The 72,089-nt window shown below is 40.9% G+C and overlaps 1 long non-coding RNA gene and 1 gene segment (V, D, J or C); both read right to left on the bottom strand.

The window, feature by feature from the left end:
• Nucleotides 1-26,607: 26,607 nt before the first annotated feature.
• LOC148136755 (uncharacterized) lies at nt 26,608-27,335 on the bottom strand. Its single transcript, XR_015754490.1, has 2 exons — nt 27,213-27,335; nt 26,608-27,073 (listed from the first exon to the last, which is right to left on the bottom strand). It is a non-coding gene; the product is annotated as an uncharacterized LOC148136755 (long non-coding RNA).
• A 2,763-nt stretch (nt 27,336-30,098) lies between these two features.
• On the bottom strand, nt 30,099-47,214 carry LOC148136754 (Ig heavy chain C region-like). The segment is given in 5 exon segments: nt 30,099-30,499; nt 30,973-31,281; nt 33,249-33,560; nt 36,664-36,969; nt 47,181-47,214. Coding segments are annotated over 5 exon segments (1,338 nt in total).
• Between the last annotated feature and the right edge of the window lie 24,875 nt (nt 47,215-72,089).

The raw sequence follows: 72,089 nt of genomic DNA, 5'->3' as shown, positions 1-72,089 counted from the left end.
CTGCACTATCCTTCACCTACCTTTAAAAGCATCCCACGTCTCAAATGTGGACTTCCCTTCAAATAGCTGTGTCCATTCCACATTTCCGAGCTTCTGCCGAATTTTGATATAATTGGTATTGGCGCAGTTTAGTACTCTTCCCTTAGGACCACTCTCTTCTTTATCCATGAGTATTCTACAACTTACAGAATTGTGGTCACTGTTACCAAAGAAATCCCCCACCGCTACTTCTACCACCTGTCCTGGCTTGTTCCCCAGTACCAGGTCCAATATGACCCTTCCCTCGTCGGACTATTGACATACTGCAGTAGAAAACTCTCTGGGACATTTCTTACAAATTCCACCCCATCCAGACCTCTGACGCTAAACATATCCCAGTCAATGTTGGGAAAATTAAAATCTCCCATCACAACTATCCTGTTGCCTCGACATATTTCCAAAATCTGTTTACCTATTTGTTCTTCTACCACAAGCTCACTGTTGGGAGGCCTGTAATACAGCCCCAACAGTGTAACTGCACTCTTCTAATTTCTCTGCTCCACCCATAATGCCTCCATTGTGTGCTCCTTTAGCACAGCTGTGATATCGTCCTTGACCAGCAATGCAACTCCACCCCTCCCTTTTACTTCCCTCCCTGTCCTGTCTGAAGCGTCTATATCCAGGGATGTTTAATTGCCAATCTTCATGCTCTTCCTTCAACCAAGGCTCTGTGATTGCAATGACATGATACTCCCAGGCACCAATCCAAGCCCTAAGTTCATCTGCCTTTCACACTATACTCCTTGAATTAAAGTAGTCACATTTTAGGCTCCCATTTTTTTTGTGCTCATCTGCTCTCGGTCTACTTTTCCCTTTATGAATGCAATCTTCATAATTCTTACTGTCTCCGGTCTCCACATCACTGCCTACTTGTTTTCTCTTCTGGTTCCCCATCTCCTGCCACATTAGTTTAAATATTCCCAAATGCAGTAGCAAAAAACCCACTAAGGACATCGGTTCCAGTCTGGTTCAGATGTAGACCGTCCATTTTGTAATAGTCCCACCTGCCCCAGAACCGGTCCCAATGTCCTACAAATTGAGCCCCTCCCTTCTTCACCATCTCTCAAGCCATGTGTTCAACCTGTCTTTTTTTAAATTTCTACGCTGGCTAGCACGTGGCACTGGTAGTAATCCTGAGATCACTACCTTTGAGGTCCTCCTCTTTAACTTCTCTCCTACTTCCATGAATTCTTCTTTGAGGACCTCATCTCATTTTCTACTTATATCCTTGGTGTCCATAAGCACCAAGACAACTGGCTGTTCACCCTCCCCTTTTAGAACGCTCTGCAGCTGATCGATGGCATACCTGACCTGAGCACCTGTGAGGCAACATACCATCCAGAAGTCCCATTCCGGACACAGAACCGCCTATCTACTCCCTTCACAAGCTAATTCCCTGTGACAATGGTCCTACGAGTCGTTTTACCGCCCTTCTGAACAGCAGTGCCTGCCACGATGCCATGAACCATGCAACCGCTGCCCTCCCCTGGTAAGTAATCTCCCCCAACAGCATGCAAAACGGTATACCTGTTTTGGAGGGTAATGACGGCAGGGGACACCTGCACTGTCTTCTTAATCTTTTTCTTTCTTTTGGTCACCCATTCACTGTCTCCCTCAGCAATTCTAAACTGTGTTGTGACCAGCTCACTAAACGTGCTATCCACGGCATCCTCAGCATTGCAGATGCTCCACAGTGAGTCCATCCACAGCTCCAGAGTCATCATGCGGTCAAACAAGAGCTGCAGCTGGACACTCTTGCAAGTGTAAGAGTCTGGAGCGTTAGCCATGTTCCTAAGCTCCCACAACAAGCAAGAGGCACAGGCCATGGGTCTGAGTCAACCATTGTTGTTTTGTTAAAAGGTTGACATAATACAGTAGAAGTTTATAGTATCCATTTGCCTTTCAGACATCTTACATTTCATGATTTTCCCTTATCCATGGTGTGTGTGTGTGTGTGTGTGTGTATGTGTGTATGTGTGTGTGTGTGTATGTGTTTTTGTGTGTGTGAGAGAGAGTGAAAGTGAGAGAGGGGTGCTGACAAGAATCCTATTGTTATTTTGGCATACTCTAATTATATTCAGGGATTCAGCCTTTTTTGCATGAATGTTCATTACTTCGGTGTTTGTTTGGAACTGAGAATTAACCGGACAGAATGGTTAGGATAATATAACTTGAGCAGCTATTTAAAACAAATCTGTATCTGCTCAAATCTTCCAAGTATTGACTCAGTCCATGACTCACGAAGGAATTAATATAAAGCTGACATGACAAAGAAAGGCTAAAAAATAACTTCAGAGGACATTGGGGCGCTATAGAGAAATATGGGTTAAGTGAGTAGCCAAATGCCTGACAAATAGAGCTTTCCGTGGATAAAAGTGAAGTTGTCCATTTTGACTGGAAGAAAAGAATTTTGTTTTGTTAGAGGGAGATTCCATAGCTCTGACATGCAGTGGGATCAGAGTGTAACATTACCTGAATCACAAAGTGCTAGCAGTACGTAATTAGGACAGTGAATAAATGTTTTTCTTTTATCATGGGGGAATTTAAACACAAAAGTAGAGAGCACTGTTGAGCTTGTATCTTGAATGTTCTAATTCTTATCGGTCACCCTGTTTATGGAAGGAAGTAAATACGTTGGAGGCAATTCGGAGAATGCTTACCAGAATAATACTTACAGAATGACTTGTCATACAAAGGGAATTCGGATAGTCTAGGCTTTTTGTCAGTTTGTGGTAAGGAGAGGAAGTGGCAAATTAATTGAAACAAGATGTTTCCTCTGACAGAAGGGACGAGAATGAAGGATTGCTGTCTAAATGTCAGTGGTTGCCCATTTAAAACACATCCAGATGTTTTGTTTTCTCACAAAATGTGGAAACTCTGGCACTCTATTAAGAGCAGATTTATGGAATATTTTAAAGGCAAACATAAATAGTTTATTGTTGAGAGAGAGATGGCGAAAGGTTTTCAGGGTAGGCCGGAATGTGGATTTAAAGTTACAATCAATGAGACATATTCATGTTGAATATCTAACTCATCCCTGTTTGTATGGGATGTGGCAGGTTGATTAAACTGATAAATTGGAGTTTCAATGTAAAGATCCAACAAACAAGTTTATAATGTTGAAATCCTCCATCTTCAGAGCTTTTTCAATGGTTGAATTTTTCAAGTGTTTGTTTAAAATCACTTAATTTGTGCTGTAACACTATTTTCCGACATGGACACTGTGACACTTCCAAGGCAGAAGAGATTCCAGTAATGAATGCAGTGATCACAAAGAAAGTTTTAGTCCAATGTGTGACTTAATTAAGATTCATCTAGAACACAACAATGTGAAAGAAAATTAGTGCCACTTCCTGTAAGTTCTATGGAGGGGCTTCTGTCTGAGTAATGCCACAGCAATGCAACAAACACCAACCTACGGCAGTCACATTAACAAAGTTGCTTTAATATGTCTATAATGTTTGCATTTTTCTGAGAGATTAGAGATTTTGCTTGCTTAAAAAATAGTTGCATCAATACAAAACCTTCAAAAGTGGTCAGTGGAAAATTGCTTGCCCATTCAATATTCAGATCTCAATTTGTATTCGAACATTTAGACAGCTGAACTCTGAAGAAAGAATAAATATATTGAACAATTAGGGTTCCTATATCCTCTGCTCCCCTCATTCTGCCTGTGATGTCTTTCAAAGCTCCTATGAAAGTTTTAAAGAAAAAAACCTACTGTTTTCCATTGTCCCACTACCTCTGGAAGTTGATCTACTTAATAAATACAGTTGATCAAAGAATATAATACTGAATCCCTGAGCATCCAGCAATTTTATACCAGCCATCAGCCAATTGTGCATACAAGACCTAGCTTAAATTGTTACCTTTCATGACTAATTTCAGCTGCGTATACTGTGAAGAACCGGGAAATCTAATTTCTCCAGGGACAATTGCAGAAAATAAGTATGCTCCAGTTTGTGTATAAATGATCCTTGATTCAGAATTCAAAGACGTGAAAGGAAATTGCTGGAGAGCTGTTGTTTAGATTGTTCAGGGGCTGCCTCTTGAAAGCATGTGACAGCAGTGCCACAAACACCTTTGCAGACCAGACCACAGCAATCGCACTAAATTTGCATCCCTAATGCTTGCTTTGTTCCTACTGATTGATGCTCTTATTTAACTAGAACAACAGAAAGCATCCAAATAAAACCCGAAAGAACTGTGAATGCTGTAAATCAGAAAGAAAAACAGAGTTGTTGGAAAAGCCATTGCTTTAAAACATCCAAATCTCTTCAGTGAAACGTTTCCCCTTCATCCAGCTGGTCCTGAACGTTTTTCCTCCCATTGACCTCTCTGGTCTATCCTGCAAGGAAAAATTCCATCTCCCCGACATTCTCTGACTCTCCCCCTACCTGTGCTCTGACTTCTTGCAAACCAGTTATGTAAGTTTGACAAAAAAAATCACCAACTCATGCAGTTATCCTTCTGCAGCGTGAGCAGTTTTTTTTTAAAAAACAGCTGAATAAGTGCTGTAATACTGAATCCAGATCCTTCAGCCATTCCAGCAGCTGGCACACAATTGTAAATGCAGACAAATGCTAATTTCAGTGACTAAACTTGCCTGTTCAATTGCAAGCCTGGTAAATGTGACAGCCTAAACTGCGATGGAGATGGGAAACCATGCCTTCCAAATCTAAGGCCGTCTCGAAAAAGTATGTTTGATACGATATGTGATCATGATTTTGCTTCATTCAGAGTACAAGAAAGTGAAAGTAAGTTGCTGGTGGGCAGGCAGTTATGGTACGATAACGTACAGACCCCTCATGAAAACACCACACAGCAGTGCAGAGATTACCACTCCAGACCATAGCAATCACATACTGCCTCTCCATTATCCATATTGTTCTTTGGGTCGGAGAGTTATTTTCAAAACAAACAGTTTTAGGAGAGGACATCAAGGAAGCTTGAATTCAAAATTGCTTGCAAATTTGGGTTACTTATTCCTGATCAGTTTAGTCTCTTAAAATGAATATATTCAAGAAATATGTATCCCATCACACACTCACCCTTATCACCAGCTATAGTGTCCTATGAAAGGGGTTGAAGAATAAAATCAGTATTGATTGCAGTATCCGTCTGGATTGTAAGAAGTTTAACAAAAGCAGCTGAACTCAAGTTGCACGACTGAATCCAGAGTCTTCAGCCTTTCAAGCAGCTAGATTAGATTAGATTACTTCCAGTGTGGAAACAGGCCATTCGGCCCAACAAGTCCACACCGGCCCACTGAAGCGCAACCCATCCATACCCCTAACCTAACACAACGGGCAATTTAGCATGGCCAATTCACCTGACCTGCACATCTTTGGATTATGGAAGGAAACCGGAGCACCCGGAGGAAACCCACGCAGACACGGGGAGAACGTGCAAACTCCACACTGTCAGTCGCCTGAGGCGTGAATTGAACCTGGGTCTCTGGCGCTGTGAGGCAGCAGTGCTCACCACTGTGCCACGTTCCGCACATCAATAATACTCAATAGCTGGCACTCAATAGTAGCTGGAGGCAAATGCTAACATAACGACTTAATTTATCTTGCCTGACCAGTTACAGGCATGGCAAGTTTGACAATCCAAACAGACAGACATGAGTGGCTCTCAAATGGTGCCTTCATTTGCCCACCACTGACAAGATAATATAATGGTGCAGAAGGGATTGGGCTTTGCTCCTGAACTCTCCTCCATTTGGCCTGACTCATGAGAATCTTGGCAAGATCAAGTTGACGTAGAAAATTAAACCCTGTATGTCGAGACAGTACCAAAGGTCCTCATTGGAGACATTGGAAAATTGGTTGCCTCGTCTCCATTTGGGCCTGGAGCTCTTCAGTTGAGGTATTTTGAGACGTTTCAACAAGTATAAAGTATTGAAGAAATGAATTGGTTGCATCGTATCTCCCTTTCTTTGCTCCCACACTCCAGCCTCATTACCTTGTCTTGCAAACAGCCAATGAGGGTTTTGGGGAAATAAATCACCATCTACTGTAATTGTGCCTTGAACTAGTTTTACAAAACTAGCTGTCCATGGCTTGAAATACTTACTCAATGTTTCAGGTTAATAATGATGATTTTATTGTGGATGTAGATGTACGCTTAAAATGACTGAATAGCACTTTTCTGACTATTAGCAGACCACCTGACAGTCCATAGTACAAGGTCGATGGAAAACTGTACACTCCAAAATCTATTATGAAAAAAGTAAGTTCGAAAACAATATGTGATTAATGTTTTGTTTCATTCAGTTTACACAAAATAGAAAGAAAATTACTTTCTAGGTACTTTTCAGGAAACATGACACAGCAGCGCAGGGAACACCACTCCAGGCAAGAGCATTTGCATTACTGTCTCTCTGTTATCTGCATTAGAATTAGGGCTCCAGAATGTTGGTTCAAGAATATTGTATTAGGAGAGGACATCAAAGACACTTCATTGTAAGTTTGCTTGCATTTTGTTATTGAAGTTTCTAAACTCTGAATATGAATACATTCAAGAACTTGATATCCCATTTCTGTCGCTAATCGTTATCACCAGCAACAAAGGTTTTGAAGAACAAATTCACCATCTATTGCAGTCGCCCATCTGGAGTGTGACCAGTTTCACTCAAACGGCTGAATGCAGGCTGCAGTCATGAATCCAGAATCTTCACTCTCTCAAACAGCTTGCACACAATTGTGGGATGGAGGCAAATGCTTATTTAAATAACTTCATTTATCTTTTATGACCAATTGCAGACATCGTAAGTGCGACAATCCAAACTGCAATGGAAATGAAACCTATAGTCCATCAGGAACAACTGAAGAAATTAAAGAGTCAGTTTGATCCAAAGTGCAATTTAATTCCTGATTAATATTGTATTTGGAATAAAGGTTATTGCTGGAGAACCAGCAATTCCTGTGAAGTTATGTAGATGTTTCCTTCTGCATACATCCGAGAACAATGTCAAATACGCTATTCCAGGCCATAGTTAGCACATGACAGAAACTGCTGGGCTCTGCCTCCCAAGTGGGTATTTTTTCTAGAAGTTAGATTGTTGTGGTCTTTCTTAAAAACAAGCCATTTGCAGTAATAATGTTGTGAATTGTGGTGGAGCCCTGCTGCTTGGACTGAGAGCTGGACCCAGCGCTGCTGTGAATGATGGTACCACTAATGTTGACATGCTGCTGATGTGGCCTGATCAAGAAGCTGTTGCTGGGTCACTATCCCAAGAAGGAAACGGCCAAATCTAAAGAGCTGATGGATCAATTGGAGCAAAATCAGAGTGGCAAACCTTTCTGTGTCACTATTAATGTTTGCAATTGCTGAGCCACTACCCTTTGATGAGGAAAAGTCAATCCTGTATGTAGGACTAGAATCCAAAGCTCTTAAATGGAGAAATTGGACAGTTAGTTGCCCTTTTCTAATTGCCCTAAGCTCTTTTTTGAGACTTTTCTAGACTGTGCAACATGTGGAAAGTATTGAAGAAATGGGTTTGTCACATCCTTCATTCCATGTTCCAGCCTGACTGTCAGTGGCTTGAAATCCTGACACTCCTATTCAAGTTTCTAAAAATGTTTTTATTCTGAACGTAAATGTTTGATTCAATTGACTTAATGGCACTTGATGACCATTTGCAGCTCTGAAAACATCAACTGCTGAAAGTGCAAGGGAGCTGGTCTTTCTGCTTCTCCAGAAACTAAGAAGGTCATTGAAAAGTAAGCTGAACACAATGTGTGACTGTCTACTAACAGCTAGCAGATCTGGCTGCATTTGTGGAGTGAAAGCAGAGTTAATGTTTTTCGTTGAATGACTCATGATCACAACTTCAGATGTCTCTGAAGAAGGGTCACTTGACTCAAGGTGAACTCTGCTTTCTCTCCACAGATGCTGCAAAATATGTTGAGTTTCTCCAGCAATTTCAGTATTTCTTTCAGTTTGTCAACTTCCACAGTTTGTTATTTTACATTAAAGAGATTATTGACTGGCATATAATCGTTGCTCTATTGTTCGTCTTGTAAAAAAACATTTTAGGTGAAGCTTGCAGTGAATGCTGCAGACCTGATGCTGGGACTGAAACCTGGAGGTTTTGGCGTACGCTAAGGATGGTATATTGCCAGCAGTGACCAATGATGAGATTCTTCATTGATGAAAGGCTTTTGCCCGAAACGGCGATTTTCCTGCTCCTCAGATGCTGCCTGAACTGCTGTGCTTTTCCACCTCCATTCTAATCTAAAATGAAGAGATTCTTGCCAGGGTTACTCATCAGTTGACAGCGCAGCTTAGTTTCAAGAGTTGCTACTCCAGTAAGAGGGAGGACAGATCAACACATTTCTGAGCCCTACTGTTCATACTGATCATTGCTGAGGCTGCAAAGGTGGGCACAATCAGGGAAATGAGGGAGGCAGGCTTGAGAGATCATGGAGAGTCAAGATGTCAAAGAGAACTGGTCTATGTCAGCATGGCTTAGCAATGAGAAGTGCCAGAGTCCCTACCTGCCATTTTCTAAATCATACCACCTCCCAGTTAAAAGCCAGTGAATAATTGAGCATGCATTAACACAAAGTCATTCAATAATCTTTTCCAGACCTTCAATGTTCAGGCCTTCAGTTGTTCACTTCAGAGCACTGGACTGTGCAATGAGGATAAACATATTGAAAACACATTGACTACCTAACTCTCTGCTTCCCAATACTATTACATCGGCCACCTCCCCTCACCCCATCTCTTCAAAAAGAACAGACCATGGTGTCCTTCAAACCTCTGTGCAAGTTGAAAAAAAGGCAACATATATTGCAGTCATAGCTTTTGAAAGTGGCCTTTTTTAAGAGAATGTAATGTGAACAGGAATTTCTGGAAAACAGGAATTTCTGTAAGATTCCTCTTGACAACATCTCCCAGTGATATAGCAAGCACCACCATTCCAGACTACAGTCCCTCCCAATATTTGCATTACTCTGGTGAGTAGAGTGATTCCTCTTTTTTTTTAAAAAAAATGTTGTATCAGCTCAATAGAGCCTTTTGATCTTCAGGGTTTATTTCCAAATGTTTGCAAGTTGGTTAATTTGTGCTTCATGATGACTTGTGACTGGGGACGTTTTGACAGACCAGATTGTCAGGAGGATGGGAATCAAAGTTTACCAGACGTGAGGGCAACCCTGAGGAAGCAAGTTTGATTTAATCTGATTTTGATGTGGTTTAATTATGCTTCATTTGGAATACAACAAGGTGAAAAGGGAATGTTGGAGAACCACTGATTCCTTTAAAATATTTTGTGCAATGCGACAAATGCCAGTTCAGACAACAGCAGCTACATTAACGATGCTGCTAGACTGCCTCGCAAGGAATTTAATATTAGTGACAGAGTTGTCTTAAACAGTAGTACCACCACCCTAAATGCTGAGACGGGAAATTATTTGCTGATCAATATTGAGGTTCTGTTTCTGGCCATTTGAGCTATAGTCAAAATACTGAAGAATTGGGTTCCTCTCCTTCACCCCACCTCATCGCTTCTCTTTTCTTCTCTTTCCTGCTCATTCTCACTCCCCCACCCACCATTCCACACTCCCTCCAAAATTATTGCATGGTCTCCAGACTTTGGTGACATTTGATGAAATATGGCTATGGATTGCGACCAGCTCCTGGTCTCCACGCTTTGTCTATCTCCCACACAATGTCGCCATTGAATGCTTCGCACTTTTTACAATTTAAGTTGACCAGAGGCCATGTGTATCCACGGAGTCAGGCATATTCCGTAGTAATAGTTATTTGTTTGAATCAAACTTATAAAGTGCTTTCATGGTGAATTCAATTCAGGCAGCATCACATCCACACCGTTTCACTAATGTCATCAATTAATCGAAGCCTAAATACTGAGGTCATTACATTGCTCTGGGTCAGAGACCTGTAATTAATTCTGGGTTTATTATGGTCAGATCTTGCAGTAAACTCCGAATGGATGAAGGAGCATGAAAGGAAAAATAATATTTTTTTTTCAACAATACAGTCAATACTGATTAATATGACATGAACCTTCAGTGAATTTGCAAAATGAGAAATTACTATATTCGGATTCTGAATCAAACATTGAGTTACAAATTGTGCGTGTAAGGGTTAAATTAGCAATAGTATGTGAAGAGCTTGAGTTTCTTTTACTAAGATAAGGAAGTTAAACTTAAATCCTTGCATTTGGGATGTTTTCCCTCTGTCCCAGTGCAGAAAGTCTTTATTTGATCTCTTTTCTCCCCAACCACCAGCTCCTGCCCTTACAGCCAAAACTCTCGATGTTGATAAGAAGTGCCAAATATTAACTTGGTGATCATGCACATATTTAAAACGATCTAACTGGTACTTTATGATGAGTTGCAGCTGTAAAAATGTTGACACCTCACACCTAAGTTTGTCAGAAACAAAAGGAAACAGATTGGCAACTAAGTCTGCTATAATGTCAGATTTAAATCTGCTATGTTAGGGATCCAATATTGTGAAAGGGAAGTGCTGGCAGTTGTTGTAAGATTATGTCAGGGTTGCCTCACGAAGGCATCCAAAGGCAGTGTGGTGAACACTAACACAGATGAGAACAATCACAGAAAACAACTGCTTGACTGGTTCAGAAATGCTTGGCTTATTTTGAGAGACCAATCTTGAATCAGCATAAAATATCCAAAGTTTTTCAATGGTCGGTTGAATTTTGCTTGTTTTTTAGTATGAAGGTCTTGCATAACCCAGAAATGGCTATAAACAATGGTGACATACTAAATAAACGGTTTACTCTTCTTTTCACCCTGTACTGTCTCTTCCACACCCCAACCCCAGCATTCCCTCAGTGTGGTGTACTGTATAAATCCTGTGGAAGTCAAAAGAACCACATACCAACACGACCACGATGGTTCATGTTGCAACTTGAAAACAAATAAAGTCCCAGCAACATTTTCCAGATCATAGGACAGCATTGCCAATACACTCCAGGGGGATGGGTGGTGAAGGCAGCAATAACTAATAACATTAGCAAGATTACAGGAATAGGATTCAAGATATACTGCTTTGTCATTACCCCCTCATTAACTTCACCATTACAAGGCTAAACTCGGGAGCATTGGAATCTTCACTGCTCACCTGGTGATTGTTTTAATTGCAACAATAGTCAAGAAGCTCAATATGATCAAAGAGAGAGCAGTTTGATTGCCTGCCAAAAGAACTAACGTACCTAATTTCCACTCCCTTCACCATCACTGAGCTACTATGTTGGGCTACCAAGCACTTACACTCTACGGAATGGACTACAGCAACTCATTACACTTACACTGAAAGGATATTTCCTGTCTGTAATCTCTATTTCTGAAGAGAACAACGATCAGCTAAAGGTCTGTTGCACCTGATTCTCACTTTGCATGGATATCTCTGTTCTTTCTTATCACTATGGCAAAATAATGCGATTTATTAAAATTGGACAGTCATTGACTAACTTAAGAAAACTAGTCGATCAGGCTTGGAAGATTGAATCTCAAGTCTGCGATTTTTTTTGTTAAATTGCTTTGGACTTAATTCTGGATAAGGTTACTGATGTTAAATGACTGAATTTGTGCTCTTTGATGAATTGCAGTTCTGGAAACATTGTCAGTGCAAACAGTGAGGGAAATGGGAATGCAGGTTCTCCTGCATCAAGTGAAGTAATTGCAAAGTACGTTTAGTTGCAGGCATGGCTAAGTTAGTCATTATATCAGAATATGACAAACAATTAGGAAATAACTGGTGAGCTGGTCGTTTGTGCAATGTTATACAACGATCAATGGTAACAGATCGGACGCAATGATTTGATCAGCTCTCAAAGAGGAACTTGCATATGTTCAATCCCATGTCATTTTACTATGTGATACTGCAAAACCTCTCCTTATGAAAATTGTAGATTCCTTTTGAAGACCTCAGTTGAAGCTGCCTCCTCCAGTATACCATTAGGCAGTACATTCCAGTTTCCGAACAATGCTGTTTTTTGTATAAAGTATTCCTTGTTACCACTGATTTATTTTGCTGATCATCTTAAATCAGTGTCCTTTTCTTCTCAAGCCTTTTTAAAATAGAATCCGCTCAGTATGGAAACAGGCCATTGGCCCAATATGTCCACACCAACCCTCCACAGAGTAACCAATCCAGATGCATTCTCCTACCCTTTACCCTACTCTATTCAAATCCCTCATCATTTTGAACACTTGTAAAATGTCTTATTTATCTTCAGTTCTCCAAAAAGAGCAGCCCGAGCTTCTTCAAATTATCCAAATAGTTGTCCAGTTACTCAACTCTGATACCAATTTTGTGTACCTTTTCTGCACCATCTCAAATCCCTTCCTGAAGCGTGCTGCATAAATACTAGACATGAGGGAAAAGCAGGACTGTTTATAACCATTTGTCATAATTTCCTTTTTGCATGCCACGGTCCTATTTATAATGTTCAGAATCCTAATGATATCTTCAATCTGCACTGCCAACTTCATAATTTGTGTGCATACACACAATATGTATAAAATGCATTAAATATTAGACTGGGATCATTTAAGGAAGCATTGATACTTGTATCGAAAGAATTTAGCTTGTGTATAAAACGAACAAGGAACAATCCAGAAAACTTCTGAGCTGGAGGAGGGTTGAATTTAATGGGCCAAGAGGGCATTTGAGCACAAATCTGGGCAATGTTCAGCTTCAGCTGTACAGTACAGCTTAACATTTCTACAAGCAGGAAATGGTGGCAAATCAATACTCTAATTCCCTGCATGATGTTGCAAAGAATATGGATTATTGTTAACCCCAGTGAGAACCCATACTAAATACAGACAGTTCAGAGGGGAAATAAAGATTAACGGAGACTGACAGCTAACTTTAAAACGGAATCTAAAAGTTATCGTTCGTCACAAACAGTGAAAGGGTGGCAAAAGAATGATTGGGGCCAATTATCATGAATCCCCTGTTTAAAATTCACAGGTGCAGGGGCCTGGCTGTGGTATTATGAAGAGGAAGTTCATGCCCAGTTCATGGTGAAAAAAAGTAGTTGAGACTTGGATGAGATGAAGTTTGACAGAATTTTAGAAAGGCTAAAATAAATCAAGATTGCAGATGCTGGAAATCGGAAACAAAAATGAAACTGCTGGAGAATCTCAGCAGGTTTGGCAGCATCTGTGGCGGGAAAGCAGACTTAATGTTTTTGAGTCCTGTGACACTTGAACATCTCCAGCTATTTCTGCTTCATCTAGAAAGGCTGATTGTCATTGAGTGTTGGTAGCTGATAACAACTGAATTGAAGACATCTGAGGATACAGAGAAGAGGAGCATTGAAACTGCCGCGGTAATATCCACAACAACCTAATCCTGTTCAAATAGAGGCATGGAATCAGAGACTGGAGAATCACAACATTTAAAATATGTTTGTTCAAAATTGTCTGGATAAATCCAGCAACCAGATTCATCTTAGTGGTGAGAAAGCTTCTAATGAACGGTAATCTCAGCATCAAGCAACAATATTGGGAAATCATATGGACTAACTTTATATTCTGACGAGAAAATCTAATGTGTAACCTGTTTACCTAAAGCATCTGATGACGGCTTATAATTCTGAATCTCCAGTTTTCTTGGATATTTAAGCCGGTTTAGAAACGTAGAAAATAGGCTCAGGAGGAGGCCATTCAAACTTTCGAGCTTGCTCTGCCATTCATCACGATCATGGCTGATTGTCCAACTCAATGGCCTAATCATGCTTTCTCCCCCTAACATTCGATCCCATTTGCCCCAAGTGCGATATCAAGCTGCCTCGTTAATTGTAGTTGAAAGTGCTTGCTTGAAGTGTCTTAATTTGTCCTTACGTTCAATTGAAGCTGAGAAACAAACATGGAGTCCAAACTCTGGACAAATTCTGAGGAAGATTAGATTATTTTAGATTACATTACAGTGTGGAAACAGGCCCATCGGCCCAACAAGTCCACACCAACCCGCCGAAGCGCAACCCACCCATACCCCTACATTTGCCCCTTACCTAACACTACAAGCAATTTAGCATGGCCAATTCATCTGGCCTGCACATCTTTGGACTGTGGGAGGAAACCGGATCACCCGGAGCAAACCCACGCAGACACGGGGAGAACGTGCAAACCCCACACAGTCAGTCGCCTGAGGCGGGAATTGAACCCGGATCTCCGGCGCTGTGAAGCAGCAGTGCTAACAACTGTGCCACCGTGCCGCGCACACGCCCAAACGGAAGTTGACGAGAAAAGAAAGTGACAGTCAAAAAGTAAGTTTGATCCAATGTACGACCATGTTATGCTTCAGCATGTGTTCAGTCTCTTTCTGAACCTGTGCCAATCTTCAAAGTTTTCGTCTGTATGATGTTGGATTGGATTGATTGGAACAGCATTTCCTCAATCAATATTATGTGTAGTGAGATTAGTAATTCCCAGGTTATTCCCATATAACTCCCCATGTAATTATACCAACTCTTTCAGGTCATTTCGATTTTCATCTGGAAGTAACTCAGCAGTTTATCCCAGTTTTCCAGAACTTCATCATTGTTCAATTTAATTTGAGGAATGTCTAATTCACAAACATCTTGATTAGCTTTTGAAAAAAATACATCTCTTCAAGCCACAGAATGGTCACAGAAATAGGTGGAGCAGGAAGCCATTCAGCACCTTAAGCATGCGCTGCTGTTCAAAATGATGATGGCTGATTATCCAACTCAGGACCCTGTTCCATCATTCTTTGATCCCTTTAGTCCGCAAAAGAACTATTATGTTTTGGACTCAATCAATTTCTATGACAGTGAATTCCAAATAGTCACCACTGTCAGGGTGAAGAAAAGTTTCCTCATCTCAGTCCAAAATGCCCGAGCCAGTATCCTTAGACCGTGAGCCCTGGTTCGGAACTCCCCAGTCGAGGAGAACATCCTTCCTGGTTATCGAATTCTGGGCATAAACACTGGCTTGTGCTGCATCTTGTGATCTTAGTCTGGGTCATGTACGGGGAGGGTTGTTATCTGTATTGCCACACTTTGACAGTGCAAGTTAACCTCTTGCTGATAGCAAGCTGGAAGCAAGGTAGCCATTTGTTGCTAAAAAAAAGAGATAAGACTGAGGGCTCACTGCCCATATTCAAAAGGGAAGAATGACCTACTGAGGAGAGATATTAAAAAACTTTTAGTAGCTTTATCGATGGACACTGCTAGAAATTACTGACTCCCGTAGAACACACAGGGAATCAGCAAAGGTGACCCAAAGTGTTGGTTCCTAATTACACATGTTGCACTTTCCAAATGACAACAGCCCATTGGTTGAGAGGTTTTCCTTTTTTTAAAATTAAAATAGTCAGCGATGTATGTCACACCTCTGGAGTAGGTGGGACAGGAATCCAAGTCTACTAAATCTAATTTAGGAACTTAAGCCTACTGACCAAGGGTAGGGAGACTATCATTCTATCATCAGAGGTCTGTTTTGTATCTCATACAGAATTGATGCAATTGCCCTTAATTGCTTCATTAATCACTGGGGATGTAAATAATAAGCCACTTGTCAGAACATTGTGTGTTGCTCAGGTGCCACTGAGTATAATGCTGATCTTTGAGTCGGAGGGTTCAAGATCTATCCTCGGGGTTAGAATACACTAATTGATACTGCCACGGCAGTGTAATCCTGAGATAATCCTGCACATCAGACGTGTATGAGGCATTAAACCAAAGCCACTCTGCACTCTAAAGGGACCCTTATTATTTTGAATTAAAGTGTTATTATGTCTGGTGGCCCGGCCAATATTTATCGCTCAATCCCGATGAGTAGACCATCTGGTCATCATCTCCTTCCTGCTTTTCTCAAGGTACACAAATTAGATATCACATTTCTGACATGTGACGACATGATCAAAAGTACTTCGGTTGTTGTATAGAACATCTCTGACTGAAAATTGGCTTTGTCAGGACCTGCATGTATTATTACTCAACTTGGCCGTTCATTTTTCACTCTCTTGACCCTCTTTTGTAAGAAAGCGCTCCTTTCCAACTTCCACCAAAGGAGAATGAAACAAAGCTCAGTGCTGTAATATTTCACTTTATACTAACATCTAGATCAAACTGAAATACCATTCAATGCAAATATAAAACGAACTGAACGGGTTTTAAAGGATTAAAACAAATTATATTTTTCACCAAAGGAGTGTATTGAAATATTTCAATAGTTCTCATTGTGTCAAGTACAAGCAAACAGTGGAGTCTGTTGCAATCTATTTTATCTTGTCTAAAGAATAGGCTGAGGAAAAGCATTGCAGGCTCTTTAAATTCGAGAATGAGGAAAGGAGTGCAGTGTGGAACAGTGACTAACAGCAGGAAAATTATTCTTCAGATTAGAATAGATGTGGAGTGGGATATACTGAAATGATAGAATGAGAGAAGCTAAAGTGGGATATTGTCAGCGGAATGTTTTATAAGCTTGTTAATATCGGGTCAGTCAGAATCTTATTGAATGGTGAAACAGGCTCGAAGCGCCAAGTGACATATTCTCATTTACTGTTCATACATCGAAACATTTTTGTTAGTTACTCGAGCGGAGGTATTAAACACATTTTAAACTGTTACATGGGCACATGCTGATATTTCCGTCTATGATTCCCTGGGTTTGATAGTATGTAGTTGTCTATGGCCCCAGGGGTTCTGCACTCGTTTCAGAGATCTGGAAAGAGATGTTTAGGATACTCTGAGGTGGTATTAAGATGTTATATAAATGCGCAACTTTTCTACTCTGCTGGGGTTGAGAGGACTTTGCTCTCTATCAAACCTGTGCATCATTTGACTTCAATCTGCTTTTCTTTGTTGCATTATTGTATGGAGTTTATTCTCTTAAGTCAATAGCCTGGGCCTGGCCAAAGTTTAAGAGGTTTTTACTCACATTGGTGAGTTTCTGTATCCCATGAGGTAGATTCATTACAGTCAGTAATGGAAAATATAGCAGATCAAATATAATGTTGTTAATTGTTATTACATTTTTTAACATGGATAACTATGTGCTGTTCTATGAACCTCAAGATTTAAAAGCCTTTTCAGTGGAGCCACTGCTGATTTAACCAATGCTCTATACTGGTGAACTCACTGATACTGAAACATACTTATGCGGAAACATACTTATGCGGAAAGTCAGGAGGCATGGGATAGAGGGAAATTTGGCCAATTGGATAGAAAACTGGCTAACCGGTCGAAGTCAGAGAGTGGTGGTAGATGGTAAATATTCAGCCTGGAGCCCAGTTACAAGTGGAGTTCTGCAGGGATCAGTTCTGGTTCCACTGCTGTTCGTAATTTTTATTAATGACTTGGATGAGGGAGTCGAAGGGTGGGTCAGTAAATTTGCAGATGAGACGAAGATTAGTGGAGTTGGGGATAGTGAGGAGGGCTGTTGTCGGTTGCAAAGGGACTTAGATATGATGCAGAGCTGGGCTGAGGAATGGCAGATGGAGTTCAACCCTGCCAAGTGTGAGGTTGTCCATTTTGCAAGGACAAATAAGAATGCGGAATACAGGGTTAACGGTAGGGTTCTTAGTGAGGTGGAGGAACAGAGGGATCTTGGAGTCCAATTTCATAGGTCTTTGAAAGTTACCACACAGGTGGATAGAGCTTGTAAGAAGGCCTATCGTGTATTAGCGTTCATTAGCAGAGGGATTGAATTCAAGAGTCGTGAAGTGATGTTGCAACTGTCCAGGACTTCGGTTAGGCCACATTTGGAGTACTGTGTGCAGTTCTGGTCGCCTCACTTTAGGAAGGATGTGGAAGCTTTGGAGAGGGTGCAGAGAAGATTTACCAGAATGTTGCCTGGAATGGAGAATAGGTCGTACGAGGATAGGTTGAGAGTGCTAGGCCTTTTCTCATTGGAACGGCGAAGGATGAGGGGTGACTTGATAGAGGTTTATAAGATGATAAGAGGAATAGATATAGTAGACAGTCAGAAACTTTTTCCCCGGGTACAACAGAGTGTTACAAGGGGACATAAATTTAAGGTGAAGGTGGAAGGTATAGGGGAGATGTCAGGGGTGGGTTCTTTACCCAGAGAGTGGTGGGGGCATGGAATGCGCTGCCTGTGGGAGTGGTAGAGTCAGAATCCTTGGTTACCTTTAAGCGGCAATTGGATAGGTACATGGATGGGTGCTTAAGCTAGGACAAATGTTCGGCACAACATCGTGGGCCGATGGGCCTGTTCTGTGCTGTATTGTTCTATGTTCTAGGTTCTATGTTCTATCTCTCATCTGGGACAATGATGAAATAGAAACTGACTGGAACTGCAACTTATCAAGAAAACTAGGGTTCAGCGAGAGGTTGAGGCCGAAGCTCAGAATACAGAGGCACTGCAAACCCAAACACCCATTGACACAGTTTCTCAAGATGAGTTATGATGTGGTTCTGCACTGTTCGTTTCTGATCTCTGTAGTTTGTGGAAAAAAAATGATGTCTGCTAGAAGACAACTACAAAGCTCTCTTGCGATAATGTGACACAGAATCAAGTGAAATTTGGAGTTCTCCTTATGGGGCTTCTTTCATCCTTTCAAGTGGCAGCTGAATTTGGTGATCAGGTGTCAGTTACTATCAAATTGGATGAAATCTTGATAGTGATTCCTTTATTTACATTTCCCTATCTCTGAGGTTTGCCCCATTTCTTTATTAAAGGGCCAATGTGTGTGAGATCTCTTTAGTGCTGTCCCTAGGATAGCCGTGCTCCTGCCACTGTTCAACTTCATATTGATATCTGCCTTTAAAAACAATCTGAATCTATGGTCAAATACTGGTGTTGGAACTAACCGGGGTTCCTAATAGAATGACTAATTCTTCAACTGCTGCAAACCAATATGGGCTAGATTTTCAAACTGTCATTATCACAAATGTGCTTTTGGTGCCACATTCAGTATTCAGAATGAAAATTAGGTTTTCTGTTAGTGTAGAATTTCTCTCTATTACTTTAAATAATAGTGTGCTGTGTGTATGTGCATGTGGTTTGTTTCTATTTATTTCTGTTTCCTCAATGACATTGAAATTGCTGCTGTATAGGATCAAAGGCAAAGTATTGTCTCCACAAGGACATTGTTGCTGGTTTAACTCTGAGACCAGTGCAGAACTTTACCAGTTCATTGTAGGCCTGATACATTATCGTTAAGTGTCACCTCTGCCAACTTATACAACATGGACATTTGAGCATTGATGAAAATAAAGTTATTTTATTTTAGTCTTTAATATTGTACTTATCAGGACACTCTCAAGAATTCCAATGGAAAGGGAGAAAGCATTTAATCTATCTGGGTAATGAGTGCTGATTGGTAAAGGTATGGAGAGTGGACCAGGTGATGGTTGGCAGTTAACTGCCAATGCTTGTTGTGATTCGACTAAGTTGGTAATGGCCATTCTCTGCATCATTTGGCATGACAATAGCTTGACCACTCAGGTAACCTGCCAATTGAAAACATAACAAAGTTCGGTTGTCAACTGTCCATCACCATCTGACCAGTCCATTTTTCCATTGGGAACATCTCGATCAAGCATTGTGCACTTTCCAACGCATCAGAACTCTTTTCCTGTTCAGTATAAAATGTTGTTTCCCTTTAGGTCAAAATATTTCTGTATTTGCAAACAATCGTTTGAATTTGGGAACCTTTTGTTAATGGAGTATCCAACATCCAGCTGATATGATTAAAATGGAATCTAGTTTTCGAATTTGAAATGATTTAACCCCCTGACAAGCCCATTTTGTTCATGAAGATCCTCTTTGAATATTGTATCAGTCTGGCTGTTGAAAGACAGCTTTGGAAAGTTGTTTACTTTGGTCAATTTCTATTTAATGAATTGCTGAAACGGTGCAAAATGCATTCTATTGCATTTACAAAACTAAGATATCTTGTGAAATCAGGAGATGTGCACAGTGCAAATAAAAATCCAATTTAATGCTGGCCTGGACAAGACTGGTAAACTTAAACTTGTACTTACAGAGAAAGAACTGAGATCGTAACTTGCTCATTATCAACTAATGTATTGAGTTTAAACTTATGTCTATCTCTAAATTCTTCAAGTCCTTGATCCACGCTGACTCTTGTACCCCTTATATACACACTCTGTTCTTTGGTTCTCTGATTGCTTTATATCTTTTTGTCCATGGGTATTGCCAAGCCCCCTTAATTAGCTGTACTTTACTGATAAACTTACTCAGATGCCCTCTGGTACTCATTCTTTCTTTGAAAGCTTGCTTAAAAGCCGGTTTCATGTTTTTGGCATTGGTCCTAACTCTTCTGATACATGCCAATAAACTTCTCCTGTTTGGCATTCGTTGCATCCTTTTCTCGTTTGGAAGGTCGGACTCGAATAAATATAGGGTTAAAGACAGGATTCTTGGCAGTGTGGAGGAACAGAGGGATCTAGGTGTGCAGTACATAGAGCCCTCAAAGTTACCACCCAAATGGATAGTGTTGTTAAGAAAGCATTTGGTTTTTGGCTTTCATTAACAGGGGGATCGAGTTTGAGAGCTGCGAGGTTTTGCGACAGCTCTACAAGTCCCTGGTGAGACCACAGTTGGAATATTGTGTCCAGTGCTGGTCGCCCTACTATAAGAGAGATGTAGAGGCTTTGGAGAGCATGCAAAGAAGGTTTACCAGAATGCTGCCTGGACTGGAGCTGAAACTTTATTGCTGGAACAGCACAGCAGGTCAGGCAGCATCCAGGGAACAGGAGATTCGACGTTTCGGGCACAGGCCCTTCTTCAGGAATTGGAGAAGGGCTGGACTGGAGGGCTTACCTTATGAAGAAAGGTTGAATAAACTGAGACGTTTCTCTCTGGAGAGAAGGAGGAAAAGAGGAGACCTGATTGAGGTATACAAGATAATGAGAGGAATAGATAAAGTCAATAGCTAGACACTTTTCCCCAGGACAGGATTGACTGGTACAAGGGGTCATATTTTTAAGATATTAGTAGAAAGGTATAGTGGAGACGTCAGAGGTAGGTTCTTTACGTAGAGAGTTGTGAATGCATGGAATGCATTGCCAGTGATGGTGGTGGAAGCAGAGTCATTAGGGACTTATAAGCGACTGCTGGACATGCACATGTTTAGCAGTGAGATGAGGGGTGTGTAGGTTGTTATTATATTTTACATTAGGATTAAACCTTGGCACACCATTGTGGGCCAATGGGCCTGTTCTGTGCTGTACTTTTCTATGTTCTATGTTAAAGCATCTCATAAATGTGAGTATTTAATGTCCACTTTGGCAGATTTAATTGATTCTAATTGGAATGTATCTGCCAAAGCTTTAGCAAAACTGAATCAGCAAACAGATTCAAACTGTGCACACATCCACCATGTAATATTGCTGCTCCACATTAACGTTTCAAATGCACTGCTACATTCCAAATAGCGGACCACCCGTTCCCATTCATAGAAATTTGTTACTGATGGATGGAAGTGGTTGTTTCGATACTTCTGCCATTTTTATTGAACTCATCTCAAGTTACACTTTAGAATTTAACACTGAGGGCAAGACTGTTTGTGTTAAGCTTTATCAATTTTGACCAGTTTGCCAGCTCTTCATGTTCTTGAATATTGCAATGGGACTGGGTTCTATCAGCCCTCTCGGGAGAGGCTGCAAGGTCATTAGGTGGATAATAATAAGGGAAGGAAGGAGTTTCAGTGGCTCTCATATTTCCACCTCCGTAGTATTTTATTGATCCAAAATTAGGGAAAGGATGGCCACTCAGGTGGTCAATGTAGAGCCTGTTCGCCAATGCTGGCAGTTTGTTAGCAATAGGTGGGTACTCCATTGTGTGGGAGACCTCCTCCTGCATCCTAGAGACACACCTGCAGGATGTTCCTCCTAATGAAGTACCTTATGGCTCATAACAGGGTATCCCATCTGCATACTGGAACAGTCTTCTGTCCATGGTGGCGATCATCACGGGAACTGGAAATCAGAGTAAGTGAGTGAAAGAAGCCGTGAGGGCTAGAGTGTTCATAACATTCCCAGCACCAGGTTAGCAGGTCCTACTGAGACCATTAATAAGTCATTAAGATCCCCCAATTGGTGCATGGACACTGGGTTACTCCTACTCCTAGTAAGAGTACTGTGATTACTGCTGTTTCAGTGCTAGCAAGCAAATAGTGAAGTGTGGCCATCTGATAAAATCATTTTCATTCAGTGCTGAATACTTGAGACTTTTTTGTGAGAAACTTTGTAATTCTTCTTGATGTTCTTAATACACTTTTTGTTTCATACAATGGCGTTTTTCTACATAGGATTACAGAGGAAAAACAGACCATTTGGCACAATCAGTTCATGCCAGCGCTTATGTTCCACTCAAGATGTTTCATATCTTTCCTCATCTAAATCGCCCATTGTAATTCTCTATTCCCATCCCTTCCAAGTGCTCGCCTTGAAATACATCTAAACAATTGATTTCTACTATTCCGACTGGTCACATATTCCCCGTTCTCATCATGCTTTCAGTGAAGAGGTTTCTTCTGAATTCCCTTTTGGATTTCTTGAGGTACTGTCTTATATTGACAGTCTGCAGTTACGTTCTACCCCGTCGTGAAATGTTTTCTCTGTACCTTCTCTTTTCAAAACCTTTCATAATTTTAGAACTGTCATCCTTCTTTTCAAGAGAGAAGTGAACAGCACAACAATTCTTCCTTGATATACACAGCCAGAAACTTGTGTAGCATTCTTATAAATCTTCTCTTCACTCTCTCTCATACATTCTATAATATGTCAACTCGAACTGCATGCAATACTCTTTATTATAGTCAACCAAATTTCTATAGTGACCCTACTTTCAAATCTATGCCTTTAGAGATAAAGCTTAGAGCCTTGTTTGCATTTTTATGGCCTTTGGAACCTGTGGTGAAATTGTTAGTGACTGATGTAATTGTCTGAAATCCCTTTGTTTGTCTCCCTCACTTAGCCGTGCATCTTTGAATAAATGACCTGCACATTATTCCTACCAAGATGTAACACCTTACGTTTATCTGTGTGGATATTCATTTGCTAATTATTTGAACATGCCATAAATTAATTAATGATCTCTTGCAACTTCTTGTAGTCCTCCGAATTGGCTACATTTCAACATTCCTTTCCAATTTGGTGTCATTGAATTGCTAATTATTTTTCTCGGAATTATATACAATATTAATTTGCCGTTTTACATTATTTTGTTTTGAATTTTTAGAGAGATGCAGTAATCCACACGGTAACTATAACAACTAAATGTAGAATGACAGATAGATGAAAAATATTACACACTCAGGACTAATTAATAGACTCTATTAACTTCAAGGTCAAAACAGGGAATTATTTTTTACACGAATGATATGGTGAGATTATCCGTAGTGCAATCACTTTTGTCCATTTTTTTTTGTTGCAGTTTATTTCCCCAGGTCTTTCTGTGCTACTGGTATGAAATTGAAAAGGCACCCATCCTCCATTTTAAACTCAATGATAATAAAAAAAAACAGCGTTTATATAAATTGTAACATGATTTATGAAACCATCCCTCTCGGCTTATACATATTCACAGCCATGTAGAGTTATATAGGGAGATGCTGAATGAGCTGGGGCTGATTTCCCTGGAGCGTTGGAGGCTGAGGGGTGACTTTATAAAGGTTTATAAAATCATCAGAGGCATGGATACAGTGAATAGACAAGGTCTTTTTCCCTGGGGTGGGTGGAGTCTCATCTAAACCTATACTCGTGAGTATAGGTTTAGAGTGAGAGGGGAAAAAGTTGAAAGTACCTAAGGAGTAACTTTTTCATGCAGGAGATGGTGTGTATGGAATGAACTGCCATAGGAAGCAGTGGAGGCTGGTGCAATTTCAACATTTAAAAGGCATCTGAGTGTGTAGACGAATAGGAGGGTTTCGAGGGATATGGGCCAACTACTGGCAAATGGGACTAGATTAGTTTAGGATATCTGGTCAGCATGGGCAAGTGAGACTGAAAGATCTGTTTTCAAGTTGTACATCTCTATGACTCTATGATCTACCCCTTTGCTCTTAATGTACTAGTCGAATCTCTTTGGATTATCTTTAACATTATCTCCCAAGGTTATCTCATTTTCCTTTCTTGCCCTCCTCACTTCCCTCTTTACAATGTCCCTGCACCTCTTCGGGATTCACTTGATCTTATTTCTCTATATCTAATAAACGATTCATTCTTAATCTGAACCAGAGCCTCAATATCTTTATTCCTCCAGTGTTCCCTCCTCTTACCAGCATTATCTTCATACTAACAGGAACATCACGCCTCCGAACTCTCGTTATCTCACTTCTGAAAGCCTCACTCTTGCCGGCCGTTCCTTGAGCTGCAAACAGTCTACTTCAATCAACTCTTGAAAGATTTTGTCTCATACTATCAAAATTTGCCCTCGTCCAATTAAGAACTTTAACTTATATATAATGCCAATCCTTTCCATAAATATTTTACAACTAATCGAATTATGACCCCGGCCCCAAAAAGCTCCCCTACTAACCATTCAGTCCCTTGCCCTGCCTTATATTACAAGAGTAGGTCAAGTTTGCTCCTTCTGTGATAGTTACATCTGCATATTAATGAAGAAAATTGACTTTAGCACTTACCAAATTTCCCAGGTAAGCACTTACCAAATTCCTCACCATCCAAGCTCTTAAGACCATGGCTGTCCCACTTTATGTTCGGAAGGTTGAAATTTGCTATTATTACAATCCTATTATTCTCACGTATAAACAAGATCTTTCGACATATTTGATACTCAATTTCACTCTGACTACTGGGGGGACTATTACAATCGCAGCAAAATAATCATGCTTTTCTTATTTCTGAGTTCCATCCACATAGCTTCACTAGACCATCCCTCAGAAATACCTTGTGTGAGAAGAGTAGTAATGTTTCACCACAAGAAAAATTGACTCCAATCTCCTTCTAGCTCTTCCTCCTTCTGCCGTACCTTTGATGGTGGGAGGGGCTTTGAACATAAATTATTCAATTTACTGGTGATGGTTAGTAGCTGAAAATAAAGATACTATGGGTGACTTGGGTGATGGGAAATATAAGGTTACATTGTATGGAAGGAAAATTCTGGATAGAAACAAGAATTTTAAAAAACGAACTCCATTCAGTGTTTGGAGTCCTTGTTGGTTCAACCTGTGCTTTGGTCTATAATGCAAAATTACAGAAAAATATTAGTATCAATTTAAAATAAAATGTTAGGATATTGGAAGAACAGCTAAGAGCTTCAAAGCTTGACAGACGGCTTGTGGGAAAGGGCATGGAAAGCAGTCGGGTTTCCAGAACTTCTCATCTCTGCCTTCCGTAATCGAAATCAACCTGTGATCTATAATTTTTGAGGATTGTTATTCGTTAATATCGGTGTGTCAGATAGATCTCAGTCTCAGGGAGCGGTGACCTGCTTCTTTGTTTTGTTATGAACTCAGGGGAACATACAATAGTAAGGGGTTAAACCCAAAGGGGTGCAGGAGCAGATGATCCCCCGTGTGTACGTGCACAAATCAGGGAATGTACCATGACACGTGGACAGAAGAGCAAACAAGCCCTACTTCATCACCCTACGCTGAAGAGAACAAACACACAGCAATTATGTTAAACTGAAATAAAGCAGTCTCTTGTCTCACCTGGAATGTTGCATCTAGTTTCAGGTGCCATGTTTTTGAAAAAAATGCAAAGTTATGAGATTGGGTGCGTGACTGATTCACAACATTATTCCCGGGATGATACACCTCACCAACTCTGAGAAATTGAGAATGTTCTCCTCTGCTGATAGTTTCCCGACTCTGTGAACAGTTGCTATGATTGGTTCTCAATTCTGTCTTGCGTCATATAGATCTCAATGGCTGAATATTTCAAGTACTCATGAGCTGTTCCTTGCCTGATCACAGCGGCCTCTGATTTATTATTTTTGAGGGTTGCTGTTCAGTAATATCCCTGTATCAGACAGATCGCAGTCTCATTCCCTGGGATTTGACAGGTGTGCTGTGACAAGTAGATCCCAGGAATTGTGCTCCATGAGATTTATGTGTGAGAAAAACTCCAGTTCTGAGAATCCGCCCTTGGATTGTGCACGTGTTGTTGTCTGAATACCTGACTGAATGTAGACATTTTTGGCTGATGAATGTTTCGTTGGGCGCTTTAGGTGGCGATTTCTGCATTACTAACCCAGGCTGCCCTGACATTGGGAGTACTTTTAGTTTAGACAGTGTAGAGTAAACTTTCAAACTCAGTTGGCTGCCTTTTATAAGCTTCTGGTGGAGCCTATAAAATTATCATTAGGTGACCCGAGGCCGTGACCCTTGGTGCATAAGCGGAAATGTTCTCTAATCTTTCTGTCTCTGGAGTGTTCCATCAGGCATATCGTGTGAAAGATATATTTACATTAGTGGGCTGCATGGTAGCGCAGCAATAAACTAAATGACTGGATGAAACACAACCAAACAGAACAAGTGAAAGTATTTGGCTGGGAAAGGAGGAGGATGTGGGAAAATGTATTATTACTGACTGGCCTTGAAGAAAGAATTAAGCAAACTCAAGGTTAGTGCATATTCAAACGAGATTTATTAACCATTTCAGAAAGCATTTTTATCCAAAAGTTGATGTAAAAGCTAACAGAAGTGAATATAATGGCTGGATGCCACATTGAGACGAGAACACATGCGCTGTGAGCTGGGAATTGTCTGTACTTCAGTAACAGTCACAAGAAAGGGAATACAAAGGCTCATCAGAAAGGGTAGGCAACCATTCTGAGTAAGGAACAAATAAAAACAAAACAAATGGGCTTCAAACAACTGGGAAGCTAAAAATTCTCCAACCACAACCATCTCAAAGATATCAAAGTAAAAAGGAAAATCCATCAATAATTGTCTCAGTTACACGCTGACAAACTGAAGTAATCTCAGAAGTAATGTTAGAGTCAGCAACCCCAGGACAGATTGGAGATTGGGAATTCAGACCTTGATAAGCAGATCAGGAAAATCATAGGGGTCCACAACTCATTCACTTAACCTGGAAAAGAGAGAGAAAGCAATGACGCAGATATTTATGATCAGGGACTTTCAGATATAATGTTTATTCAATGGCACACTTAGAGATTTCACAAAACATATTGAGCTGCTTGGCGTGAGAAAGATGTGATTATTCTCACCTACACCAGAGTGACGGCAGCGCTGTAGAAAATACTCAGGAAGAACAAGGTGATGAACGTGGAAGTTGTCCAGATGTTGCTGTTATCATCCTCATAGTCTTCAATCCAAGTGCGATCTATTGAATCTGTGAATATAAAGCCGAGAGAACGCATTTAGATTGTATATTGATCCAGATCGATCTATCTGCATCCAAGTCATGTAATTTGAGAGCATTACATCTTCATAAAGCAGTCAGGTATTTCTCAAGTGTGACTCTTATCTGTATCTATTAGTACGTTATTGACTCTCAGCAAGAAATTACAAATACTACCTGCATATGTTCTTTCTTCATTGTCCATGTCAGAACGTTTTAAATTATTTTTCTTTTCATCTATTATTTAAGGATATTATTATTTGAGGAATGCTTATTACGAATGATGATTTTAATTATATCATTATATTTTAAATATAGGCTGTGACAGCACTATAGTTGAAAATTGTGGCCATCACTGAATAAAAGTTCAAATGTGATTCTCATCTTTTGTATTGGTGACCAATTGCTTGGCAAATCATGAATATAAGTGACATCACAATCAGGACATTGCTTCATATTTTAGTTTGTAGGATCTGTATATTTAGGAATACGTTTTTGTACGTGTGTCCCTTAATTTATTTGATCTACTGCTTGGTGTGTTTGTTTTCCCTTTAATGTTTGTGTATGTGGTTATAAGAGTCTCTTACTTCACTCTAGCCCATGTTGGAGTCTGTGCATGAATAAACATATTCCTGTTCCTTTACTGCTGGTGTGCTCATGTGTTTGTGCACCTAATATTTTGTCTTTTCACAGTGTGTAAGCATCATCATGCTAATATGCCACTTCGTTGCTGCCTATGCTTATCTTGTAATGTCTTTGTGAGTGTTCACTTTTCATGAGTGCTATCTAAAATGTATGCTTATGTGTCTGTTTCAGATCCTACATACTCTGGATTATTTTCATGTTTATGCTGAATAAATGTTAGCATGCAATGTTATGTTTTGATGGATGTTTATATTTATATGATGATAATTGCTTGTGTGGCAATCTTTCCCAAACCATCTCCTGATAAGCTTGTTTGTACTATTGTTTGTGGATGCTTGCTGATCCTTGTGCCCATTATCCTTTTTGAATGAACGTCCCTCTATTTGTTCATCTATGCACTTGTGTGTCTGCATGTGAGACTCTGAATTTGTGTGTGCGTGTGATATTGTATACATGCTGATCAATGTGGTTTAAAAATAACTAATTAAGCTGCTTCTGTCATCGTATGTTTGTGATTCTGAAAATGGGAAAGTAATGATATTAATGTTTATCTCTGTGCACGTACGTGCCTGTGTGAGTTGACATGTGGGAGGACATTTTTCGGAATTTGTATCTGTGAGTTCATGTGTGTATGTCTGTACGCATTGTGCTGTATGAATGTATATGTATTCATGCCCATTTGTGTGTTACCGTGTGTCGATGTTTCTCATGGTTATATGTGAGTCCTCCTGTTCATTTGTGCAAATGATTTTCTTTTGGTGTATGTGAGTTTTTGTATGAGCTTAGGTGAGTGTTCAAGTACCACTTGCATGTGTGGCTCTGTGCGAGTATGCGTGTGTGACATCTTATCTATATGCACATTTGAGTGTGCACATAAATATGTGTCTTTAGGTGAGAGCCCGTATATGTGTCATTGCGTGTGTATTTGCGATCATCTCTCTGCATCTGTTCTTATACCAGACTGTAATTTTCATTATTCTAATTTATTGTTCTAATTTTAATGCATTGCCCATAATTAGATTTGACCTTGGTGTTGCAGGAAACGTTTCCCATCGTCGTGCAGAGATAAGCGTTTTATGAGCAACTCTTCTGTTGCAGTAATAGAACTTCTGTCTATGAGAGAAAAGGCGTGAGTTCAAATCCCCACTGCCCCAGAGATAACATTTCTGAATATGTTTATTAGAAAATATCTACTTGGGTTCTGTATGTGAAACAAAATGATATCAGGTATTCGAATACCAGAATTGATCCCATGTGCTCCAGAAAACTGAGACAAAACTATGGAATTCAAACTGGGACGATGCAAACACCAGTTTCGGATTATGGGAATCAATGTTAATCATTTGTTAACAGAGCCAAGCGTGTCTAACATGCTTCAAAGGTATTGTTTTGCATGGAAATGTTAAATCTTTGGACAGTAAGCAAGAAGCTGACTGTCCCTGTTAGCAACTGGGTTACATTACTGAGGACATCTACCATGAAAACTCTGCACAGGGAGCAAGAGGACAGACCATTCATTGTTCCCCTCCCTCTGCTCCACAACAACTTAACTGTTGATTCTCTTTGGTGTGAAAGTGAAGATACATTCTGTCAACTCATGCGCTGGCGCAAGATCCCTGGCAGTTCCCCAGAAACAAAGGTTACATTCAAACTGTTCTGCACTCTTTACGATTCGTATGTTCCAATCAAATTTAATTTTAAAATGTCTTAAATTTACATTTCCAATTGGTGCAATTTGGCAGTTTAAAACTGACATGAATTTTGTAAGAATGTCAAATGGGGGGAATCAAAAACATCAAGTTCAAAACTCGTGCCCTACCCTTGACATAAAATGGACATTGTCAGATTTTGACACAGAGGGATTTAGGATGGATAAGGTACTTGGTGGAATCCTGCAATGAGTGAGCTTTACTCTGTCTCTGACCCAGGGTGCATCTGAGCAGGGAACATTAACTGCACAAGACACTCGTCCTAGACCTGTTAATAATCCACTTTAACTACACAGATGGAATGTAAGTCAAAGTGAGAAACAACTAATTCAGTATTTAACTCACAGCTGGAGGAAAAGAAACACTTCATTACTTCCGTTCAACTATTAAATGCAACTTTGAGATTTTTATTGACATGAATTCACAGTGTCCATCAGTGCAAGTGAAATGTTTACGAAACTCGGTTTACCGCTGGATTTATCGACTGTTCTGTTGATGATCTTCAATGGAATCGCTTCATGTCCCACCACACAGGAGTAAGAAGCACCGCTGGCCCACTCCTCCGCTGTAATGGATAACAGGCTGTAGATGAAGAAGGAGGTGTTGTCGCTCTCCGCCATCATTTCGGTGTTCTTGTAGTTACTGGGATTCACCGGCTTGTCATTGATTGTCCACTTAACGAAGATCTCTCGGTGGGAGAAACCTCTCACTAAACAGGTGAGGGAGAGAAACCTCTGAGCGGAGATTTCTTCTGTTGGTGGCAGGAGGACCGACACTGATGGCTCCAGCGGATTAATCACTGCAGAATATTGGAGACAAATATAAACTCAACCGAAACATCCTGAACCAATATCACAATTTCACTAAATATTAAGATAAGCCATTTTTAATTTGGGATTTATTCACTTTCGTTTTCTAAAGGAGCAGTATGGTTCAGTCTGCTCCTTTAGAAAACATTCTGTTCAGTAAAAAAAGTAAAGTTTAATGTGAAAGTTGCCTCCATGTTTTCAGCCCACAACAAGGGCATTCTGCCCAATTGTCATTGCTGATGGTGACGTCACGGCCCAGGCTTCTTCCCATTATATCTGACTTAATCAGAATACAATATCCTTTGGTCCATCTTCTTCTTAATCAGCTACTTAGCTACCCTGCCTTCAGATGCATCATTAATGCCCCCAATGGTGTTTGTTCATTCCCAATCAAAGCCTGCCATTGATGTAACTGGATCTGGATTACACATGGGATCCTTTGTGTTTTAATATCACCGCTCACCTTTCTCCTTGTGGATGGAGTCTCTCAGCGGAGTCGGCAGATTCTGATGGTATACCACACATTCAAAAGTAACGCCACTCAGCCAGGCTTCAGTAGAAATGTCTAATTTGCTGATCACGCTGTCGGGATTCTGTCCATGCTGCTCAGCAATCTCTGATTTCAGAGGCTTCTTTTCTTGTTTCCAGGTCACGTTGACTCCAGAAGGAAGATTGGACACAACGCAGGTTAACGTCACCGTCGCCTCCAGTAAGACTTGTTCTACTGGCGGTGGGAGGATTTTAACGGTGTTAGGGTGGCACTCGGTATCTTCTATGAAACAAAAATCAAAGTCAATGAAAAATGCCCCTTTATGATATAAACACCCAATCTTCAGATTACTTCTTCACAGGGTGAAGACGCCACCTTCAAAATGGCAACTCCAACTATTGCTGAAACGATGCTTACTATTGTTGATGTATTTTGATCTGTGAAACATTTGTGATTACCTATGCCATACCCTGTGTAAGTATTCCGAAAGAACACTGGCTTTGTAACAAGCGAAACCTGTGAAAAAAGTAAAATCATCAAAGATACCATCATGTAACCCATGGAATGACCATTCTTTCGGAGTTTGTCTCTCACTTCAGACCATCTATTGATACTTGTGACAAGAGTAATCTGAATATAATGAGTCCATTTCCATGTTCATAACCCTTAGGTGCAAGTGCTGCTGGTCACGTTGAATGCTAAATCACATCCCAAATTTTGGACAAATTATAATAAATAATAATTATTCTCTTTGCAGAGTTCTAAAGTGTTACAGGAGCGGTGAACAGCCATGGCAATACTGTTCATTATATTTAACGTGATCAAAAATACTTTGCGTTATTGGTGTGATGTCATTCTCGAATGTATGTCATTGTTCCTCGTGGGCTGTGTTTCGAGTAGATCTGAAAACAAGACATTGAGTACAGCATTGGATATCGAGAAGGACACCCATCTCCTTAAGTCTTTCCCTCTATTCAGTTAGTTCATAACTGGTCTGTACTTTCACTTTATTTACCAAGCTGCATTTTTTAATTTCTTCATAGAGCAGGGGAGAAAAAAAACAAACAAAAGCGTCTTAAATTAATCTACAAACGCGATGGAAATGTACACTAATTTTATAGACACCCACTACTCACCGTGTAAACATCGCCACCCCAAACCAGGCTAAATCAGTATGTTTCGAGTTCCTAGTTCATTCATCCCTATTGTAGCATTCTTAGCAGAATTTGTTCTCCTGCCGCATCCACTCATTACAGAGAGCATCTCAAAGCAGCTCAGTGAGATCACGTTTATCCCAGTTCATCAAATGTGATACCCACTTGGTCTGTGGTCTGATCCCATAAATGACGTTAAAGAGCTCAGTATCAGATAAAAATTGATGTCGTACAATGTGCAAAGCCAACAGGTCATTCCTGAGCATGGAATGAAGCATTGAACGCATATTGATTTATTTTCAAGTAAGGGTCACTGCATATTTTAACCACGTCATTTTGAGACCCCAACATCATAAGATAGAGGATCAGAATAAGGCTGTTCGGCCAATTCAGAGTTTAGATCAGAATGATGCTGGAAAAGCACAGCAGGTCAGGCAGCATCCGATGAGCAGGAAAATCGATGTTTCGGTCTAAAGCCATTCTCCTACCTGCTTCCCGTACTAAACAAGAGCCGATCTCTTTCTGGCTTGAGTACACACAATGGCCTGGCCTCCAATGCCCTCTGCAGCAACAAGTTCCACAGACTCATCACCCTCTGGGTGAAGAAATTCCTCCCCATCTCAGTTCTATAGGGTGCAACTTTGACTTGGAGACTGTGCCCTTGGGTCCTAGTCTCGCCTACCAGTCAAAACATCTATACCACGTTCACTCGACCTCAGTCTCTCAGTATTTTCTATGTTTCAATCATATATCTATCCAATATCCCCCTCCACCCCCAAACTTATCCTTGAAGCGGCTATTAGGCAAGGATTCAGCACTGTGAATGCCTCTCCCAGCATGATCAGGCAACAAACTATTTAAAAAAGCTCACTGTCTATATATCTATCTTCAACAGAGAGGAAACATGCTTTTCTGACTTGCCAAAATGTTGAATTATAAGCAATGCTAATGTAACACTCAAACTGAAATGAGATCCGTGGCATGTTGGGAAATGTGAAGCTGTACTGTGCTGTTTACTACGCCTGATAAATTCGTGTGTTTGATTCACATCAGAGTTCAGAATGATTTGTAGCTCTCTCAGTATGTGTCTCTTACCCTGGAGTGCGGTGATGTTTTTACTTTGAATGTTCTCTCCATGAGTGACCTGGCAGGTATAAACCGCGCTGTTGAACCATTCACCATAAGGGACCATCAGCCGACTCGTCACCGAGAAGTTCCCGTTCGCCTCACACACGGGAGACGTGAAGAAGCCAGAATCCAAGGGTCGGCCATTTTTCAACCAACTCACGGAGATTGACTTCGGACGGAACTCGATGATTGAACAGACGACGGTTGCAAACTTGCTGCTTGCGATGTCTTCACTGGAGCTCACAGTTAGGAGAAGGGTTGCTGGGAGAATATCTGGACCTTTAGGAAACACATCGCATACATTATCCGACGAATTTCATAACAAAGAAATCAGTTCTCATATATCATGGTTTCTTGTGGTTCATGGATACAAGAATCATAATTGTGCAGAGTGCTGGAGAAGCTGGGATCCACACAGAAAGATAAGCAGGACAAATGTGAAAGGCTAAACTTAGAGGACACAGCAAGGGAGTCAAGGAGGCACAGAAACAACAGGCCGGTAACATCAGAAGAAAGATAGCAACGTTGGATGGTATTCGTTTTAATGACAGAGTATGATGAACAAGGCAGACGAATTACTGGCATAAATGAAGAAATGATGCTGTTGCTATCACGGAGACATATTGAGAGCCTGGCAGGAGTGGCTATTCAATTTTCCAGGATTTAGTGCCTTCAGGCGAGACAGGGAAAGATGGAAAATGATGGGGGCGGGGGTGAGCGGTACAGAATGTTGCGTCTGTCGCAATTCTGACAAGAGTATTTTAGGCTGTAAAGAGAAATGAAATCATGGATACCTCCTCGAACAAATGCAAATGGACAGTACTTCAAAACCAAAACACAGCAAACATAACTACTGGGAGAGCACGATAGACTTTACTATAGGTCCAAAAGACCAAGTGCAAATACATGGGCAAATTTCAGAGAAATGTAAATTAAATAGAGGAATGAGAAAAGAGGTTTTTAACTTCCTCAGCATAGGCTTGGATATTCATTTTGTCAAAAATTTAGAGGGAGCACAATTCTGAAAATGCCCCCAGGAGAATATTTGAAAAAAGTATGTGTTTAATACAGAGAATTTTAATCCAGACCTTGCAATAGAGGGGTGAATCTGAACTTAACTTTAGGGAATGAAGTCGACCCAGTGGGTAAAACATCAATGGTGGAGCACTTTGCAGACAGTGATGGTAAATCAGTTGGATTTCAGATTGTACTGCAAAGGAATAGAAATTGGCCCAAAGTTCTGAAAAGGGGAAGGACAATTTTAGTTAGATCAGCTAATGACTTGACCAGAGTGGACTGGAAGCTGACACTTATCGGTAAATCTGGGTCAGAGCAGTGTGACACATTTAAGAAAGAGATAGAAAAATCACAGGGTGGTCATTTCCCAGGAAGCCACTGCGTGGGACCAAGAATGCAGCGGGCTCTGGACACCAAAGGGCATGGAGGGTGAGATAAAGAGAAACAAGGGAGGCTTCAGGTCTATACTGAAATCTCAAATCAATAGAAATTAGTATGGAGTACAGAACGTGCAAGGGGGAGTTTGAAAGACAAAGGAATTAGAAGAGCAAAAGGGACCATGAGAAAATAATAGCAGTCATAATAAAGGAAAATATTTTTAAAAGTTACAGGCTCATTCATAATAAAAGAATTATTTGGGAATCAGTAATGCCCATTAAGTGTTATTATTGGAGTGGAGTCGGAGGATTAGGTTGTGGTCAAAACGAATGTGTTGTGTCAGTGTTCACTAGTAAGAGGGACAATGTGGGGACCGAAATCATGGAGGAGTGTTGTGATGTAGTTTTCAGAAATTAGGACACATGACGTGATGTTCTGTGTTGTCTTGCTGAATGAAAAGTGGTTATATTTCCAGGGCAGATGAAAAGTATACCAAGCGGTTGAGCGATGCAAAGGATGAAATAGTTGGGTCGCTGACAATAATTTAGAATTCCTGTCTGGCCACAGCAGTTGTGCCAAGTGAGTGTGGATCAGCCAACATTGCACTGTTATGCAGGACGAAGGAAGGGCTAAATAATGAAACCACAGATCTATCAAGCTCGTCTCAGTGGTAAGGAAACTATTGAGTAGTGAAATTAGTTTTCATTTGGAAGATAAATCTACAATTTTCAGCAAGGTTTTATTGAGAGGAAGTCATGTGTAACAATTTGATAGTAGTTTTCAGATAGATAACTCGATGTCCAGATGATAGCAATAATCAGAGCCAATGGGATCCAAGGTAATTTGACAGATTGGATCTAGAACTGGCTGAGTGGTGGGAGCAGGGGATAATAGTCATCGGGTGTCTGCGTGACTGGAAATCTATGTCTCCTGGTGTTCTGTAGGGATTGGTGTTGATTTCTTTGCTATTTCTCTTCCATACCAATGATTGAGACTCAAATTTAGGAGGATTAACCAGTGAATTCACAGATGAAATGAAAACTGTCATGTTGGTAAGTCATGAGCATAATGGCTTTAGATTGCAAGAGGATGTAAAAGGGTTGGTTGTATGTGAAGAGAAAAGTTGCAAATGGAAATTATTCTGGATAAATGTAAGGTGATGTAATTCGGCAGAAGAATCTGTGAGGTATGACGTTTTGAATGATGGAACCCTGGAAAGGCCTGAGGATCTTTGGTGCATGTACCCACCGATCCCCTACAGTACTGTGTTGTCTGGATAAAGAGGCTAAGAAAGTGGGAGGATATTTGCTTTTATTAGCCTAGACATTGACAATGAAGAGTGGTGAGACGATACTGGAACTTAATAAAACACTGGTTAGGCCATACTGAAGCGTTGTGTGCATATTATCGAAGGAATGTGATTACACTGAAGGCAGTATTGATGAGATTTGCCAGGATCGTGCCTGGGTTGGAGAGTTTTAGTTATGAAACTAGATTAGATACACAGGGGTTTTCTTTGGAGCAGAGGAGAATTAGGGAGAAGATTATCATGATGTCTAGAATTATTTTAGGCATAGACAGGGTAAACTGGATGAAACCGTTCCCCTTGATGGAGAGATCAATACCTCAGGGGCACAGGGTGAAGGTAAGGCCAGGAGGTTCCAAGTGGACCTCAGGGGAAAACAAAATCAAATAGAGGGTGGTGTTAGCCTGGAGCTCAGCACATATAAGTCATGTAGAGACTGAGCCCCTCATAATAAGTATGAAGTATCCTTGCAAGGGCAAGTCACACAAGGCAATGGATCATGTGCTGGCACATGAGACTGGAATAGTTAGGTGGCTGTTATTGATAGGTGGCTGTTATTGGATGGATAAAAGGGCCTTTTTCCTGTGCTGTATAAGGTGATTCTGTGAAAATGGTTATAAATAATGCCTTGTTCATATTAATCCCAGATGCTCTGTTTATCTCAGTTCCCACAACACGTACCTGGACATGGAATTTCTTTGCTCTTGTGTGACCCGCTGTGTTGAACCTCACAGGAGATTTTGCTGGGGCAATCTACCGCTGACTCGGGCAGGGTTAACTGGCTGCTCAGGGTGTAGGTTCCCTTCTTGTTTCTCACTGATGGGTAAGTCTTCAATCCATTCTTGATTAGCTCCCCACCTTTCTTCCAGGTTATCTTGGTGACGTCAGGGGAATAGTCAATCGCCAAACAACCAAAGATCACAGAACCGGTGTTGTGCTCCTGACAGGAGGAGACCAGGCCATAAAGCGTGGGGAGCGATGGTGTCTCTACAATACAATGACCAATTGAGCATGTTAATTTCTGTTAATTTGACCTTATCAGTTACTCAAATGTATCCTCAGCTGTAAACGTTTGCCAGTATGCTCCCGCTAAGTCTACAGCATAACTGGAGTTTGTTTTTGGTTCCTACCAGTTGCTGATCATGATCATTGGTTCCCTCTTTAGAAACATGCCCTCGACCTTGACCGTTACCACATAATTTAGGAAGAAGAACATCCTGATCCCACCCCAGTAACTGTTTGAAGATCTCACCAACTGACACTTTCACTGGATTGCTGTGAAGAGCAGTGAAGTTTCACAAAATACAAAACAAGGAAATGCAGATACATCGAAATTCTACAGTGTGTGCAAACAGGCCATTTGGCCCAACAAGTCCACACCCACCCTCTGAAAAGTAACGCATCCAGACCCATTCCCCTATCCTATTATGCTACAGTTAACCCTGACTAATGCACCTAACCTCCCAATCACTGAACACAACATTTGCAATTCCCCCAGCTTGCACATCTTTGGACTGTGGGAGGAAACGCACACAGACATGGGGAGAAAGTGCCAACTCCACACAGACAGTCACCCGAGGCTGGAATGGAACCCGAGTCCCTAGCACTGTGAGGCAGCAGCGCTAACCACGGAACCAGCGTGCTGCTTCACTAGGTCCCGTGCTGCTGGGAATACCCAACAGCTGGCAGTAACCCCGGTGATAAATCAGAGTGAATCATAGAACATAGAACATTACAGCGCAATACAGACCCTTCGGCCCTCGACGTTGCGCTGCCCTGTCATATTAATCTGAAGCCCATCCCACCTACACTATTCCATGTACATCCATATGCCTGTCCAATGACGACTTAAATGTACATAAACTTGGTGAATCTACTACCGTTGCAGGCAAAGCATTCCATACCCTTACTACTCAATGAGTAAAGAAACTACCTCTGACATCTGTCTTATACCTATCTCCCCTCACTTTAAAGTTGTGTCCCCTCGTGTTTGCCATCCCCATACTTGGAAACCAGGCCCAGTGAGCCTTCCTCACTTATCAATGCAAGGCAGAATGTTCTCTCTGGGAGGGAGGTCACTGCAGCAGCAGCACAGGCAGGAGCTGAGCACTGGGACTAGGAGGATGGCTGTCATGGCTGAACTCATGCCAATTGTCTGGAAGTTGAAACATCTAATTTACAATTATCTGAATTCTGGAGGCCTCTGAGAAATGGAGGACCATTAAGGTCCAGAGACTTTGGAGTATTACAGCTGAGTATTTACGTAAATATGATTTGAGAAATGAACAAGTAATCTTTAACATTAATAACGATCAAACTGACACGCAGTTCACCACCAAACCTCATCTTTCAGACTAACCACTGCACTTACTCTGTCTAGACCGAAATTTCCACTCACATTGACAAACCCTACCCTGCTAGACATCCATTCATGCCCGGAACACACAACCCCTATCAAACGAAACACATCCAAGGCAATCCATATTGGTAGTGCAGCTGAGCAGAGAGATCTCGGTGTCCATGTACTTGGATCCCTAAAAGTTGCTAGCCAGTTTGATAGAGTTGTTAAGAAGGCATATTTTGTGTTGGCATTCATCGATAGAGGGACTGAGTTTCAGAACCACGAGGTTAGGCTGCAGCTGTACAAAACTCTGGTGTGGCCGCACTTGGGAGTATTGTGTACTGTTCTGGTCACCACATTATAGAGAGAATGTGGAATCTTTGGAAGAGTTCAGAGGAGGTTTGCCAGGATGTTGTTTGGTATGGCGGGAAGGTTTAATGAGGAAAGGATGAGGGTCTTCAGGCTGTTTTTGTTTGAGAGAAGAAGGTTGAGAGGTTACTTAATTGAGACATAAAAGATAAACAGAGGGTGGACAGTGAAAGTCTTTTTCCTTGAATAGTGATGGCTAGCAGGAGAGGACATAGATGACAGGTGTCAGAGGTTGTTTCTTTACTCAGAGAGTACGAGGGGCATGGAGCGCACTGCCTGCAACAATAGTACACTCGCCAACTTTAAGGGCATCTAAAAGGTCATTGGATAAACATATGGATGAAAATGGAATAGTGTAGGATAGATAGGCTTCAGATTGGTTCCACAGGTCAGCACAACATTGAGGTCTGAAGGGCCTGTACTGCACCGTAATGTTCTATATTCTATATTGCAGATGGACATATGATCTCAATTCCTTTCACTCATTTACACTCCTGCCGCCCTGCACTGGCCCATAGTGAATCTGGCCCTGACTGGACCTGACACCATCATTTTCACAACCTCTGACAAAAGCCCACTACCCAAGACATGACCTCAGCCCTTGATCACTGACCTCTCATCTTACCCAAGTCAACCTGTGCACATTGAATCCCAGCTCCTTTCACATCTGTGCTTTACCACCTACCATTTTGCCAGACTCCGAGCTTTGCATTTTGACAACACGTCCACCTGTCACTTCATTACAGTGACCTTCCACCCCCGAAACATCCTGGCACACTGCCCACCTCTACACTAACCAGCCTGGCATCCTGCCCACCTCTCCATAAACCAGCCTGGCAAAGACAGACCTCATGCATTTCAGCTCAAACTACCCCTCACCTACCAAGCACAATTCGACCAAATTATCCTGTGACCATTACCATTTACCCGATGCCATCTTGCCAGACAGAGTGCATGGAAGCTTACCCAGCAGCCAGCCAACACCTCACAGCCTATCAGCCCAAACTCTCCCACATGCCCAATCCAGCCCCTCACTTGCTCACCACCTTCCAACTATGAGCCTACTCCACCATAAAGTCAGTAAGTCATAAAGTCGTACAGCACAGAAACAGTTCCTTTGTTCCAGCTCATCCATGCTCACCAGCGTTCCCAAATTAAACTAATTCCACTTGCCTGCCTTTGTCCCATATCAATCCAGACCTATACAGTTCCTATAGCTGGTCAAATGTCTTCTAAATGTTGGACCTATCTCTACATTTACCACTTCCTCTGGCAGTTCATTCCAATGTTTTGGACAGTTACAACATGAAGCCCTAATTCCTGCACTCAATGCTCTGACCATTGAAGGTAAATATGCCAAACACCTTCAACACACTAGCTACTTGAGACAACACTTTCAAGAATCTATGAGTCTGAACCCTCAGGGTTCTCAGTGTTCAACATCACTACCCAGTGCCCTAACATTAACTCTGTAAGACTCTATGAGTCTGGACCTTCAGGGTCCTGTGTTGAATATCACTATCCAGTGCTCTTCCATTAACTCTAAGTTGTGACCTGATTTGTCTTCTCAAAAAGCAACACGTCGTATTCATTTAAATTAAACTCCATCTGCCACTCCTCAGCCCATTGGCCCAGCTGATCAAGATCTCATTGTAAGTTTAGATGACTTTCACTGCCAATTATACCACCAATGTTGGCGTTACGTGCAAACAGACAAACCATGCCCCATTCAATGTCTTCATGGCTTTCAACCAATATTGCAGCCCGTTTCCCTTTCTCCCACATATCCGTAGCATTTTTTTAAGGATTGAAGGAATCTATCTCCTTATTGAAATCATTTGATGTTTTATCCTCAATCAATTTCTGTAGTGGAGAATTCCAAAGGTTCACCATTCTTTTGCTGAACAGAAAACAATCAGGTTCAATGTTATCAGTGTGTTGGGAAGACTGGTGAGCAGCAAGATTAATGATGATCCCATGAATGGAATAGCATTCTAGAGGGGCCGAGATACCTTCTTCAGCTTCCATTTTGCATGCTGATATGTCCCTTCGGCAGCATGTTCCAAAATTGTGATCCTTGAGGATAAGGGCGCACATGCATGTAAATGCTTCTCCTGAAAGCTCTCCTCCAAATCAGACTTCAACTTGACTCTCACCTAGTTCCCTGCCCGTTTCCTCTTCCTCAATCACAGCCATGGGGCTCACTTCCTAACAGCGCTGTGAATGTGTTAATACCACACAAACTTCAGCAAGTCAAATAGGCTGATGACAACTGGTTTCTCAAGGATATAAAAAGTTTGACACTTCCACCTGTCTAGACACCTGTCTAGAGATTCAAACAACCGCTGGAAGAATTGAAAATTAGGTTTGTGTCTACACAAGATGACATGGTTTCCTTTTGTGTGATTTGACTGTGTTTTCACTGAATGAACAGAGCTATTTCTTAATCATACAATAGGAATTCCAAAGGTGCACCATTCTTTTGCTGAACAGAAAACTTCCCTCATTTTTAGCAAGGCAATCACACATTATATTTCTTTATTCCAGGGAAGTACAGTGTTAAATTAAAGAAATATGATGATTGGGATGTTTCAATTGGAAATTGTCAGAGATTTAAAGTTTACTTTCCTGAGCAATTAATTCCAGCCTCATTGTGTCACAGTACTCACAGGAATGTCTTTCAGAAATGGTGTCTCCCTTTGTTATGGGCAGTCGAATCAGTAAATCTGGGATAGTATTTTGCTTGTTAATCAAAGCTGTTGAAGAGTTTTAGCCAAAGGGAGACCTGTGGATTTAACTCACAGATGCACCATGATCTAAGTAAGTGATGGAACAGCTCGAGGGGCTGAGTGCCCTCCTCTTGCTCCTACCTTCCTATAATTGTGTCATTCATTAAGCTAGCACTGGCTGTGAATATTTTTTAATAAAATATTTCAACAAATTGTTTCACATGCTTTAAAAAAATACTTCTGTTGATTATTTGGAACGGGATCATTGACATTCTCTATTTGAGTTATCAAAAGAACTTCCACCCACTTACAGCAGCCACTGCACTCTGGAGTGTGTTGTTACTTCATAATAGTTTCTTGTGAAACTACAGCTCGAGATCAGGGCGCTCAAATTCAATGATTCTTTGATATTTAATATCTCTGAACATTCGCAATTTGTTCAAATGTATCTTTTCTCTGAAGAACGTGTTTAATCGAACAGAACTTTTTTCAATGAAACAACAAACTTTAAATGCTTGAAAACCAAAATGAAAGACAGAAATTTCTGAAGAAACTCAGCAGGTCTAGCAGCTCCTGTGGAGAGAAGGCAAGGTTAACCTTTCGCACACAGAGACCTGCTCTTCAGCAAATTGTTTTCATGTTTTTGGCACAAGAGCTCACACCTGTTGAGATAAACAGTGATTACGTTGGCTTGACTCCTGTTGGAAAATGAATTCTTAGCAGAGGTACTGGATGGTCTGAGATAGCAATTGACGACCAACTGAAAAGCTATCACCATCTGCTGCAAGTGTTGGATTCAGCAGAACCCCCATCGTACTGAACAATCACATTCAGCTAAAGCACTGGTTTAATATAAGGTAATACGGCCTAAGCATAATCTCATCAAATATGCTTCGAAAATGATTCATTCTGGATTAGTTATAAATGATATTGTTAGAGCAGCAAGTCAAAAGCTGGGATTTCTTTGAGCACTTCCTCCATTAACCCCATCTAGTAATGCCCAAAAGCTTGTGAACAAATATTGATCTGGAAAAAGCTGCTAACCACCAAAATTCTGTTTAATATCTAAGAGACACAAGTCAGGATAGCGATTGAATAGATTTCACTGGCCTGTGTGAGTGGAATTCCAACAAACACCCAAACATGTCAATCTGCTTTCTTGCACTGAAGTAACCTGATAAGAGATGTGTTACATACCTCTCTAACAGGTTGTAAGTGAACACAGGCCACCTGGCACAGAATCAGGGACCCTACTACAACTTCAAAACACAATGAGCTCGACACGATCACGGAGAACACAGCCCACCTCTTTTGACAGTACATCAACCATGTTAGTTATTAACACCTTCCATGAACCAGGGATTGTTCCAGAATGTTTGTACAATGAAAGTAACATTTCAACATTTACCAAGAATGCTTTGACAGCAGCTTCAAATTGTTCAAACTCTATGGGACCTACAGAGGAATAAAACTAGGAATTGCACTGCCATCAAATCACTGTCACTGGATTCCAACCTCGAACTCCCTTCCTCTTTCCCCTGTGAATGTTGCTGCACCAGACGGTCTACTTAGTTTGAAAAAGATTAAAATGTTTTGAAGTGTAATATGACCTTTGCCAGTGACATTAAAAGCTGATAATAGGTTTTCAAATAATAAGATGCAAAAAAATTCTGATTCTACATTGTGACACGAAACATGTCCTGCATAACTGAGGCACAAAGAAAATATACAGCATATTTCCCTCTGCCTCGCTCAATCAAATATCTCTTGTTGCCAACAACCAATTTCAAAACTCTTGCTAACTGTCTTTTGTTCCTGAAACGTTTGTTCTGATTGGAACAACTTAGTCAGGGCTCTCAATTCTGAGGCACATAATTGAATATTGTAATTCTGGCAGATAAAAGTGGTTTTGAAGCGCGAGATGAAATTGAACTGTCTGAGATTCAGGTATCCGAACTGGACAATTTACAAATGGTCAGGACCGTTGACAAGTTAGACAGAGATAGTACTGAAACAAACTGTACAACAGAGTTAATCCTGGAGGATACATTGCTCAACTCCTCACGTCAAATATATTCACTGTAATTGAACATTCATCAGAGAAACTAACTGGTGGATTAATGTGAACGAGAATGTGTTCACAATAACATAAATAACCACTGAGTTAATAAACTTAATAAGTATTTAACAAAATTATTCAGGTGGGAAATATCGCCAATTAAAGCACAGGTCCGGAGGAAATGGATTAATCTCTAAATTATTTTTACAATTTCTTAAAACGTTCTGTGAACTGTGGAGATTTTGCATGCACTGCATAAAGTCAATACTGAATTCCAGTGTGGAAAGCATTTCTGTTGAAGGTATTAGGGCAAGGTCATTTTCTTGTTAACTGCTTTTAATGAACGAAAATGTTTAAAAATGTATGAATTGAAAACACGCTTCTGTCTGGAGTTGCCCGCTTTACCGGATGTCTAAGTAAATGTGGGCACTGCTGCCTCACAGATCCTGGTACCCAGGCTCGGTTCCCGCCTCGGGTGGCTGCCTATGTGAAGTTTACACAATCTCCCCTGTGTCTGTGTGGGTTTCCTCCCACAATCCAAAGATGTGCATGTCAGGTGAACTGGTCATTGTATATCGTCCATAGTGTTAGGTGCATTAGTCAGGGGTAAATATAGGGTAGGGGAATGGGTCTGGGTGGGTTCTTATTCAGAGGGTCGGTGTGGACTTGTTGGGCCAAACGGCCCGATACATACTGCAGGAAATCTAATCTAAATGATTGTCACACTTAACTAATGTGAGCAGATTCCTTCCGATCGCTACATTGCAATAAATCGGTCAAGTATATTTATTAAAATAAATATTACTCTATTTTAAGTGTCTGAATAAACAATGTGCTCTGTTATCCTCTAGTTCATGTCTTGTGCAAATTTGTGAACTCTGCATCCGTCTGAACACACCGATGTAAAATGAACTCTCTGGGTTTTCAGCAAGCACTCCCATGGTTTTAAGAGTAGAGTTCCTACAGTATAGAAACAGACCATTTGGCCCAACAATTCCACACTGACCCCCTGGACAGTAAGTAGCCCACCCAGACCCATTCCCCCTAATTTATATTTACCCCTGACTAATGCACCCTAACCTACACATCCCTGAAAACTGAGTGCAATTTAGCACAGCCAATCACCTGACCTGCAAACCTTTTGGACTGTGGTAGGAAACCAGAACGCCCGAAGGAAACCCACGCAGACACAGGGAGAATGTGCTAACTCCACACAGGCAGTCACCCGAGGGTGGGATCGAATTTGGGACCCTGGCACTGGGAGGCAGCAGTGCCAACCACTGAGACACCAAGCTGCCCTGCGAGGTCATGAGTGGATTATTTTTATTAATTCGAAATTTGGCCTTGGTCACATAATTCACGATAGCAGTTGTTTCCAAAAGAATGACTCTTCAGTTGATATTGTGTTGTACAATGTAACTATTTATTTAAAATGCACAGATTGGGAACACCTAAAGCACTGTGCAGATTAAATAATTCAGTTAATGTTTTATTTTTATCCTGTAAATCCAGTTTAATCAGGGACATAACAATTAATTAACTCAAGTTACGTGTGAAACTGATCAAAGCAGTGAAATTGACCTGTTCTTCATAGAATGGAGCAGAATTTCCAAATGGTTTTTGTCAATGATCTTTTCCAGCCAGAAAAATATGTATGTAGTGTACAGCGGAATTGAAAGGTGTTTCTTGATTAATTATAACACAGTCATGGCATTTTTGCTCAAGAGCAAGAACTATTAGAACATTAGACTTTTCAAGTTCTATTTATATTTCTCTATGACTTGTAAACTGTTTAAAGACAGACATTGTGATTGAACTAGATAGTGGAGTTCTGAATGTGGATTGTAAAGCATGGATTAGATTAATCCTTAATTATTACTTTTAAGTAAAAATGGCACCCGAAGGTGTCTGTTTTCCCTTCATTTCTAAAACCTTTGCGATTTGCCTTTCATTTAATAATAGGCTTTATGAAATTTAAACTCGCATGCTGATTGCATTGAATGAGGAACCTGGAGCGGTTAACATTGCAAAAAACAATGTAGAAACCAGAAAATGTTTGCCAAATATAACACATTTAATGTTACCCAAGCACAGTCCCTCCTCAACAGGTCAATGATCACCAGATCACAACACGGTGTGTTTGCAGCAGAACTAGCTCTGCAAACATTTTCAACAGAACCAAGAACATGATGTAACCTCACAAAACAAACCCAGATTGAAGTCTAACAAAGCTGCTCAGAATCCAGCAAACTAATGATTAAATTGAATAGAAATAACAAGTCATAACAGCAACCTTGTTTGTGAGGGGACTTAACACTTAAAGCTGTAACGTTTCTGGCAACAGTTCAATTTATTTCCAACCTGTATACCCTTCTTGATCGTGACAATCTTGTGCAGCGCACAGTAGAGCGGTTGAAGGCATATATTGATTAATCACTTCATTGTCAAAACAAAATTATTGAATGGACAAATATTACCACATTATAAGTTTAAGTTTGTTTCAATTACATAATCTGATCAATTCTGCAGTTTCAGATTTTAGTCCCAAATTTTATTTTGAATGAGGCTACTCAAAACAAAATTCAGTTAGTTTACAATTAGAACTGAGGTTTTTTTTTAAGTCAATGCATTCAAAACTCGTTTTTTTTTTCATTTCTCACACTTCGGGGTTTCTGCCTTCAGTTGTTTTTCAGACCGTTACAAATGGATGTAATGTTTTCAATCAAGCAGAGAAAAATGTGTCATATAAGTTTAACAAATGCAGAAATGATTCATGAAATACCAAAGAACTTCACAAATATTGGTAATGAAAACTAATCCAGAGAGTCAATCTCCTCACCAGAAAGAAAACACCGATTACAGAAAGCATGAAAATGCTGATCAATTTCACAAACTGAATAAGATCCAATCAACTCAATTCAACAGAATCAAGGAAAATAAAATCAGAATCCAATCAACTAAAAACAACAGATTTGAATGAAACATAATCAGAATCCAAACAATTCAATTCAACAGAATCAAATAAAACAATTTCAAAAGCCAATCAACACAATTCAACAAAACTAAGTAAAAACAAAGTCAGAATCCAATCAACACATTTCAAAACGAATCAACTAAAACAAAGCCAAAATCCAATCAACTAAATTCAACAGAATCAAGTAAAACAAACTCAGAATCTAATCAACAGAATGCAATATAGCACCGCAAGAAAATTTTATGACAGTTTCTAACCTGCTTGTCATCAACAAAATTAACAAAATAAATGAGAAAATATAATCAGGGTAAGAACATACATTCAAGAAGTGAATAATGATATTTTGGCATATTTTAATCATGTTTAGTAATATCTCCAACATCTTTGAATTCTTAGCGTTTGTTGTTGATGATAAAACTCACAATCAGGATGTCACTGACATTGAACATTATTTGTAGCTGACTGATTAAGAGACATTAGGTGTTTCAAGTAACCCAGCCACACAGAATGCCCATCTGATCAAAAAGAGATACACCGAGTAACTGACTCCATCATCCCCATTGTAACTATTTGCTGAGCCTTAACTGAAGTCTATAATCAGTCTGAACAAAAATCAATCCGAACCAAACCAAACTCAGCACAGAATCTGAATTTCATTTAATTCAGAAATTAGTCACATGAATAGAAAGTTTTTAAAAAGTCACTAAGAAAGTTTAAGGGTCTTACCTGAAGTCACTGTCACCATGGTCCCTTGGCCCCTGTATTCAAGATATTCACAGTGTTACATTCTCTGGACTGGGTCACACAATAACTAGCTCTGCATAAAACAAATCAAAAATCTACCATCATTTTAAATTTTCAGAACCACAGGCAAAATAAAGTCACGATAAATCTTCATCACATAATTGCGCTAGTGAATTCTGATCATTCTTGATAAATTTTAATACTGTTTTATACTTCACAGAGTAACACATGAGCTGATTCTCAAAATCCCCAACTGGTGTATCGAAAATTACCCAACACTTTTACAAATTAAATAGTGATACTGGCATTAAACCGCACAGAACTAATACTGCAAGTTAAGACGGTTTGTAGAAGTTAACACTGACTAGTTTCAAACAATTGAGGCTGAATAGGTTTTTGTATTGATCATAATTGTTGTGTCACCCCAGTTATATGACTGTGAGACACGTTGTGTCAAATACTATGACAGACTGTAAACTGTAAAATGCAGAGAATTTCTTCACTTCCTAGAAAGCAGTGATTCAGACACCTCTAAAAATGATTTGGTGCATTATTCCAGCTTTTACGATCCATTGTATTTTGAAAGCTTGGAATACTTTTCCAGATTTGGTCTGCATTTAACTTGACAATCAACACGCAGAAGGTAGAAAAAAATTATACATTTTTACAAACTAGCACTACTGGATTGCGTTTAAATCGCACCTCCCATTATTTCTCGCTCCTTCCATGGTAGAAATCACCAATTTGAGATAAACACTTGTTAGTAGTTTTTGTATGAGGATGTCGCTGTGCACAACACTGTGGCCCACTGAAGTATCACAATGATGTAGACCAGTACGCTCATTCTCTGTTCTTTACTCCAGGTCTCAGTTTTCATAAAAGAGCCATTTAGTACTGATCATGTTTAGAATGAATGCCATAGTTGACATAACAATTAGCAGTGATTTCCTGGGTTGTCAGATATATTAAAACTAACATTTTGTCCGAGCAGTTAATTGATGGAAGTGTTAGCAGTACATATGACATGCCCAAAACATTGTCCCATTCTGTCACCAGTTTGCTAGTTTAAATGGTACATTTCCTCTTTGATAGTTTTGTAAGAGGCAGCCTGAGGTCTGCTTCAGATTGCAGTTGGTATAATTGCATTTAAAACTCGTACTGACCGCCAGTTTATGATGGAATTGACAAAATGTTCCCTCGAGCTGTTTTTGAACGGGTCCAATCCTGGTTCCTCTCGCTGTGGTATCTTGCACAGTAATAGATGGCGGTGTCTTCGATCTTCAGGTTCCCCATGTCCAACGCGAAAATGTTGTTTGAATTGTCTTTGGACGCAGTAAATCGACACTTAATCGCTGGTGCATAGTTACTGCTGGATGAATTATAGTACCAAAGCAGCCACTCCAGACCCTGTCCGGGAACCTGTCGGACCCAGTTCATGTAGCTGCTGCTAAGATCGAACCCGCTGGTTTTACAGGTCAGTTTCAGGCTGCCTGCGGGACGGCCAGTCTCTGCCTCTGGCTGGGTCAAAACAACCTCCGACTGGACACCTTGAAAAAGAAAACAAATAAACCATGAGCATTAATGTTAGTGAAATGATGGCTGAGTCGTTTACATTCCTGTGGTAGACTAACATTGAGACAGTCACAAAGAGAGACTTGAACAAAAAACACTCACATGATAAGAAAGTCAGTAACAAACTGAGAAAAAATGTCGACACAATCATTCTGATAACTTGTGGGAAACGGTTCTGTCAAGATCTTTCTAAACAGAGCCGACCCAGGAGTGTTGAATTACGGTCCAGTGCCCAGAATTTATATGGCCATCGGAAGGGGCAGGCTTACAGCTTCCGCAGGTTGGTTTCCTGCTGGAGGCTCAGACTGGATCCTGGTATCAGCTTGCACAGCCCGAACACATGGGATCATGGCTTTACATGAGGTTCTGCTTAAACATGGACACAGACACATCTTGGGATATTTGTTTTGCTGAATAGCTTCTTTGGAAGTGAATTTGAGTAGCTTCGGGTCTGTTTCACATGATAGTTGCATGTATTTTGTTTAAAAAAAACAAATTCAACTGGAAGTTAGCTCCCTTTATTTCTACATTCATTCACAAGCAGATAAAACTGAAATTAAAGTTCAAACATATTACTAGCTAATAAAACAGTTGAGCTTTTCTTCCCTGGATACTGCAAGTCTCTGTCGCACTCAAAATAACATGCAATTCATACTAAACATTTCAAAATTCAATTTAGGCAACTGAATACAGAGCGTGTCCAAAGTGATTATATTTAGAATATTCAAATAGAAGTTAACTCCCTTTAATCCTACATTCCACCACAAGCAGATAAAGCTAAAAAGAACTTCAATAATATTATTAGCCAACAAAATGAATGACTTTATTTTTGCTGTCACTCAAAGCCTCTCTCACATTACAAAATAACATACCATTTCTAATCTGTGTTTCTAAATTCAGTTTCGGCAACCTAATATAGAGCATGTCTAAAGTGATTATGTCCAGAATGTGAGTGTATGTCACTAAACAGTTTGGACCCGGAGATTAGAAGCACCTCCTTACATTGCAGAATATCTCTCCCTGCATCTTTTTTTTTCAAATTGCTCCGACACTAAAATGCACAGTAAAGGAAAGCTGTGTGGCTGAGAAACAAAATGTGAGTCCGCAGTGATACATAACACCTAGGTAAACTTTTGAAAGAGCATCTAATGAACTAGAACAAGACAGTCCATAAGTTTCTTTTTAATTCTCAACGTCTAAACCATTGCATGTAACAGTCTGGGTACATCAGGAATGTTTGGTTAAATTAGAGAGTATTACAGTAATAATTACCACGAATGTAGGTTATAAAGAGTACATTTCGCTGCTCACTGATAGCACTGACAGGGCAGTTAACTCATAAAAACCAGCAAAAATTCGCTGTTACACTACACCAGTGTAAACCATGTATAACGGGCCCACTCAGTTTTAATGAGATACATGAATCAGAGAATGGTGTAACAAGTGATGTGAGTTTGAACCAATTCAATTTTGTTAATTTACTTTGAGATGATAACAAATGTTACTGCAATGTGGGATTTTGGATCCATTAACTTCATTTTCAGGAGCTTTAAAGATACTCAATAAACAGACTGAACTAATGGTTGCTGAATAGGTTTTTGTATTGATCATAATTGTTGTGTCACCCCAGTTATATCACTGTGAGACACGTTGTGTCAAATACTATGACAGACTGTAAACTGTAAAATGCAGAGAATTTCTTCACTTCCTAGAAAGCAGTGATTCAGACACCTCTAAAAATGATTTGGTGCATTATTCCAGCTTTTACGAACGTCATTGCATTCAATGTCCTGTTTTCTGATAGTCATACAGTGAATGCTGTATTCAGTGACTTTCCTTTTAAATGGAGAAATACCAAGTGAAATGCATCCATTGTGAGTAAATGGGAAAATATAATTTGTTTGGTAGGATTTTACTTTAGTTGATTCATTTTCCCTTTAATCGGCCAGATACAATAGTTGGCAGCAATTAAGCTGACTACAGAAAAGGTCCTTGAGTTCCCAGTTTCATTTACTGGAAGCAGGTGGAGTTTCTGCAGTGGATCAAAGATATTTTGTCTCACTGTTGACCAGTTTGTGGAAAGCCAACTGCAAACCATAACCACCACCTCCGCAAAAAACAAATCAACACAGCAACAATGCTGGAGAAAAGTATATTTTCAGTTGTGTAACTTGGAGAAGTAGTCACTCCTCTCATTGAAGGAAATGTTCGCAGAGTCTCAGACACAACCTTAACATCAACAGTTCATTCAAGGATCACTACAGCACTGTTTAGTATTGAGAAAAATTGATAAATAGTCAGAGAGTCATGTAGTGATACAGCATGGTTACAGACCCTTCGGTCCAACCAGTCCATGCCAGTCATAATCCCAAACTAAACTAATCCCACCTGTGTGTACTTGGCCCATATCCTTCCAAACATTTGATATTCATTTACTTATCCAAATGTCTTCTAAAGGTTGTAAGTATCCACCACCAAATCATCCCACACACAAACCATTCTCTGTGTCAAAGGTTGTCTCTGATATCCTGTTTAAAATTGTTCTCCTCTCATTGGAAAAACATGTTCCCTATTGTTGAAATCCCCCACCATAGGGGAAAATACGCCAATGTCTTAGTCAAAAATTGAAAACAATCCCAGCTCCAAACATTTACAAAATATCACTATGGATCTTCCTCGAGTCCAAAAAAGATTGTCCCCTTTGATCAATGATTTGTAAAATTTACTCGCGTATCTACTGTGATAGACGTTTTCAAACAACTTCTTAAGTGCAATTTTTTTTCACATCAATCGGATTAAAGTAACATTTCGTGTGCTACCCCCCACACACAAAAGAAAAACAAGTTTGTTAACACGAATTGCTCTGAGGAAGTCTACGATGGATTCTTTTATCAAACAAAATCATTTCCAATGTTGTGAGCGCTCGTCTATCTTCTGTGCAATGGTCTGAATTTTAAGTTGTGTCTGACTGCAGATGAAATTGGCTGATCTGGGTAAAAGTACGGTTTGTGCCTTTCACATTGTGAATGTATATTGCTGACTTTAGTTGAATAAAGAGATGTTGTCCCAGACATCATCTGACACCATTAATTAGACCATTAATTTCCACATCGCTAGTCGTAGGGTCAGGTGGGGTTTATTGATATGTGATATTTTTGAAACGAAAGCTTCGTACATTTCCAGTATTAATCATGTCAATTAGAGCCATTCACCTTTCCACTCATGGCTTTATAAACTGAAATGAGGTCACCCCCCCACCCCCCGAACTCTCACCCTCCAGTGACAAAAGTTCCAGTCTATCTGGATTTCCAACGGTGACTCTGTTCCCTCACATTCTGCTGTGAAAGATCCTCCTGCCACCCCAGGTCCACACACAGTGTCCCTTGTTATTAGTTCAAAGAAATGAAAGGAACTTCTCCCACCATATAGTTCAACTTTATTTGGCTTCAAACACCATCAAAAATAAATGTTCGTGTCATTGCTGATTTATGGGAGAATGCTGTGTACACAGTATCTGCTGAAATACCTGCAGTACCATCCTGAATCTGGTTCGCAGGTTCATCTGTTGCTCACAAACGCAACCAGACATCAGGGAATAGTGAATATCGCCCACCCCCACCCCTCCACCCTTCCCCTCTGTACTTTGCACTTTGTGAAATCCGTGTTGTCAATAATCAGTTAAAAGAAAGTTTTTTTTTTAAACTTGCTAAATTCATGTTGCTGATCTTGGCTGAATAAAGGTATGTTGCTGTCAGCATTTCTGGGGAACATGTCTGCATTTTTTTCATGTCAGTTTACAATGATATTAAGTCAAGAATAGTCAAAATGTCCTGAGGAACAACGTTTAGAAATGGGCCTATTATCTCCTCAGGGCTGTACCAACTGTTTGAGTATTGATACAGTTCTGCCCCTACTTTTTCCCCATACGCCAGGATTTACAGCATTGGAGATCATATCGATGTTGATAATGGATTAGACCCTACATAATGTTCCCGAATGTTTACAGTGCTATCACCTGCAGGGTTATGGACAACATGCTATAAATTGGGTGTTGGCTGGAAGGCTCTGTCTTCACGTGATACAGGTACGATGGGTGAAGTGATCTGTCTCTGTCGTGAAAACTTCCTACGACTCGAAATTCATCTTTCCTACTTTGTTTCCAGGATGTTGCCTGGAATGGAGAATCGGTCGGACGAGGATAGGTTGAGAGTGCTAGGCCTTTTCTCATTGGAAAGGCGAAGGAAGAGGGGTGACTTGATAGAGGTTTATAAGATGATCAGGGGAATAGATAGACAGAGAGTTTTTCCCCGGATACAACAGAGTGTTACAAGGGGACATAAATTTAAGGTGAAGGGTGGAAGGTATGGGGGGATGTCAGGGGTAGGTTCTTTACCCAGAGAGTAGTGGGGGCATGGGATGCGCTGCCTGTGGGAGTGGCAGAGTCAGAAACATTGGTGACCTTTATGTGGCAATTGGATAGGTACATGGATAGTTGCTTAAGTTAGGACAAATGTTTGGCACAACATCATGGGCCAAAGGGCCTATTCTGTGCTGTATTGTTCTATGTCTCGTTCAGAGGCTCTACTTCACATGATTCATATCGGAAATATTCTAAGCATTCCTTTCAATGAGATCAATACACTCCACCTGATAGTCTGTCTAGTGATGTGGAAATTAATGGTCTAATTAATGGTGCCAAACGATGCCTGGGACAACATCACTTTATTCACCGAAAGTCAGCAATATACATTAACAATGTGAAAGGCACAAACTGTACTTTTACCCAGATCAGCCAGTTTCATCTGCAGTCAGACACAACTTAAAATTCAGACCATTGCACAGAAGATAGACGAGCGCTCACAACATTGGAAATTATTTTGTTTGATAAAACAGTCCATCATAGACTTTTAGATTAGATTAGATTACTTACAGTGTGGAAACAGGCCCTTCGGCCCAACAAGTCCACACCGACCCGCCGAAGCGCAACCCACCCATACCCCTACATTTACCCCTTTTAACCTAACACTACGGGCAATTTAGCATGGCCAATTCACCTGACCCGCACATCTTTGGACTGTGGGAGGAAACCGGAGCACCCGGAGGAAACCCACGCAGACACGGGGAGAATGTGCAAACTCCACACAGTCAGTCGCCTGAGTCGGGAATTGAACCCGGGTCTACAGGCGCTGTGAGGCAGCAGTGCTAACCACTGGGCCACCGTGCCGCCCATACTTGCTGAGAGCAACTCGTGAATATTGCTTGATTTCTTTTTGTGTGGGGTAACACATGAAATGTTACTGTATTCCGACTGATGTGAACCATTTGCACTTCAAATTATTTGAAAACGTCCTTCACAACAGATATGTTAGTAAATTTTAGAAATCATTAATCAAAGGGACAATTTTATTTTTGGATTCAAGGAAGATCCATAGTGATAATTTGTAAATGTTTGGAGCTGTGGTAGCTTTAAATTTTTAACTAAGACATTGGCATACAGTGCACAACTTCACAATTTGCTGTAACATGAAACTCGCAACCACTGTGAACCTGGAAGGCGATGGTTCAGAATTTAACAAGGACCTCGCAAGGTTCGTGGAATGGACAAAGCAATGATTCATGAAATTTAACAAAGGCATTTCTGAAATGATTAATTTAGCTAGGAAGAATTTAGAGACACAAATTCACATCTCTGTTTGCATTTCAATATACTATAAATTACTTTTCTATTATATCCTAAAATACTTGTGTCTTTGTTCATATTTAATACACTCTATCTTGTTCCGGTGTTAAGATAGTTTCTTTATTTATTTCACTTAAGACTGCATGCTGTATTTTTGCCTCAGTATTGACCAAACTCGGTTTGGTGCCAGCTTATATCACTTGAGCTGCTTTTACAGGAAGCGAATCTCTCCACCTGTTATGTCAAAATAATCTGTTCATGCTTAGATCAAAATAAATCCTGTTAATATCATCCCAAATTCAGGCTCGGTTATTTTGTATTTATTCATTGGAAATGAACAGAATATGACCGGCCTTTTATTGGTGGAGTGGGAGAGGGAGTTAAAGTGGTCAGCCACGGGGCCGTGGGGTTGCTTGGCACGGGTGTCCCAGAGATGTTCTCTGAAATGATCAGCAAGTTAGTGTCCTGTCTCCCTGATGTAGAGGAGACCACATCAGGTGGAACAGACACAGTGGATGTTATTTGTGGAAGTATAGATAAATTTGTCCGGGATGTGGTAGGATCATTTGAGGCCTTGTCGGAGGTGAGGGGGGAGGTGTGGGCGCAGGTTTTGCACTCCCAGTGGTGGCAAAAGAAGGTGACGGGGTGGGGAGTGGCCTGGTAGAGGGGCATGGACCAGATGAGGGACTCGCGGAGGGAATGGTGTCTCTGGAATGCAGATAGGAGAAGGGAGGGAAATATACCCCGAGTGATGGGGTCTGTTTACAGGTGCTGGAAGCAGCGGAGGATGATATGATGAATGCAAGGTTGGTGCGGTGGAAGATGAGGACCAGGAGGGCTCCCTGTTGCGATTGGAGGGATGGGGTTCAAGGGCATCGTCGACCTCATGGGAGAGGAAATTGCAGTCTTTGAAAAAGGAGGTTATCTGGTATGTTTATGGTGGAGCTGGTCCTCCTGGGAGCAGGTGCGGTGCAGGCAGAGGTATTGACAATAAGGGATGGCATTTTTACAGGAGGTTGGATGGGAGGAGTGTAGCCCAGGTAGCTGTGAGAGTCAGTGGGCTTGCAGTAAATGTTTAGTCGGTCACTGGAGATAGAGGTGGAGAGGTCTCGGAAAGGGAGGGAGGTGTCCGAGATGGTCCCTGTGAAGTTTAGGTCAGGTGGAAGGCTTTAGTAAAGTTGATGAACTGTTCAATCTCCTTGTGGTAGCATGAGGTGGCGTTGATACAGTCATCAATGTAGCGGTGGTAAAGGTGGGCAATGATACCAGTGCAGCTGTGGAAGATTGACTGTTCCACATATATGACGAAGAGGCAGGCATAGCTGGGGTCCATACAGGTGTCCATGGCTACCCCTTTGGTTTGGAGGAAGTGGGAGGATTGAAAGGAAATGTAGTTGAGGTTGAGCATGTACTGCTTGGGTTGGCGTGACAGGAAGAAACGGAGGGCTTCGAGGCCGACATCATGGCGTTTGGATGTGTACAGGGCCTGGACATTCTGTTCTCTCTGGGGATTATCAATCGCTTGCAGTTATTGTGGAACTGCAAGTGCAATGGCTGGGAACTCGGAGAAACCAATGTTTAAGTCTTCTGCTTGAAGCACATTTTGAGCAGAACATTTAAACACCACAAAGCTCACTGTAGGAAATGCCAGGGCTGCAACTTTTAATAATATTTGAAACTTTGTTAAAAATAGGGATTTTTAGTCATAGTTTCTGAAATAACCAAGAAAATAATTGACCGTTAGAACAAGCTCTTTCAAAGAGAGAGGATTTGCAAAGTTTGAAACCATACAGTGCTGTGGTTTATTTGAATTCAATCTCAGTCAGAATTAGATACAGCCAAGGTGATCTCTCCATATATTGAGTATGTTGATTTGACACACTGAAATACCTGTCTGTACAAAACTGTATTATTTGTTTAGTTGATCAAAATTTCGGAAACAGATCAAACAGAATGTATTCGGCTGGGAAGGTGATGGATACAGAAGACAGAATCAAAAACTGGGAACATTAAATCTGAAGAGAGAGTAACAAGTTGAACAAGATCAAAGACATGACAAGGTGCATGTCGATATGTCCCAGACGTTAGTGAATCGAATGAGCTTGTTAGATGGTCGAGAGACTCATCCAGTGATGTCCTGGAATCAGACCGTGAAACAGAGATCGAAAGGTCGATTTGCAAATGTCACTTCAATGTGATCGCTTCATACTCTGTGTCCTGATATAGGCCACATTGGCAGATGTTTCCGCCAGATTGCATCCCCTGGGTTTATTTTCTAATCAGAAGTGAGATGTGTGGCTTGCTGCTGGCAAATAGAAACAGGAAGTTGTGCGCCAGCTGAGAATGATACATCAGGCGCTACTTTCCGTATTATCAGCACAAAGTCTTCCTGCCTCTGAGGGTGAACACACACTGACAGTGTTAAGAACAAACACACATTGCTGTTGGTCTCAACATTGTATTCAATTCCATTCCCATTTCCCAAAATGAAACAGAAGAGACACAAGATTATTTCAGCTGGAGTAAATTATCTGTCAGAGAGATAAGAAGAGTTTTCATCGGGTGAAAGGAGCTAAATGACAATGTGTAGTTTCACTCATAAACCTATGTTTAAAAGTAGAAGTTAATAAGTAAATCTAAGAGACAGCATTCATTAAAAGTTGGAATTGTAAGTTTAAGCAATAAAATTCAGCATGGCTTTGGTGGAAGTGATATCATATCGGAAGTGGTTGATTCTGTTTACCGGAGAGGCAATGAGATGTGACATCGTGTGTAAAAAGTGGATGTAATGCTTCTTGACTTCAATCAGGTTTTTGACCAGATCTTGCATCTTTAATACGGTAAGGGTTCATGGGATGTGGTACAGTCTGGCAAATGCATCGAAGGTTTATTTGTTGGCAGAATGTAATGGTCGAAGGTAGTCATTGTAAAGACATCTTGTGTCCAGTAGCTTACTAAATGACTTGGTGCTGGATCCTTTGATGTTTGCAGCGTATGTGAACGATCTAGTCAAGAATGTAGCAATTGTGATCAGTAAGTTCAAAGATGAGGTGAAAAACGTGTGGTTTTGCAATTAGTGAGGAGGAAAGCCAGTGTGACAACGATGGCCTTGCCTGTCGGAGAGAAGAATTGAAACCAGAACATTATATCCTAAAGTCTGTGAAGTAAAGCATTTTCGAGACTAACAATTTAAGCGAATATACGATGCATTGTTGGAATCTACACAATACAAAGGATCTTCTGTTGTGAATATCCACATTATGGAGTGGGGGTTGGAATTATAGTCTGGAGATATTGTGGCTAGACCATTCATTCAGGAAACAGGGGTCTGAGCCCACAGTGTTGCCACATCAAGTCGTAATTAAAGTTGATAATTAACCAACTCATTGAAGGAATAAGCTCCACAGATATTCCCTTGCTCTGCTTTGGAGAGCACAGCACATCAGCGCAAAAGTTAAGGCTGAAGTATTCACAGCAATCTTCAGCCAGAAGTGCCAATTTTCTGATCCATCTCGGCATCTTCCATAGATCACCAATATCACAGATACCTGTCAGCAGGGAATTCGCCTCTCTCCATGTGAAATCAAGGCACTGTTGGGCGGGGGTGGGGGGGGGGGGGGGGCGGGTGCAGGGGTTACTGCAAGTGCTACAGAGCCTAACAAAATTCTGGCAATAATACTGATGACTTGTGCTAGCCAAGCAATCCCGGTACAGCTAAAACACTGGCATGGACAATGTGGAAAATAGGCCAGGCACGTCCTGTGCACAGAAAATAGGTCAAACCACCCTGGCGAATTACTGCCCCATCAGTCCATGCTCAATCATGAATTAGATGTGGGAAGGTGCTATCAAGCAGCACGAGCTCAGCAATAACCTGTGTAAATGTGGGTTACGCAAGGCCTACTCAGCTCATGTCTGAATTACTGACTTGATTTAAACATGGACAAAGAACTGAATTCCAAAAATGAGGGGAGAGTGACAGCCCTTGACATTAAGGTCACATTCGACAGAGTGTGATATTATGGAGCCTAGCAAAACTGAGTTCAATGGGTATCAGGTGACAACCTCCCTGCTGCCTGCAGTCATACCTCACACATTGAAAGATGGCTTTGCTTGTTAGAGGGCAGTCGTCTCAGCCAAAGCAAATCTCTGTTGGAGCTCCTGAAGAAAGTGTCCTTGGCACAATCATGTTCAGCTGCTTCAGCAATGACCTTTCCTCCATCAAAAGGTCAGAAGTGAAATCTGCATTAATCTCGCACTTTTTTGTGACTCCTCAGTCCACATTCAAACACAACAAAATTTGGAAATTTCCAGACTTGAGCTGACAAGTGGCACATAGCATTCACACCACAAAGCTGCGAGACAATGACCATTGACAATAAGAGACAACCGAATTAAAACCCTTTGACATTCAATAGTGTTACCATCACTGAATCCCTCACCATCGACACCCTGGGTTTTATTGTTCATCAGAAATTGAGCTTGATACTCCACATAAATACAATGGTTGTACGAGCAGGCCAGAGGCTAGGAATACTGCAGTGAGTAACTCACCCTCCCGACTCGCAAAGCCAATTGACTGTCTAAGAGACAGAGGTCAGGAGGCTAATAGCACAGCTCGCCCCTTGCCTGGAGAGGAACAGCTTCAACTGCACTCAAGAAGCTTGGCATTGTCCAGGACAAAGTATCCCACTTGATCAGTACCACATCCACAAGCGTCCATTGCCTCCAAATCTGATTCTTAGTACCTGCCATATGCTCTATCTAAAATACTACACTGCAGTAACTTAGCCACTTTCTTAGACAGTACCTTCCCACAACCACTTGCATCTCGAAGGACAGCAGCAGCAGATACAAGGGAACAGCACCACTGTATGCTCCTCTCTAAAACACTCGGCATCCTGACATGGAAATATGTCACCGATACTTTACTGTAATTGGGTCAAAATCTGGAATTCCCTTCCTCAGGCCATTTTGGAACATATTATTTCAAAAAGGCAGCTTACTGCCATCTGCTGAAGGACACTTACGGACAACTAAAAGCATCCACCATGTTCCAGGAGTCAATAAAAAAATCATTGAAGCTAACATGACAGTTTGATAAAGTGGTTGAGGAGGAATTATGAGTATGTAATAAGCAATCAAAAGGTTTGGAGTCAAGTTCCAGAATCAGTCCCTACCATGGTAGCTTCAATTAATAAAAGAGTATGAAATGAAAATGCTGGAATAATGAACGATAATCACAGACCTACCAAAGGTTTGAAGCATGTTACATGGTTCAGTATTGTCCTTCAGAGGAGGTCGTCTGACCTTCCTACCTGGCCTGCCCTACCCGTTCAACAATAAGGTGATGGTCCTTTCCTGTGCCGAACCTCACTAAGAAACCCATCCGGAGAAAGTGACGACTGCAGGTGCTGGAGATCAGAGTTGTGAGTGTAGTGCTGGAAAAGCACAGCAGGTCAGGCAGCATCCGAGGAGCAGGAAAATCAACGTTCCAGGCATAACCCCTTCATCAGGTATCCTAATGAAGGCCTCATGCCCGAAACGTCGATTCTCCTGCTCCTCGGACGCTGCCTGACCTGCTGTACTTTTCCAGCAGTACAGTCTCGACTGAGAAGCCATTTGGCTGCAATAAAGCTTCTTAAGAAAGATCAACCATAATTAGCTGAGCAAGATGGCAGGCCTTCAAAAAGGTAGCTGATGACCACCTTCTTGGGATATGTGACTAACTTTTTCATAAGCCAGTGAAGAATTCAAAAAAATGCAAATTATGGTGAGTCAGGCTCTTCCGACAGAGTCCGGTACACAGATTAGATTGATGATTGGATGCAAAGTCTCCTGTGATGTTGCTGTGAACAGCAGGAGAGTGCTTGCCAGTATTGCACTCCAATATTTGTTCATAAAGTGTCAGATTGATTGCATTTCTGTTTGTGACCGCTTTCTGTGCATTCCCAATATTAGGATCACAGCGGTGACACCATGACACCAGTATTCCCAAACTCCTGTTTGATGCGGAATGGACGGGGTTTGGAATAGCAGGGTGAAATTTGAATTCAAAGAAAGCCTGGAATCGGAAAGAAAGCCAAATGGTGACCATGTCACCCGAGTCAATGGGAAAAATACAAAAACAGCTGGTTCACGAATGACAAGGCATCTGTCACCTTTCCATGGTCTGGCCGACATGAGATTCCAGACCCACTGTGTTCTGAAGTGGCTTTAGCAAGCTATTGAATGGGCAGTTGGGGATAGGGACTCATTGCTGACCCTTACCAGAAAGTAATATATGTAACAAAACCTCACAACAACTATATTAATTAAATGTAATTGTTACGCAGTTCCTGATGTCATTTCAAGTATTTCACGTGAATATTCTAAAATGCACTTTGAGTGATGTTGCACCATCTAAACGGACTACAATATAAATTAGTGGGACATTCAGAGTAGGAGAAAGTGAGGACTGCAGATGCTGGAGATCAGAGCTGAAAATGTGTTGCTGGAAAAGCGCAGCAGGTCAGGCAGCATCCAAGGAGCAGGAGAATCGACATTCCGGGCATAAGCAACACATTTTCAGCAGCGACATTCAGAGTAGATCCAGTTCAACATTGATGTTTAATTGCAGAATTTTCAGCACTGAATTTTTAACCTAAATTAAAGTTTTAAATTGTGTTTATCATCCAGAAATAAATAGAATCTGTTGCAATTCGTCTTCATAAATTTGTATTCACTTCTGAAAATGGTCAACATTCTTAAAATAAACTTGTTTCGATTTGAATCTTACCAACAAATCACTTCTTTCATCTGGCTTTGCTGTCACCATCACTTCCTTGAAACCAATTAAGCATTTATGTAAATAAAAACAGAAATAGAATTCTCAGAAGAAATTACAGAACAACAAAACCCCAATTTATATTTCCCCACAAGCACAGCACACGAATTGTGGAAAAAGTGCAAATAACTCAATGGATTCCAATACTAATTGATGTTAGGACTTTTAAATACATAATTTGTATAATTGTTGAATGACAGAGGTATCAATTGTCATGTTTAGTCAAAAAAAACTATAATTAAGTGATACATTGGCACAGCTAATATTTCTGTCTCTCTTTTTCTCTCTTCTCGTCCTGCCGCCCCCCCATTTTTCTCTATATCGGATGCCTTGTTTTGCCTCTCCACAATCGGACAACGTTTTCCTTAATAACATGAAGCCAACACCTCACCAACATATGCTCTCAGCCAAATTCATCCATTTCTTTCCAGAGATTTGAGTCAGTCCAACCAGATTTTCTCAAAAATCTGACTGAGTATTGAGTGATCTGGAAATGCTTGATCGGAAAGACTTTACTGTGATAGTGTTTTCATTGTAACTCAGCAGTATTATTCTTGGCTGAGGAATGTTTAATGGTTCAGTGCAATGCATATTTAGTCTATAATTAACTTTTACTGCACATCTCATGGAATGTTTAATATTGTAGAGGGTAATTTATTCTGTGTCGACTCTGTGTTGTACCTGCTCTGGGAGGGTTTTTTTTAGAGAATCCTGGATGCAGCTCTACACTGTGTCTAAACCAAAATGTATTTGACATGTTTGCATTGGACAGCACAATATAGAGGGAGATTTACCCAGCACATTACATGAGCTGTACAATCACAGAAAACATTTGATGTAGCCGTGTAAAGGGGCTTGAACTCCTACACTGTCATTCTGATTTTGAAATGCTTGATACCAGAATAAAAAGGGAACAATACTATGCATCAAAACTTTGTTATACAAGTAGATTGTCATCTACAAGCACAGACATACATACACACATAAGCAAATCATCTATGAACAACCCTTGCAGTGTTTAATGGATGAGCGCTGAGAGAGCTTTAATATGCAATGTGTGTATTCCAGTGTATACCGACAATGTGCTTGATCTGGTAGTTTAAATGTAGTTTTGATCTGTCTTTAACCTTTTCTGTGACAGCTGTGGTTGTGTTTGACAAATATTCAACAGAACTGGAGGACTATAAATGCAGTCACTGCATTAGAGGCAGAATGCAATGCCATCAAACAGGGAGAAAGGCGATCCCTGTGTATTTTCATGATGAGGAGGGATTGAAGCAGCTGGGCTTCAAACATGAAATGGAGGTTAATTTACATGAGGCCGAAATAATTCTGAAAAGAGTAACTTAGAGCAAAGGTCAATGATAGGGAGCCAGAAGCAGCCGGTTCAGTCAATGGGGTTTGGTCTTCCAAACACTGACATCATGGCTGAACTGATAATCCTCAGCTCCACTTTCCAGCGTTTTAACTGTAAGCATTGATTCAATTACCAAATCAAAATCTGTCCATTTCAGCCTTCAAAATACTGAATGACCCAACCTCGACAGTCTTCTGTGGTAAAGAATTCCACAAATTCTCTACATTCTGGGAGACAAAATTCTCTTCTGCCTGAAATTTGTGACCTCTAATTTAGACATTTTACTCCCTGGTCCGAAACTCTCCCACATGGGGAAACAACATTTCTGCATTTACACCATCAAGTTTCCTGAAAATAATAGGTGTTTCAGAATGTCAGTACTGAATCTTCTATGTTCCAATGAGTATAGGCCCAAACGACTCAATTTCTACTCTCAAGACAGTCCCTCCATCTTCAGGATCAGTCGGCTAAACCTCATGTGGATTGTTTCACATTCCAGTGTACCTTTTGTTTGTGATATGAGTCCCAAGATCAGGTCACAGTATTCCAGCTGTGGAAAGAATACAGCTTCTTTTCAGTTTTAACAAACATTATAGTCAGTTTTAACAAACATTATGCAGATATCCAGCACTGAAACAGACCCTTCGGTCCAACTGCACTGACCAGATATCCCAATCTGACTAAGTACCATTTGCCAAACATTTGGCCAATCTTCCTCTAAATGTTACCTGTTCATACATCCATCCAGGTGCCTTTTAAATGCAGTAATTGAACTCGCCTCCACCACTACCGCTGGCAGCTTTCTCCATACATACACGTGAAAAGGTTACCCCTCAGGTTCTTTGAAAACATTTCTCCTCTCTTACTGAAGGGAAAAGAAAAGCCCCAGCCTATTCAGCTTCACCTTATACCTTAAACACTCCAGTTCCAGCATCATTCTTGGAAATCTTTTCGACACCCTCTCAAGTTGCACAAAATCCTTCATAGAAATGGTCAGTCAGATTTCTGTAATAATTCTAAATGCGGCCTCACAAATGTTCTGTACAGCTGAGACATGACATCTCGACTCCTACACTTAACATGACCAATGAATGAAATCATGCCAAACACCTTTTTCCCCACCCTGTCTCCCTGCAACTCCACTTTCAAGGAATGATGCATCTGCACACTTTAGTTTTTTTTGCTCGCAACACTCCCCAAGGCCCAGCCATTAATTGTATAAGTCCTGCCCTGGTTTGCCTTACATAAACGCAACATCTACATTTATTTAATGAAGCATGGGTTCATGAAAGGCAGGTCATGTTTAACTGATTTATTGGAATTCTTTGAGGTTATAACGAGTGTGGTAGACAATGCGGAACTGGTGAACGTGGTGTACCTGGATTTCCAAAAGGCATTCAGCAAAGTGCTGCACAAAAGGCTGCTGCATAAGCTAAAGATGCACAGTGTTACGGGCAATGCATTAGCATGGACAGAAGAATGGTTAACTAACAGAACGCAAAAATTGGGGATAAATGGGTGTTTTTCTGGTTGACAATCAGTGGCTAGTGATGTGTCTCAGGGATCAGTGTTGAGACTGCAATTGGTTGCAATTGTTGGGATTGCAGTTGTTTACAATGCTTCGAGATTGCTTCGAGTTAGAGACCAAGTGTAGTGTGTTGTAGTTCACAGAAGCCACTTAAATGAGTGATAGAGTAAAGTGTGCAGAAGGATATAGACAGGCTAAGTGAGTGGGCAAGGGTCTGGCAAATGGAGTACAATGTTAGTAAACGTGAGGTCATCCATTTTGGTAGGATTAATAACAAAGTGGTCTACTTTAAAATGGTGAAAAATTACAGAATGCTGCTGTGCAGGGGGACCTGGGTGTTCTTGTGCATAAAACACGAAGGTCTGGTTTGCAAGTCCAGTAGCTAATTAGGAAGACAAATGGAATAATGTCCTTCATTGCCAGTGGATAGAGTTTAAAATTAGGACTTTCTGCTGGAGCTGTATAGGGCGCTGGTGTGGCCACGCCTGGAGTACTCTGTACACTTTTCATCGCCTTACATGAGATGGCACTGGGGTGGGGTTTGCTGAGGAGTTTGACTACGTTGATTCTGGAAATGAGGGGGGTGGCCTATGAGGAGAGATTGAGCAGACTGTGATTATACTCATTGGAATTCAGAAGAATGGGGGAGGGGATTGTAAAATTATAAATGGGATAGAAAAGACAGACACAGGGAGGCTCACAGTTTGTGAGAAGATTTGTAGCTTGGGTGCTCGTTGTTGTGGTTCTGTTCGCCGAGCTGGGAATTTGTGTTGCAAACGTTTCATCCTCTGTCTAGGTGACATCCTCAGGGCTTGGGGACCTCATGTGAAGCGCTTCTGTGATGTTTCCTCCGGCATTTATAGTGATTTGTATCTGCCGCTTCCGGTTGTCAGTTCCAGCTGTCCGCTGCAGTGGCCGTTATATTGGGTCCAGGTCGATGTGCTTATTGATTGAATCTGTGGATGAGTGCCATGCCTCTAGGAATTCACTGGCTGTTCTCTCTTTGGTTTGACCTATAATAGTAGTGTTGTCCCAGTCGAACTCATGTTGCTTGTCATCTGCGTGTGTGGCTACTAAAGATAGCTGGTCAAGCCAACGTCTTCACCCAAAGGGTTGTGAATCTCTGGAATCCCCTGCCTACTGAAGCAGCTGAGGCTAACCTGTTGAATGTTTTAAAGATGAAGATAGATTTGTGAACAGTAAAGGAATGAAGGGTTATAGTGAGCAATGGGTAAGTGGAGTCTCAGTTCATTGAAAGATGATCCACGATATTATTGAAAGGCAGAGCTGACTCATGGAGTCAGATGGCCTACTCCTGATTGTATTTCTTATGTTCGGATGTTGTTATGTTCTAACAGACCTCCAATTCAAAACGTAATGCTCTCTAACTACTAAATAAAAACTGAAAAATCTGTGGATGCTGTGTATCAGAAACAAAAGCAGAAATTGCTGGAAATGCTCAGAATGTCTGCAGCATCTCTGGTGTGAAAGGCTCACCAGTTTATGGTTCCCTTGCTTTTCCATACAACTTTCTTCAATAAAGCTGCCACATTAGTCACTCTCCAGTGTTCTGGCATCTCATCTATGATTATCAACAATACAAATATCTCGGCAAGTGGTCCAGGAATCTCTTCCCTAGCTTCCCACAAAGTTCTGGGAAATTACTAATCAGGTCTCCAGGATTTATTTCCATTTTTCTACTTTAAGACCTCCAACACCTCCTTTTCTGTAAAATAAACTCATTTTAAGATCACATTATTTATTTCCCAAGTTTCTTAGCTTCCATACTCCTGCCTACTGTAAATAGTGATACAAAATATTTGCTTAGTGTCTCTGCCATCTCCTGTGGTTACATGTAGGAAAGCCATGTTGATCTTTAAGGCCTGTACTCTCTCCTTAGTTATTCTTTTAAACTTAAAATAATTTTAGAATCTTTTCGGATTCTCCTTAATTCTATTTGCCAAAGCAATTTGATGTCCCCTTTTTTCCCTCCTGATTTCCTGTTTAAGTATACTCCGACTGCCCTTATATCCTTCTCAGGATTACTCCATCCCAGCTGTCTATATCTGATGAATGCCCCCTTCTTTTTCTGGACAGGAGTTGCAATGTCCCTCATCATTGAGCTTTTCCCATGCCTTACCCTTCACACAAACAGAAACATACCATCACTGAACTCTCATTGTCTCATTCTTAAAGGCCTCCCACTTGTCCGCCGTCCCTTTACCTGTGAATAACCTCCCCCCCCCCCCCCCCAATCAACTTCTCAAAGTCTAATACCACTGAAACTGGCCACACTCTAACTTGAAACTTTCATTTTTAAATCAATTCTATCCTTTCTCATCATTATTATTAAACCAATAGAATTATGATCACTTTCCCTGAAGCGTGCCCCTGTGGACACCTCAGTCACTTGCTCTGCCTTGGTTCCCAACAGAAGGTCAAGTATTGCGACCTGTCGAGTAGGTGCATCCACATATTCAATAATGACGTTTTCTTGTACACACTTAACCAATTTCTCCACATTCCAAGATCTTAACACTACCCCAAACTCTGTTTGGAAAGTTAAAATTCCCTATCATTATCCTTTTTTCTCACAGATAGCATAATCGCTGTAAATTTCCCACTGACTATTAGGCGGCCCATTTTACAATCCCAGGAAGGTCATCACCTCTTTCTTATTTTTAAGTTTCATCCAGAAAACTTCACTGGGCAGTCTCCAAGAAATATCCTCTCTACATCCAGCTGTAATGTTCTTTCTAACCAAAAACACCACTCCATCTCCTCTCTTGCTCCTCTGTCTATACACTCTATAGCATCTATATCCTGGAACATTCAGCTGCCAGTCCTGTTCATCCCTGAGCCACATTTCTGCAATGGTAATGATATCCTTGTCCCACATTCCCATCTATGCCCTATGTTCATCTGTCTCACATGTCAGGCCTCTTGCATCAAAATAAATGCAGTTTAGCAGTCTTACCTCGCTCTTGCCAAACTGATGTCTGCCTTGACCCCTAGAATTGCTCACCGCATCTCACCTCAAACATTTCTCTTTACTCACTATCTTGTTGGTCCCCACCATCCCCCTTACTAGTTTAAAACCTTCAGCATACTTTTAGCAAATTTCCCCACAAGAACATCGTTCCCCTTCCAATTCAGGTCCCTCTTATACAGGTAATTTCTATCCCTGAAGAGATCCCAATGATTGAAAAATGGGAATTCTAACCCCTGCAGCAGCTCCTCAGCCACACATTAGCTGCTCTATCTGACTGTTCCTAATCTCAATATTCCATTAGTTTTTAAACAAACCCCAACATGACATTTGCCATCTTTATTGACAGTTGAAATTAAAAGCTAACTTTTTGTGGTTCGGAGATGCAGACTCCCAGTAGATTTTTGAATTCAGTCTCTATCTTGCCCGTTAAAATGCATAACTTCACTGTTTATGTCTGTTCTCATTTATTTCATCCACATTACATTATTATGCAAAGCTCCTTGTTCACTCTCTTGTCTATCTGTATGCCTCCGCAAACTTCTTTTTGTGTTATACTCACCACTTGTCTCCGCTCCAATTTGAGTCATTCGCAAACTTGCCTACAATATATTCACTTGCCTCATCTTAGTCATCAAAATACTTTGTAAGTTTTTTTTTTGTCCCCAGAACAGATTTATGTGGTACTCCACAGATTGACATTCTGTAAAATAAAACTCTTAATCAAACTTTTCTGATTGGGATTTCAAACATACTCTCTCCATGTTAATACAGTACCTCCAAAGCCAAGGCTCCTATCTTATTCAGTAATCTTATGCATGAGTGCTATCAAACATCTTCAGAAAATCAAAACATGTTACAATTATGGTTTCCTCCATTTTCTCCAAGAATTCCGATACTTTTATCAGGCAAGATTTCCATTTTGTAAAGCCATTCTCAGTTTTCTGCTGTAACATCCTTTTTTAAAGACTCCACCATTTTTTTCAATAAATGATGTTAAACTAAGTAGCCTCAGTCAATCTTTTGTGTGCCTTAACATTTTATGAGTGAAGGTGTTGGGTGAAGGATCTACTTTCAGCCCTCACTTCCAACTGCTGGAGAAGCACTGTCATTGCATCTACTGTGAAAATCTCAACAAAATGTATCTATGTTCATTTACTGAGAAAGCAATTCCACAAATGTTCTAGCTCATCACCTTCGCTGGCGGCCTCAGATTTTACGAAGCAACTCACTGAAAGTCGACAAGGCTAATTAGCAGCAAACCAAGATCAATATTTGAGCAAAAATATCTCAATTCCTGGTCACGGATTTTTGTTCATCTCTTTTTAGGACATTAGCTTCGACAATGTGGAATCTGTGTGGGTGGAGCTGTGAAATACCAAGGGACAAAAAACATTAATGGATGTCATACAGAGACCCCCAGACTGCAGTGGTCATGTTGGAATAGTATTAAACAGGAAATTAGCCAAGCATGTGATATGGAGACATCGGTGATCATGGGTGATTTTAACCTGCATCTAGATTGGACAAATCAAATTAGCCACAATATCTACGAGGGGGAATTCCTGGCGTACATATGGGATGGTTTTCTTAACCAACATGTGGATGAACCAACTGGAGAGCAGGCCATCTGTGACTGGGTACTGTGTAATGAGAAGGGAATCATTGCCAATCTAGCTGCGTGAGACTCCTTGGGGATGAGTGACCATGACATGATACAGCTTTTTTATCAGGATGGAGAGTGAGCCAGCTGATTCGGAGACTAGGGTGCTGAATTTTAATAAAGGAAACTATGAAGATAAAAAAGGCATGAGTTGGCGTTGATAAATTAGTGGAAGTTGCTCAAAGATGTTACAGTAGATAGGCATTGGCAAATATTTAAGGAAATCATGGGGGAGCTGCAACAACTATTTATTCCTGTCTGGTACAAAAGCAAATGGGTAACAGGGCCAATCCATGGCTTATAAAAGAAATTAGATAGCATCCATTTGAAGGAAGTAGCATAGAGATTGGCCAAGAAAAATAATAGGTCTGATGTTTCGAATTCAGCAAAGAAGGACCTAGGGATTGATTAAGATGGGGAAAGCAGTACAAAAGAAAGTAAGCTTGCAGGGAACATGAAGACTGACGCTACAAGGTTCTACAGTACGTGAAGAGAAAGAGATTGATGAAGACAAATGTAGGTCCCTCCAGATGGAAATTGGGGAAATGTATAACAAAGGACAACGAAATATCTGAGCAATTGTATACGTACTTTAGTTCTGTCTGCACAAAAAAATGACAGTTGTACAGGAGGTTGGTAGGGCTGCAGTTGGAGCATATGTTCTGCTTGGTCACCTTGCTCGAGGAAGGAAGTTATTAAACTGGAAAGAGTGCAGAAGAAATTTATAAGGATGTTGCTCGCACTCAGTGGTCTGAGTTATAAGGAGAGGCTGAACAAGCTAGAACTTCTTTTCTTGGCAGTCTAGGAGACGGAGAGGGGATCTTATAGAACTGTACAAAATTATGACAGGCATACACTCAGTCTTTTTTGCCAGGGTTGGGGAATCGAGGATTAGATGGCATTAGTTTAAGGTTAGCGGGGAAAAGTACAAAAGGGAACCTGAGGGGCAATTAGTTTACACAGAGGCTGACACGCATATGTAATGAGCTGCCAGCGGAAGTGGTTGAGGTGGGTACGTTAACAACATTTAACGGCATTTTGACAAATACATGGATAGGAAAGGGTTAGAAGGATGTGGAGCAAATGCAGGGAAATGGGGTTAGCATGGGTGGACAATTTGGTCAGTATGGACCAGTTTGGGCTAAACGACCTCTCTCTGTGCTGTAGGACCCTCTGACTCGAAGATACAAATCAAGTACCAGAAATCCTGGAGAATGCAAGATTTAGTGAGAGGGAAGAACTGAGGGAGGTCAATATTAATAGAGAAATGCTGCTGGGAAATTGAGGGGATTGAACCCGATAAATCCTCAGGGCCTGATAAATCTACATCCCAGATTTTTAGAAATAGTGGATGCTTTCGTTGTCAGGATTCATTAATTTTTGGTACAGTCCTTGCAGATTGGATGGCAGCTATTGCCACTCCAATACTCAGAAAGAGAGGTACAGAGAAACCAGGGAATTATAGACCAGTGAGCTTCAGATCAGTAGTGGGGAAAATTATCAAATCCTTTATCACGTACTTTATGGCAGAGCATTGAGAATGCCGTGGCAAGATCAAAGAGAGTCAGCATGGATTTATGGTGATCATGCTTGCCAAATCTATTGGAATTCTGTGAAGATGTAACTATCAGAGTCGACAAAGGGGCACTGGTCAATATGTATATTTGGGCTTTAAGAAAGTGTTAGATAATGTCCCACTTACGACATCACTGTACAGTATTAATGCGCATGGGATTGGGGTAGGTGTACTGAGATAGATAGAAAACAGATGGGTAGAGAGGAAACTGAGTAGGGCTTAAGGGTCCGTTTCAAATTGGCAGCCAGTAGCTAGTGGGGTGCCACAGGGACCCCAGCTATTAGCAGTTATTTTAATGATTTGAATGAAGGAATAAAATGTAATATCTCAAAGTTTACAGATGATACCAAGTTGGATAGGAGGGTGAACTGTGACGAGGATGCAGAGACCCTATGGCATGGTCTGGACAGATTCGTTGAGTGGGCAAATCAATGGCAGATGCAGTTATTTTGGATAAATGTCAGGTTATTCAGTGTTGAAACAAAAGCAAGGTGGTGGATTACTACCTGTCTGGCTGTAAATTGGGAGAGGAGAGTGTGCTTGTGCATCAGTCGCTGAAGGTAAGCATGCGAGTGCAGCAGGCAATAAAGAAGGCAAATGCGATATTGGCCTTCATTGTGAGATGTTTCAAGCACAGGAGCAGGGAAGTGTTGTTACAGTTTGTGAGGCCACACTACAAACACTGTGTGCAGTTTTGGTCTCATTTTCAGAGGAAGGGTGTTCTTGCTTGGAAATAACATACAATGATAGATTGTCCAGTTTAGGATTGTATTTGCTGGAATTTAAACGAATGGGAGTGGATCTCATTCTAACAGGACGAGACAGGGAGGATGCTCCTGATGGTGGGTGTGTCTAGAATCAGGGGACACAGACTGAAGATTTGGGGTGGATCATTTAGGAGAGAGATGAGGGAGACATTTCTTCACCCAAAGACTGGTGGGCCTGTGGAATTCATTATCACAGGAATTAGTTGATGCCAAGACATTGAATGCATTGAAGATGCGGCTCAATATAGCATTTAAGACAAATGGGTTCAAAGGGGAGTAAACAGAATGAGGTTGTTGAGTTGGACGATGAGTCATGATCATGATAATGGGAGAGCAGGCTCAAAGGGCTGAATGACCTCCTCCTGCTCCTATCTTCTATTTTTAAGAGGATATTGCCCTGAGAAAACCATGGACAGTATTAGTGCTTCCCCATTAAACTCAAAATATCACTCATCGTCCCACCGGAAAAATAATATGGAGACATAACCTCTCAAATTTCAATGACACAGGCCTCCCAAGTGTCAAGATGTGATGATTGAACTGCAGCTTTGCTCATTCTTAACACAATATGTCATTTTGTTCTGTGATTGTGTGTGTGTCTGCAATTCTGTGTGTGTGTGTGGTGGTGTGTTCCTGTGTGTGCATGTGTCCGTGTGCGTGTATCTGTGTATGTATGTGTCTGTCTCTGTGTGGTTGAATGTCCGTGTGTGTGCGTGTCTCTATATCTGTGTCTGCTTGTGTCTCTGGATGGGTATATGTCTGTGTGTGGTATCTCCTTCACGCTTATAAAGGGGGAAAAAACTAACCCAGCTAAGCTTACACTAACTGCTTCCGGGTCTCGGCTGCCCCTCTGCTTGCCGTCACTTCCTCTGCTGCTCCCGCTCTTTCTGTGAAGGAGAGAGAAAACAAAACACCGCTGCCCGCTACAGGTAA

The sequence above is a fragment of the Chiloscyllium plagiosum genome, unplaced genomic scaffold (assembly GCF_037043375.1).
Source record: "Chiloscyllium plagiosum isolate Xiang-an unplaced genomic scaffold, Cpla_swu_hap1 HiC_scaffold_45, whole genome shotgun sequence".
Taxonomy (NCBI): Eukaryota; Metazoa; Chordata; class Chondrichthyes; order Orectolobiformes; family Hemiscylliidae; genus Chiloscyllium; species Chiloscyllium plagiosum.
This window is presented reverse-complemented; position numbering and strand designations above follow the sequence as displayed.